The sequence below is a fragment of the Marmota monax genome, unplaced genomic scaffold, assembly GCF_021218885.2.
Source record: "Marmota monax isolate L192 unplaced genomic scaffold, Marmota_monax_Labrador192_F-V1.1 WCK01_AAM20220418_F8-fsc00435, whole genome shotgun sequence".
In the NCBI taxonomy this organism is placed as follows: Eukaryota; Metazoa; Chordata; class Mammalia; order Rodentia; family Sciuridae; genus Marmota; species Marmota monax.
The window spans coordinates 17,615-89,703 of record NW_026692804.1 but is presented as its reverse complement, the minus strand read 5'-3'; the positions used below and the strand labels follow the sequence as shown (position 1 = coordinate 89,703).

Sequence of the window (72,089 nt, the reverse complement as noted above, 5' to 3'; positions counted from 1 at the left end):
AGGGATATATCCTCCAGTTCTTTTCTTTAATATTTAGTTTTTAGTTGTCATTGGACACATTACCATTATTTATTTTTATATGGGCCTTGCACATGCTAGGTGAGCATTCTACCACTGAGCTACAACCCCAGCACCATACTCCAGTTTGTGATGAGAGATAGATTTGAAAAATTGTTGCCATTTTGAATTTATTATACCTACTCATACTAGAACTAGGAATTTACTTTTCCAGCATTCACTGGAGACTAATCTGGGTCCAGACAAAATCCGCTTAGGTGTATTGTTTCCAGACTGGCACAGACACGTGGTAGTGTAGCTTGGGAGGGCATTCAACAGAACTGCTTCCTTTACTCAGGTATTGTAGCCATGCAGTGGCAGCTTTTGGATTTATCTTTCAAGGAGATTTGCTGCCTAGAATACTAAGGAGTGCAGGTGGCATCCTCTAGTTGTCAGCACCATCAGTCTCTGCCTCAGTTGTAGAGAGCTTTTCCCCCAGCATCATGCTTTTTCTGGGCAGCCCACATCCAGCAGTGAGGGAGGCAGGAAGATGATGGCCTGGCCACTTTGGTCCAGCCATTGCCATCTGAATAAGATAATACTTACTAGTGATACTTGTTCCAGAACTCTCTACTGGCTTATACAGGCTCTGTCAGGTTACATTGAAATTTCACTTCTTCTACTGCCAAATACAAATTATTTTCTCTTCCTTTCATGAGTGCAGATCCCCAATGAACAGGTTATACACAGACAGTCACAGACTGTGCTTCCAGAGTATGTGGCCTGTGACACACTTCAGCAAATGTTTACCTATACCTAGGTAAGCACACATGTATGTGTATATAAACACACACATGTGCATACACACTCAAGGCATGCAATTATACATGTATACATACACACATATATAAAATGCATAGCACATATACACATATATAAAACACTCACAGACATTGGTACACGGGAATGCTGAGAGCATGGAGATCTTGGTAAAAGATAAACCAGACTCCACTCATTCATTCCTTCATTCAACAAATTCTTATTGAGCATCTAATATGTGCCAGGAACAATTCAAAGCAACTCAGTTTCTGAGAATGAATGAGAATGAGAAGATAAAATGAAATTAACTATGTCCACTTAAGAAAGTTTGGAACCAATGCACAACCAACTATTCTCCATCATTATTGCAGAACAGATTTGTTTCCATTGCTGTTAAGGCTAAAGCATTTACCATTTCCTAATTACATAAACATTGTAGAAAGAGTGATTGTAAATGCACTGGTTCCAAATTAGACTGCACTCTGAAATACATCAGAAAGATTTTAAACATTTTGTAAATGTTATGGACTCCACATAGGCCATACAGTATAGGAAATCTCTCCTATAACCACTAATGTAATATAGGGTGAGTTAACATAACCTTCCTTTGCTCCTATGTCATTATCTCTGGCAGATAGTTATTCTGACCATCCTATTGTGAGTGCTTGCTGGCTTCATTCATTAGATAAATGCTTACTGAATACTGTAGAATGTGCAAGATATTGGGCTGGGTGTCCCAGAAACAGTGTTATTAGTAGATATTGCACATCATTGAGGTAACTTTAGTTCATATGAGAGATAGAACTATAATCAGTTAACTATAATACATGTGCCAGAATTATGAATATGTACTGTTCATGTTGTATTCATGCTCTCTTTCTGATATATATATATATATATATATATATATATATATATATATATATATATATATATATACTTGTATGTATTCATGCATACATACATAAACACACACTCACACACATATTCTTTCTTACTCTTCACAAGAACACTACAAAGTACATATCATATTACACAGGCTTTAAGATTCAAAGAAAGTAACCTCCTCAGAGGTAGGTGTGTCACAATTGATTAGACTAAGTTAGGTTTCCAAAGTCCCTGCCAAATTCTCAATACCATGAAGCCTTACATGTGTATGTGTTTACAAGCCTGTCTTAAGATTGGTTATACTACTTGGGAGTAAGTATCTTGCCATACTCACCAGGATTTCCTCCTCCTATGCTAAGTATACATTAGTTAGTAAAAAATATGCAAGTTATAAGCAAAATGAAGTACACATTTAACAAACTGGTGTTCTCTAGAAGTTTGTAATAGACATTAAGTGAGAGAAACCATACAAATGTAAAAAAATGTGGCAAAGTTTTTAATGTTAGGCAAACCCTTATTTTGCCTCAGAGAACTCACACTGGAGAGAAACCATACAAATTTAAAAACTGTGGCAAATCTTTTAATCAAATTTCACACCTTACATAACACCAAAGAATTCATAGTGGAAAGACCCATAGAAATGTAAAGAATGTGGCAAAGCTTTTAATGTTATGCCAACCCCTATTGGGTACCAGAGAATTCACACTGGAGAGAAATCATACTAATGCAAAGAATGTGGCAAAGTATTCACTGTTCAGAACAGCCTTGTTGTGCAACAGAGAACTAACACTGAAGAAAATCCATACAAATGTAAAGAATCTGGCAAACATTTTAATCAAATCTCAAACTATATAATTCACCAGAGAATTCATCCTGGAGAAAAGCCATATAAATATAAATATTTTGGAAAAATTTTTACTCAGAGACAATATCTTTGTTGACATCAGCGTGTTCATACTGAAGAGTACTGATACAAATGTAAAGAATTTGGCAAAACTTTTAATCACAGATCATGCCTTAGTAAACATCAGAGAATTCATACTGGAGAGAACCCATACAATTGTAAAAAAATATGGCAAAGGTTTTAATCAAATATCACATTTTATTCAACACCAGAGAAAACATACTGGAGAGAAACCATACAAATATAAAGAATGTGGCATAGCTTTTAATGTTAGGCACATGGTTATTGTGCACCAGAGAACTCACACTGGAGAGAAACCGTACAAATATAAAGAATGTAGTAAAGCTTTTAGTGTTAGGCAAAGTCTTTTTCTGCACAATAGAATTCAAAATGGAGATAATCCATACAATTGTAAAGAATGTGACAAAGCTTTTAATGAAATATCATACCTTAGTATACAACAGAGAATTCATACTGGAGAAAAATAATACAAAAGTAAAGACTGTGACAAAGCTTTTAACCAAAGTTCACACCTTAGCAGACACCAGAGAATTAATACTGGAAAGAACCCATACCAATATAAAGAAAATTTCAAGGCTTTTATTTGAAGAGTAGGCCTTACTCAACACCAGGTAATTCATACTGGAAAGGTTATACAACTGTAAAGAATGTGGTAAAGGTTTTTAGGTACAATTCAAGGGTTATCAAGCATGAGAGAATTCATACTTGAGAGAATCTTTACAAATCTAAAGAATGTAAAATATCATTTATTGTGATATCATGACTTAATAATTACTAGAAAATTCATACTTGGAAGAATAGTTTAAATTGCCAAAAAAGTGGCAAAGTTTTAATCAAAGCCCAACATTTAAAAAATGCCAAGAATATTACAGTAGTGATTAAACTCTACAAATGTAAAGAATGTGACATAGTTTTTAATAAAAGAACACCCCTTACAAATTTCCCCCGATTTAGAATTCAAGAGAAGTTTTGTACTTGCCAAAAAATGTCAGAATGATGTTCAAATATTAAAATTCATACGCTATCTATTCCTAATGCATACACTATCTGCTATGAAAAATTGAATAAAGTACTTCTTCTACCTTAACAATGACTTGCATGTTATATACAAAAAGCATCATCTCTGTTTTTATTTTTAGAAAAGCAGTATGTACATTTATTCATTATTTTATGGCTGTGGTAAAATACTTATATTAGCCTTGCTTTTCCTATAACATGCACTTTTATAACAATGTATCTCAGAATCCTATTTTGCCTTCCATTTTTCAGAAATACACTTCATTGTAAACAGCAATAAACCAAATATCATATATATATATATATATATATATATATATATATATATATATATATATATATATATATTCTTACTATAATGACAAGTCTGAGATAATCTAATCACATAATTTATACTATGTGCCTTTTAAAGTTATTTTAATACCACATTAAAATTGTAAATAATAGTTGGATCTATTGTTTGACATATTTATGCCGCAGTTCAGCTGAGCACAATAACCGGGAAGGTGATAAGCAAGCTGAAGGTTGAAGCGGGTACTACTTTATTTCAGGGAAACTCGGAGGGAACTGAGTGGACACTCAAGGTAGCAAGAGCTGCTTCTCTGCTGGACAGCAGAGGTACATATACCCAACTAATTACACACAGCTTAACTTAATTAACATAATCTAGATAAAGCAGTCAGTCATTAAGGAATCCTCATAATTTTAATGGCTCGATGGTGTTACTTCACAGACCACTCCTCCTGGAAAACTGCCAGGTGCCATCTTGACTTTGTGGCCCTCAACATATTTATACATGCAATAGTATAAGTTGGTCAATTTTACGCCCAAGTTCCTCTCTTTTCCCTTCCTTGCTCCCTATCATTTATTGCTTTCCTCTACCCTATAGTTCACATTAAATTTTAATGAGATCCCCATTTTTCTCTTCTTCTGTCTAGTTTCCACATATAAGAGAAAACATAGGATCCTTGGCTTTCTGAGACTGGCTTGTTTTGCTTAACATGATGTTTTCCATCTCCATCTGTTTTCCTGGGAATTATATGTTTTTTTTTTTTGTTTTTTTAGGGCAGAATAAAATTACATTGTATACCACATTTTCTGTTTGGTCTGTTGGCCAATATCTAGGTTGTTTCCATAACTTGGCAGTTGTGAATTAGGTATGCTTGTGTTGCTAATATATGCGGACTTGAATTCTTTCATATAAGGAGTGGTATAGCTTAATCATACACTGGCTCCATGCCTAGTCTTTTAAAGAACTTACATATTGACTTTCATATACATTGCACTTATTTAAAAATGTTACCAATATTATATTATTTTCAGTCCCCTAGGATTCTCACCAGCATTTATTATTATTTAAATTCTTGATAGGCATTCTGGCATATATGTTGGAATTTTACTTCTGTATTTTCTTCTATGGATTGCATAATTTCTGGTCTCATTAGTAGGTATTTGATTGACTTTGAGTTGATTAACTTTGACTTTTGTACAGGGTTATAAAGATTGATCTAAGATAATTCTTTCATATGTCCAATTTTCCTAGTAGCATTTGTTAGAAAGACTGTCATTTCTTCAATGTATGTTTTGGCACTTTTGTCAAAGATCAGATGACTGTATCTGTAGGTTTGTCTCTGAGTCTTCTTTTCCATTGATCTACAAGTCTGTTTTTAATATTGGTACCATGCTATTTTATAATCCTTCATTTTAAATTGAAATCAGTTAACATGTTGGCTATAGCATTGTTTTTTTTTTTTTTCTGCCAGTATTATCTTGGCTACTCTGGTTATTTATTTTTTCCATACCATACAAATTTTAGAACTATTCCTCTAGGTTCTGGGGAAAATACCAATATTATTTTAATAGGGATTGCATTGGATTTGTAAATCACTTTTGATACATAAATGATTTAGCAATATCAATTGGGCATATCCATGAACATGGGAGGTCTTTCCATCTTTTATTATCCTTTTTTTCAAATTCTTGCTTCAATAGTCTATAATTTTTATTGAAGATATATTTTATTTCACCTTCTTGTTTAGATTTATTTCCAGGTATTTTTAAAATTCCATTGTAAATGGAATGGTTTCTTGATTTTTTTCCCCAGTGGATTGATTATTTGTGTGTTTAGACTTTGTATCTTGCTACTTTGCTGAATTATTTTTATGGATCATTGAGTTCTTCTGGTGGAAATTTTTAAATTTCTAGGTAAAGAATCATATCATCTGCAAAAAGTGATAATTTGACTTGTTACTTTACTAATTGTATATCTCATATTTCTTTTTCTTGGCTAATTGATCTGTCTAAAATTTCAAATACTACATTGACTAGAAATGATGAGAGTAGACATCCTTGTTTTATTTCTGATATTGAAAAATACTATCAGTTCTTTCCTATCCAGTAGGATATGGTTTTTATTAATTTTTTGTATACAAATATAATGTTGAAGTGAGTTCCTTATATACCTAGATTCTTCAGTGTTTTATCATGAATGGGTGTTAGATTTTGTCAAAAGCTCTTTCTGTTCATATTGAGATAATCATTTGATTTTTAAATCTTAATAATGTTTATGTGGTGAATTACAATTTTTGATTTGAATATATTGAACCATACTTTCATTCATGGTATGAAACCAACTTGATCATGATGTACAATCTTCTTAATTTATTCTTTAAATGATTTGCTAAAATTTTAATATGAATTTGTGGGAGTTAGGGTTGTGGCTCAGTGGTAGAGTGCTTGCTTAGCACATGTGAGGCACTGGGTTTGATCATCAGAACCACATTAAAAAATAAGTAAATCAAATAAGGATATTGTGTCCATCTACAACTAAAAACCTATTTAAAAATATTTTTTTATCTATGCTCATAAAATGTATTGGTCTAAGTACCCTGATCTTCCTGATATGTCCCTAGATATTTGGGTTATAGTAGCTTCCTAGGATGAATTTGTAAATGTCTATGCTCCACACACTTTTTCCATTTCATTGAGTGATTTGAGAACTATCAGTAATATCTCCTTAAAATTCTGGTAGAATTCAGCTGACACTCTGGTGATTTTTTGTTGGGAGGCCTTTTATTACCAATTCAATTTCATTTCTTTTTATCTGGTTTATATTTTCTATGTGCTCTTGATTTGATTTTGGTAGGTTGTATGTTTATAGAAATATATCCTTTTTAAAAGATTTTACAAATTATTGAAACATATTTTCAAAATAGTCCCTAATGATCCTCTGCATTTCAGTGATATGTGCTGTTACTTGGTTTTTCATCTCCAATTTTAAAAACATTGTGTTTATCTTGCCTCCATTTTGGTTAATTTGGCTAAGTGTTTATTAGTCTTATTTATCTTTTCAAACAATCAACTCTTTTTCACATTAATTATTTATATTGCTTTTTTATTCTCTTCATTCATTTCAGACCTGATATTATTTCCTTTCTTCTGCTGTTTTCTTTTTTTTTTATTGGTTCTTGCTTTCGTAGAGCCTTAGATCGTTTATTTGATATGTCTCTATTTTGTTTGTTTCATGTTGTTTTTATGTAGGTACTCACAGAAGTAAACTCTTCCCTTAGAAATACTGTTGTGATTTAGGTAGGCAATGACGTCCAAAAGCTCATGTGTGAAATTACTGAGTTATGAGAAATTTAATTTAATCAATGCATTAAACCCCTGATAAGGATTAACTGAGTGGTAACTATAGGCAGGTAGAAAGAGGCTGGAAGAAGTGGTTCTTTAAAGGCATGCCTTCCAAATATACATTTTTCCCCATTATTAGGGAATCCCAAGTTTGCCTGCCTCTCAATTCTTTTTCCTTTCTGTTTCCTTCTCCTGAGCTGCTTTCATCCATCACACTCTTCTGACATGTTTTCTATTTCACCTGAGTAATTAAGGGGGTAATTTTTGAACTAAGACTTCTAAGTCCGAAAATAGTAGTTTTCCTTTAAAATTGTTCATAGCAGGTACTTTGGTCACAATGGTGCAAAAGATGACTGAAAATGAAATTGGTACCAGAAGTGGGGTCATTGTCGTGACCAATGTGACCATGTAATTCAGAAGATTTAGGAGATTTGGGGGATTTTTTCAAGGAATTTTAAAAAAGTTTAGAGATGCAAACTGAAAAAAAAGGTGTTATTGTTTTATGTGGACCTTAATGGGCAATTCTAGTCAGAGCTCAGAAGACCAGAATAATAATAGTATGGTAAAAAAAGGCCTTTATGATGTTTCAGAGGAGAAGGGAGACTCTTGGAAATTGGACTAAATGTCATTCATTTTATATTCTGGCCAAGAAGTTTTTAATATTTTGCCCATTTCCTGACAATTTTTGTGAGGCTGAATTTAAAGAGATGAATTTGTTAATTTGGTGGAAGAAATTTCAAGGCAGCATTTTATTCAGGTGTTGACATGGGTATTGCTATCAGCTTTTAGCTAAGATTATTGTGATAATCATGAACAGAAAGGAGAACAGGAAGATTTTAAAAACTTGGAGTTTGGCCAGAAAACAGTGAAACTGGGGCTAAAAATATGGGTAATCATGAGGCTGTGGATGTGGCTCAAGTGATAGCATGCTAGCCTGGCATGGGTGCGGTGCTGGGTTTGATCCTCAACAACACATAAAAATAAAATATTTTGTCCGCAGAAAACTAAAATTAATATTTAAAAAATTCTCTCTCTCTCTCTCTCTCTCTCTCTCTCTCTCTCTCTCTCTCTCTCAAAAAAAAAAATATGGATGGTCATTAAAAACCTTATAGCTACCAAAGAGACACTGTTAAGTACCTTACCCAGAAATAATAAGAAAGATGGCTTGAGGGCATCTCAGTAGATTGACCACACCCTTCCAAGGGATTAAATCCCTCTGTAGTGATTAAAAGTAAAAATTCTTTTGAGAAGGAACCCTAGGTCATCCTTTTTGTGTTGGGAAGCCTTGGGAGTTGTTTCACAATGCTCAGTCACCTAAGCACTCAGAGACCACTATAGCCATGATACCTAGAGACTTATCTACTGCTTGAGAGGGCAGCATATCTTGGTGTTAAACACATGGTACTTGTTCTGCAGGATTGCAAGATACTGGATTTAGAGTGTCAGATTCTTCCACAGATATTTCAAAAGAAGTCCTAGGAGGCCAGGCAAATTGCAATAGGATTATATTTCCTGCAGACAGTTCCTCAGAAGACAATGCATTAAAAATATGAGTAGTAAACTAGAGTTACATAAGAGACAAGATTTGAAAGTAAAATGAAGTTTCCCAGCTGGTCTTTCATTTGCAATCCTCCAAACTCAATTTCCCAAGTTTCTAGGATGACAGCTATGTATTAACGTGATTCTAAAATAGTTCTTTGTTGTTGGTAAATTTTTGTGATACTCACATAGATGGTGTCAGGGGTCTTCTTTATGACCAGGTTCTTATTTCTCTGGGTTTATTATGTCTATTAGTTAATGCCCTGTGACCTCTTCTCAAACAACTGACAAGGTTTGTTCTTTATTAACACATAGATATGAGCCAGGTGTGGTGGTGCTTGCCTGTCATACCAGAAGCATGGGGAGATGAGGCAGGTAGATTGCAAATTCAAAGCTATACTTAGCAAATTATTGAGGCTGTAAGCAATTTTTATAGACTGTGGGTCAAAATATAAATAAATAAATAAATAGATAAATAAATAAATAAATAAATAAATCTGAACATGTGGATCAGTGGTTACATATATATAAACTTGAGGATCTTCTCTTGCAGTCTTAATGTAGCAGGTTATTTTCCCACATGCTGATATATGTCCTATATGTCAGAAAGAGAAAGATGAAGATGGATTTTTTATTTGTTTCAGCAAAATCTTCTATTATCTCTAGTCTAAGATCTGAGATCTATGTACTAGTGCAAATAAGAGTGGTTTCCAACAATGAACTACATACAAAGCAGGAGTGACAACTAAGGCCTTGTGAAATTGATCACACAAATCAACAGGTAAACCAAGTTTAGATTCCAGATGAAATAAATGGGCAATAAATAAAATTACATGTGCTAAAAAAAATTACAAGGACTGGTTGATTGTGTCAAATTTCATTCACTTAAGAAAACAATGAGGTGTTGAGTGATGGTTCAGTTGAAGAGCAATTGCCCAGCATGTGTGAAGCACTGTGTTTGTTTCTCAAAAAAAAAAAAAAAAAAAAAAAAAATATATATATATATATATATATATATATATATATATATATATATATATATATATATATATATATAAGTTCTATCAACAAATAAAAAAAACAAAATGTTTTAAAAAAGAAAATGAGGGCAGCAGGACGGAGGCTTCAAGGAAATTGACCAGCTGCTGCTAGAGTTCAGCCCAGAGAGAAGTGCATTGACACTTATCACTGTATATATGATTAAAGTAATTTGTGAATAAATATGTATATATTTTATTTATGGAAATTATATCACAATTACATTAAAATTATTTAACTTTTTTGTTCTCTGGTCTTATAAAAAACAGCTTGATATTTAAACTCATTAGCAATTCCCTGAGTCAGCGATGTTCCCATATTCCTCCCCTCAAAAAAAGTGACTCAAAAAGTATAATTTTAAAGTTTCTACTATTCACATTAAAAATGAAAAACAAAAGTCAGGCATAGTGGAGTGCCCCTGATTTCAATTCCTTGTTTCCTTCCCTCAAATGGGCTTGGAGGTATAGCTCAGCTTGTACAGTGCTTGCCTTCTAAGCATAAGGCCCAGGATTCAACCCCAGGATCATGAGAGGGGGGAAGGGATGGGGAGGGAGGACAAAAGGAATTTAATGAAATGTTTGGACTGTTTCTATGGGTCATTTAAATAAAATGATCTTACATATGAAAAAAAAAAAAAAAACTAAATTGTGGACCCATTACAGTTAATCTCCAGGGTCTGACAAAATAAATCCTCCTATGGAGCAGTTCATTTCTAAGTTTCCTCTAGGAAATCAAGTGGGAAATATACAAGCATCTGAAATTTTGGAAATTCTGTTCTCTCCATTCATGGTATCTTCAATCATGGCCCGAATCCCATATGCATAGTTTTGTTCTGGCAACCTGGCATTTCCCCAGGTTTTATGCTAATGATTGCTGTGATTATTAGGAGAGAATCCCAAATCCAGGTGTGATTTTGTTTCTTTGCATAAGGTTTTGCTGGTATATAGGTGATTGAGTTGTTTTTTCTTCCTGAAATTTCTGAGAAGCAGAACCTCAAATTAAGAATGCTGGAACTGATCTTTAGCTTTATATTTGTATCTCAGAATATATCCTATATTTTCATCTTCTTGTTCACATTCCTAATGCTAACTTTATTACTCCACAGTATAATAAACAGTTTCTCCTATTATATTTCAGACAGACACAGTATTGTGTAACTATTTTTCTCCAACACTAGATGGCACTGTTTATGGGATTATTTTCTCTGTTGTATTTTATATGAGAGGGAAAAAAGAGAAGATCACTTGGCTCTTTTTGTAAAACAATGCTCATTTCTGCCCCCTCTTTGTTTTCCATAGATACAGATACCTTATGGGAAAGTCTTTGAGTGGGGATTCCCCATTGTAGACTTGACAGGATGATGTGTCCTCATGTCACTTTCATACTTTCTCTTGGTTCAGGGATTTCTGAGCTATCCGCAGCTCTCATGTCTATATACTTTGGAGTGTCTAGCTAATTTGAGTCTCAGTGTCCTCTGTTGGCAAGAGAAAGTGGTCTGAAATATGGTGTAAGGGTTAACAGGGGAGTAGTTAGATGCCCTGCAGTTACAAGGAATCTCCTGGTACACCCTTCATTTGAAGAAACTTTATTTCTTCTTCTTCTTCTTTTTTTGTTTTACTACTGACAATTCTGCTATATAAAAATTGGCATGCGGTTGTTTCTTTATCTTCCTCATTCTAATACCTTGAAATTACACCCAGAATCAATTTAACCATTTTATATGTTAGTTGTGTTTTAAATGGTTCAGAGTTTACACTATTTTCAAAAATGACTTTTTTAAACTTACATTCTCACCAACAGTGTACAAGGGCTTCCCCCCCCCATATTCATAGTTTCTTGAATCTTGGTTATTATTAAATTATTGACAAAATCTGTTCTCTCTCTTTTGGGGGGAAGGCTATTGGGAAATAAACCCAGGGACACTCAAACACTGAGCCACATCCCAAGGTCTATTTTGTATTTGCTTTAGAGACATGGTCTCACTTAGTTGCTTAGTTTCTCACTGTTGCTGACACTGGCTTAGAACTCTCAATTCTCCTGCCTCAGCCTTCTGAACTGCTGGAATTATAGGCATGCACCACCAAGCCTGGTGATAAAAGCTATTCTAACAGTGGTGCTTTGTATACAATTGTCCACTGTTTGACTTGTGCATCAAATCCCTGATGAAAGATTGTAGAGTTCAGTCTGTCATATAGCCAAAGAGAGTATGTGTTACAAACCTTTTGGGAGATTAATAGGCAAGTATTATTTTTAACACCTTCTCTGTTCTATTGCTTGGGATTTTAGCAGCCCATTGAGAAACTTGTACAGCAATGAGAAATGACTGGATTGTGATTATGTTTTGTTTTTTGACTTGAGGCTTTTTCTTACAGTGGGTATATTTATAGCATTTATATTATGGAATAATGCTTAGTTTTTCATATTTTAGAGCTAATGGTTTGAGATAAATGAATGTATGACAATGGAGGTTTACTTAATGGTGTAAAGCAGTACAGTTGTAACAGTTTTATAACTCAGTCCATTTGTTTCCTCAATTTTTGTTGGTTATACAACATTGTCAGTGATTCTATCATTTGTATTTTGAGGCATAGTTTTTTTCCAGAGGACTCTATAGGTATTCCTTCACTGATTTTTTTTTTTCATTTTTAAATATTTTTATTCTTTTTAGTGGTACATGACAGTAGACTGTATTTTGACATATACATACAGAGTATATTTCCACAGTTTTTAAAACATTGATAACTCCCTCCTTCTACTTTTTACATAGCAGTGCTTTTTGCCTAGATTCTCAAAGGATTCTCTTTTTAAATCTGTCAAGTATAGCGAATTTAATAGCATTTATCTTGATTAGTTTTTTACCTATTGTTCTTAGGAAAAGGTGTGTCCTTTTAAACTATGACTTCTTCTCATTCTTCTGTTTTGAGTGGTGCCCAAGGATTGGGTGAATGTTTCAGGTGATGCAAGCCAGGGTTTGATTGGCTGTGCTATCTAATTTAGTGAACGGATAATAGTTTTTAGATTTGAAGCTTATATCTTTCATGCTTGCTTGAGATGTTCCATCATTTCTCATTAGTTTCTTCACTGCATTTGGCAACTCTTCTTATATAATGTGGCTATGGTGGTTTCCTGTTTATTTGAAGATAGTATTCATATTTCTGTTTCTCATTTTTCTCTCCTGGTTGTTTTGAGACTTTCCAAGAGTTAGAGGAGGCCATCTTTCCTCTACCATTTTCAAACTAGAAATCTTAAGAACTGATGGTCCTGTTTTCTTAAATTAAAATAATTTTGCTATAACAAATAAAGTATTGGAGCTAGAGTTGTGGCTAGCAGTAGAGCACTTTCCTAGTACATGAAAGGTGCTAGGTTTGATCCTCAGTACCACACACACAAAATAAATAAATAAAGCTATTGTGTCCAAATACAACTGAAAAATATTTTTTAAAAAGAATAAAATACATGCTTATCTTTCAGTGTAGTTTCCTGAGAGCTAAAACCATTTTATTTACAGAGGGTGTGCTAGATCCCCGCCTCTATCCATGCTTGCTAGGAAAGCATGTTAGCACTGATCTACATCCTAGCTATAGATTTAAAAAAATTAACTTAAAAAGTCACATTTTAGCATTAAATTATTTTTTAAAAATATTTTTTCTTAGCTGTAGGTGGACACAGTATCTTTATTTCATTTTTATATGATGTTGAGGATCAAACTTAGTGCCTCATGTGTTTTAGGTGAGTACCACTGAGTAACAAACTTAGCCCTACTATAATATTTTGATTGTATCAATTTGTGATTATGAAGCCTTGTATTAGAAAATATTAAGAATGATACTAGAGAATATAGTCAGGCACTATTATTAGATTGGTTATTAGTTCTTTAGTATGTCTTACTGTTGATTACTTTTTGAACTGAATCTGAAAATTTAACTTTGTTGTTTTAGATTCTGCCACTCAAATAATTTTACTTTAAGAACCTTGATATAATAACAGTAGTTATACAATATATTTTTTTCTGAATGACATTTTGTTTTCAAAGGAAAATGCCAATTATTTTTCTCACTTAATGATACTTTTAAAAGAAATATTTAAAATCCTTATATTCTCTGATTTGGATATATTCATTTGACTCAGTTCCATTCTCCCTATCATTTTGGATTTGCAAGAGCAGTATAGCAGTTGGGGGGAGATCAGTGTTTTTCCCCTTATTTTTTCCTAGGCAATGACAAGATTAATTTCTTAGTTCCAAATTAAAAGTACATCTGACAGGGTTGTGGTTGTGGCTCAGTGGTAGAGTGCTTGCCTAACATGAGCAAGGCACTGGGTTTGATTCCTTAGCACCACATAAAAAGTAAATAAATGAATGAAATAAAGATATTAAAAATGACATCATGTTTGATTCCTTAGCATCACATAAAAAGTAAATAAATGAAGAAAATAAAGGCATTAAAAATGACATCAGGTTTACAAACAATAAAAAGTACATCTGACAATGTCACAGAATATTTTAATATTTGGTAGATTATTGGAAATTTTAATCTCCACTCTTTATCATTCTAGTTACTGGTAACTTTATACTTTTTAAAATCTCAAAATTTTAATGGTTTTAAAAATAAATATCAGTGTTATAGTTCGTTTGATAAATGACCCATGTTTGCTAGTAAATGGAACTGTAAATGCTTAAAATATCATGAAATTAATAGGTATTCCTGAGAAAATGTTTTGTTATCCTCATAAATTTGTGAACTTTTGTGTATAATGTAATGATGACCCATGAAAAATATAAAGAGCACAAATAATTTATTCTAAAAAGCCAATCAACATTGATGTTAGAAACACATTTTATCCCAACTCTGGTTGACCATTGAAACTAGAGGATATTGAAATACATTTTGGGGAGATATTGAGAATGTATTACAGAATATTTTCAGATTAACATATTGTTAGGATATTCATAAATATGTGTTTGGAGATAATCATTGTTACCTAAGGCCATGGGGACCTAATATACTTTTAAATATTAAAATATCTCAGTGTGTAAATATACTCAGAACAATTAATAATGTTGGTCTCTTATATTGTCACCAACTAAATCTTAAGAATTTTATTAGAATTGGTTTCCAACATTATGTATTAAACTTTTATGTTTTTTGGAACTACATTCCATTAAGACTTAGTAGAAATTTTGGTGTTTTAAGGAACCTATGAAATCATTTCATATACCCTCAAGACTTTTCTTATAAAAATTGAAGCCCAGAAATATATTTTTTGGCTCAAATCATATTGCAATCCATCAAGGTATTTAGAACCAAAACCCCAGTTCCAGATCTTTTGTTGTCTTTTTTTTCCTTTTTACTGCATTTTCATTTATGTATTATTCTTTTGAGGACATTCCTTCTGAGATGGAAATCAGTTAAATGATATCTCCATTTAACAAAAGAATTGAGGTAAAAGGTTGTTTGTATAATATGAGGTGAGTCATATTTAATGAGAAACTAAGTAAGCCACTAGACACTGAGTTCTGTCTTCAATAATCTAAATTATTTTTCTCTTCTCTTTATCTCTCATCCACCTTTTGTTGCCACCCCAACATAAGATTACTAGTTTTAAAATAAGCATGTATCCTTACTGGTTATACTACTAAGCAAATTATCAGGGCTAGGTATTAAGACTAGGGAAATGGGCCAAGGATAAGTGAGTTCAATTCTTTTCTGAATTGAGCTGCATCATCACTTCCTAGTGGTTTGTTATGGAAAGATTTATCTATATCATGTAATATTATTAGACAAGTGCACTTAAATGACTAAAGTTAATATCTACATTTTGAATTAAAATTTATTTTAAAAAACTATTTTGGCATACTTTTTGCATAGAGATATTTAGTACAATTGGACTTTATGAATTATGCATTTGATATAAGTGTATTATTGAAACATATTTTTAAGTTCCAGAATGATCAGTAAATTACTAGTGTGGTCATAGGATCAGGACTGAATTGAGGGGAAAAATAATTTCTAAAAAAATAGATATTTGAGTTTTTTGTATTCAGTTGGCAATTTTTCCCTTAAACCATAGAATGCAATCCTACCTTTAGAAATCTTTTTCTGTCAAATATTTTTCTTGGTTCATATGTCCAATTCAAATTATTTACATGATTATTTATATTTACTTATTGTATTCTGAAATTCAAGAGGCATATATTATTATAGGTGATAGTCTCATGACTGTCAAAAATATCTTCTTGGATAGGTCATTTAATTTCTTCAAGCCAGCATTTCCTTATCTATAAATGGGCCTTAATATGCCTCAGAATTATTTTAGCAACTTAATGAACTGATTGATAAAAGCACTTAGCACAGTGCTTGGCACTTACCAATTGCTCAATAATTATTTTTGCTGTTGCAAATACTGTTGTCAGATTTAAATCATACTATTTGGCAAATCATTTCACTGGAACTTGGTTATCTGTTAAATGGGAATGCTGCTACCTGGGATGCTTGCTTTTTTTTGTTCAACTTTATACCCTCACTATGCCCTCCCCCCACCACCTCATCATCTCAACTCCCACATCTTTTCCTGGGAGAGATGCCTGCCATGATGTACTGCCTCACAATAGACCCAAAGGTAACAGGGCCAAGCAACCATAGCCCAAAGCCTCTGTAATGTGAACCAAAACAATCCTTACTTCCTTAAAGTTGTTTATCTGATACTTTGTCACAGTAACAGAAAGCTTCCTGACAGATCCCTGACTTAGAAGATACTGGAAGTCTAAATTAATAGACATCCATATGCAATCATGATATGGATGCTTATCTTGGTAATTGAGCATGTTATAAGGCAAATGATATACATGGAATTTAAAATCAGCATCCCTTTTAAAAAAAAAATTCCACTTATTAGATGTGTCATTGTTCTTGTTTATATGTAGGGAATAGAGTCACTTTTCAACTTAGAAATTCAAAATTGTTTTCATAATTTGTAACATATTTTTTTGGTCATGAAAGTTACCTCAACCTAGACCTTTGCAAGGGGGAAATCAGTGCCATTTTCTGGTTTGATGCCATTTTGGATTAATAGTAAAATGGATTTAAGAGAGTTAACTTGGTTATAAGAATGGGATTTGTTTAATATCTTCCTTAGGATCTGGTTGTGAGACTATGAAATAAGATAGATTAAAACCCCATATAAAGTGCTCTATATACAGTAGTTATTAGATGGTTGGAAATAAGAGTTACCAGAGGTGGTGAGTATCTCAGTATAAAAACACATTGCTGGCATCAGTTTAATTATTGATACAATTTTAGGATTTCTTCCTCAACTGGATTTGAATCATGTGAGACTGAGTACTATTTATTCTATTGCATGAATGAGTACAAAATTCTCAATTTTTGTAAATGTAGCTTTCCCTCCAAACATTACACAATTAAAGTAATTGCATAAAGCACAGACTCTTGAATATCTTATTTTCAAGCAACATCAAAGATTACTCTGAGTACATTTTCTCTTAAAAAGTTTGGCAGTGTCAATTGATTCAGAAATAGATTGAGAATTTACTTTTGGACTGTCAAGTCAGTTCACCTGAACAAAATGTTTTTACTAGATGTGAATTTTTTTTAGCTATTAGTCCAGCCTGGTTATTTAATTAAAGAATAAAATCATGGTGAACTGTGGGTAAACTATGTAGTAGCAAATATCATTAGGTACAGGAGCTGCAGGATGGGTATGTGACTCAGCTCAAATCCATCACAGCTAGAGTAAAATCATTGAAATAGCACAAGTATTAGTAGTCTGAATTTCAAATATAGTGTATGATGTTAATAAACTAAGGGAACTCCTTTAGACTTCAAGAGGACCATAAAATTATGAGTAATGTTTTTTGTTTTTTTTTTTTATTAATGTACTTATTTCATGAACCGTCCTTGACCTTCAACCTTCATTATTTTAGAATGATACTTGAGAAATACATTTACTGGTTTTCAGATCCCACATTTGGTCAGATCAAATGTTTCCCAAACTCGATAAGCTTTTATGCAGACGCTTTGGTTTAGGTTTTAGATTTTCTGGACTCTCTTCCATAAAGGTTCTGATTGAGTACTTGGAGATGGAGCCTCAGCTTTGCACTTTTAAATATTATTTACTTTTACACAGGAACATCAGATTTTTCCTTCTAAATTGTGTGTGTGTATCTAAATAAAAACGGAATTTTCAGAAACTTAGTATGATGGCGTTTCTTTCAATGCTTTTTGTTTGTTTGATTTTAGTACCAGAAATTGAACTCAGGGGTGCTTATCCACTGAGCCACCTCCCTGGCTCTTTTTATATTATTATTATTTTTTTTGAGACAGAATCTTACAAAGTTGCTTAGGGCCTTACTAACTTGCTGAGGCTGGCTTTTAACTTGTGATGCTCTTACCTCAACCTCTGGGGAACTACTAGAATTTACAGGCGTGTGACTTCATGCCTGGCTCATGATGACATGTGAGCAATGCTGTATCCCTGAAGTGAAACATATTTTCCATTATTAATTATTTTATTGTTTAAGTAAAAGCACTTCATTGGTTTGAAGGGGCCATAGTGGTGAATGTCATGATCCAGAGCTTTCCTGGTATGCTAGCACATAACAGCACTTTTATTTAATTGTATTTACCAGTGTAAGTACATATTTTGCATTTTCAAATTATAGATCCTTCATTCCCTAGCCAGCTTCTTTTATCATTGCAAGTCTCCTGTTTGATCAAATTCCTACCTTTTCACTATCATATGCAAACTAAGCCCATTCATTCTTATTTTAGGCAAAATTTCCCCTTTCCTGATGTACCACCCACCTCTCCTTGTTTGAACTCTACACCATTAATAACGGGCGAGTTAGCCTAAGTTCATCTCAGCTGTTTTCACTGATAATGATTGTCCCAAACGTTGTATAGTTTGTGTCACTCATATGAGGAATTAATATACTACACTACCCAGTTACTTATTTGTCTTGAGTGTTCTGACAGTCTAACCTCTAAACTTGTGGGTGAAGGGCCCTAGCCTCCAATTTTTCCTGTTCTTGGGATCAAACCCAGAGTCCTTATTCATGCCAAGCAATGTGTATCATCAGTTAAAGCTAACAAGTGTTAAAAATAAGAATTGTATATTTTAAATTTAAAAAATGTTTGGGAGAACTGATGCTTTCACAAAAGTTTTCCATACCATTTCTTCAGCAGTGAATTTTTGTACTTTTCCTGTGCTATTAATCTTTCACTTTTCCAAGAATATAGACATCATTAGAGATTGCTGTGTCATGGATTCTCAAGGGTGATCCCTCTGATTAACCTGTATGAGAATCAAATAGAGTGCTTATTAAAGTGCACAGTATAATACTGTTTTCCCTTATTTTAATTTTTACCCATCTATATAATTTTGTTCCTTTTGTTCTTTTGCCACACTGCTGGTCCATTCTTTTATCAACTTTATAACCCTTCCTGTTTTCTAAAGCTATAATTAGTTGCAGGTAGAGCAGTTTTAGGGTGCTGGTTAGGAATATAGTCTGTAGATATATGCTGATTTAAAATTTTGGCTGTTTTTCACTTCCACGATAACAAAGCTAGTTATCTAAAAGTACTTTTGTGTTTCAGTGTCCCTTTGTAGAAAAGGTGGATAATAGTTCATCTCATAGTGCTGTTATATATATATCCATTTAAAATATATAAATGTTTATAAATTCTTCATTGTTTGTATTAGCACTTAATAAATGTTAGCTGCCGTTGTGATTTCTCTCACTTTAACTTCCATAAAGTTTTATAACAGAGTGATTTGTAATCATTTATCTCTATCAGATTCCAAATTCCTTGAAGGGAGGACCTGCCTTATTAATTTTTTAAGTTTTCAATTCATTTTACAGACTAAAAAGTTCAGTAAATACTGTATCAAGTTATAGGAAGATGGCAAAATCCTGTGACCAGTGTGGCCAAACTAGCAGGTTCTGGTGAGGGGCAAAGAGGGATAAGAAAAAAAAAAGACTCGCATACAGACAGATGTTTTTGAAGGTAAAGCTGGGGTTGGTGCAGTGCTGTTCTCTGAAGGAGAAGAAGATCTAATGAATTATGCCACTATTCTTTATTTATATATGCCTCATTTTCAGGTTAAAGCCTCTAGAAGCATTACTCTTTGTACTCAGATGTTTATAGGGCTAGCAACATCATGCACTATTCCACAATTCACAGTTGCAGTGTGGAACATTAAGAGCTTTGTGTAGCTCTCAAAGTTTATTGTCTGAACTTACTGTTAGGTAGGCAAGTTCAGGAGAGGTGGAACTGGTGGAACACTGTGGTATTCTAGCAAGAGATTTCCTCTATTCCCAGAAGCTGTGTGTTTGATTTGAGGTTGATAAAACTCTAGCACAGAGTCTCCATATGGAGGGCATTACAACAGCAGGTAGGCATTCTGCACCTCTGCAAAGAAACATTCTTGTCTACCAGGCATGCCTCAGCCATGAGGTCATCCAAGACCCCAGTCCCAGACAGTGTTCTCCCATAATCTGTGACCACTCTTCACAGCAAAGTTCACAGAAAGACTGTTTTTCTGAGGCTGTTTGCTTCATATTAATTATAACATAATGTAATTTAATTCTCTATATTATATTTCAGGAATTATAATGAATCATTGATTATCCAGCACCATTTTACCAGTTGGAATGAGTTTTCAGAAATGGACAGAGTACTTTTAGATCCAACATGTGACAGATGGGTGTTACTCCATGCTGATTACATTTTCAAGCCAACACCTGTTTGATTGTGTAGGATGTTTTTTTTTTTTTTTTTCTGTTCAACATTGAATTTAATTGCTAGAAAATAAAGTAAAAGTTAATGTATATTTTTTCAAGCTTGAGTCACCGTGAGTGGTAGTTTGGGAAAGAAAAAGACTCTAAAGAGAAAGATCTGAAAGTGCCATCAGTCAAAGAAAGAGAAAAGATGTCAAAGACCTCTGGAGTTTTGGAGAAAGAAAGCCATGAAAAAGAACCTAAAACCAAAGGGAAAGATGCCAAAGGTGGAAAAAAGGTCTCCAGTGCTGCCCAACCAGGGGTGGCTTTTTTAGTGGACAATATGATCAAGTGGCCAAGTCCTGCACGTGGGACTGGGAAAAAAAATCCAGTAATGCAGAAGTAACTAAAGAGCTCAATAAATGCCTGGAAGAGAATTCAGTGTGTTTGGACTTATCCAAGAGGTCTATGAACATATTGCCATCATCACTCAAACACTTGACTCAATTAACAGAACTTTACATATACAGTAACAAACTGCAGTCTCTCCCAGCAGTGGTGGGCTGTCTAGTAAATCTCATGATACTGGCTCTAAGTGAAAATTCACTTATCAGTTTGCCTGAAAGAAGCTGCAGTTGCTTGATTTACGGCATAATAAACTGAGAGAAATTCCTTCAGTGGAGTATACATTACATTCTCTCACCACTCTCTACCTTCACTTTAATCACATAACTACTGTGGAAAAGGATAAAAAAAAACTTGTCAAAACTTAGAATGCTTAGCATTCGAGAGAACAAAATAAAACAACTACCTGCTGAAATTGGTAAGAACTTTTGGGTTATTACTATTGATTTTACTTTTTTTTATGTTTAATAATTTTTGAGTGCTTTTCCATATCAGAAAATTCCTAATAGTTGTTTCTAAGTTCCATTTTCCCTGTTATCTGCTTAATACTACATGACTTGAGATTATTTTGTAGGATTAAAATGTAAGATAGGATATAGACATAATTAGACTTTTATTACAAACACAATCAGCTCTGATTTTGATTGGAAAACTGAATTTGAAAGATGTTTGATTAATTGTTAAGTTGTCATCTGTTTTCAAAGCACCAATATATTTATACTAGATATATTAAGGCTCTACGTGCCCATTCTCTAACTTTCCTTTTTTTTATCTGAAGGCTTTAAATTCACATCACTTTCTACTTAGTGTATTTCTAAAGATCTTCATATTATACCTTTGTGAACCTGAAGTGCCATAGGAAAATAGAAAAACTTTTTTTAAAAAAAAATTTGGCAGTACCTACACTTTTATTTAAAACTCTAATATTACTATACTAGAGTGAATCTCATTATCATGTACGTCCACACGACATTAATTGAAAAAAAAATAAAACTACTGTACTTAAATAGCAGAAAGATCAATAAAGAAAAGGAGAAAGGATCTGAGGGGGTGGATAAAGGCAAGTATTTTATACTTAATTGGAGCAAATCATACTCCATGCATTTATAATTGCATCAGAACGAATCATAATGTATCACTAATATGATGCAATTAAAGAATAGGAAAAAAATCGAACATAGTAGCTGTGCAGGGTGCCACATGCCTATAATCCCAGCTACTTGGGTGGCTGTGGCAAGGAAGGTGGCTTGAGCCCAACATTTCCAGATATGCCTGGGCAACATATTGTATCAAAAATGAAATCAAAACATCAAACAAAAAAAAAAAAAATCCAGAACAGAAAAGTAGAAGAAGAGAAATCTGTAGTAAACCAACACTTAGCATTTCTATAGCACTCATTCTTGTCTTTTATAGTAAGCTGAATAGTAAGGAAATAGAGGAAATGTTTTAAGAGAATGGTAGTAAGAAAAAAGTAATGAATATAGATGTGTAAAGTCAGTAAAAAAGAAATGAATTATCTTTATTTTTAATAATGGGAAAACTTCTGAAATATTTTGAATATAGAAATTTATTGGCATCAATTATGTGAAATTAAAGTTACAGTTTTGTGGTTTTTGTAAGAGTTTTTAAAAATCAAAATACAAAGTATATTTTTATTTTTTAAAGGGAAGCTTTTATTTTGTAAAAGGTTTATTCAAAATACACAAAGATGAATTAAATACATTCTTGCATTCAGTATAGATATTGTTAGTGATAAAGGAAATTTTCTGATTTTAGGCTCTGGAGCTTTTCAGGGAGATAATGTTCTGTGTTTTAAAATGCAGTTAAACTTTTAGATAACATGTTTTATTAGATTTAAGTCTAGACACTTAAATATTAATTTTAACTTTAAATTACTCAAGACTATCCGTTATAGACTTTCTCAAGTAATACACGGTATGTATGAAGTAAGTATAGTTTGCTCAAGAGGTATTAAAATACTACCAGGAATTTCTGTGTGGAAGAAATTGGTCCCATAGAAATGAGATTGTAGAATGACTGCTGTTAGTATCATATTGTCAAAATTTGACCTGCATTTATGACTTATTGTTGGATAGAAATATAGACTTGGAAAAACAAATACTGATTTTTTTGTTGTCCTGAGGAATTGAACTCAGGGACACATGACCAGTGAGATACACCCACACAACATTTTGAATTTTGTTTAGACCCAGGGTCTCACTGAATTGCATAATGCCACACCCTTGCTGATGCTGGCCTTGAACTCTTTGTCCTCTGGTCTCAGCCTCCTGAGATACTGGTATTACAGGCATGTGCCACCATGCTCAGCCAACTGCTGAATTTTTATATAGAAATGTGAGATATTATTGCTTTTCTTTGTTATTGTTGTTTTGTTTTTCTGCTACACTTAGTCCTATAAAGTTTGACTTAAATTCACAAGTCATTCTATAAGGGTTTCTTTCTATAGCATTGCTATCAAATTACCTAGACATTAATATACTATTGTTGAATGAGGAATTATTTAACAGGATTTTAAATTTAACTTCACTTTGTTCTTAAGAGTATACAAGCAGCATTTTTACTAAAAATTGAACATACTTTTTAATTTTTTTAAATATTTCTTTTTTAAGTGTAGATGGACACACAAAATATCTTTATTTTTATGTGGTGCTGAGGATAGAACCTGGACCCAGCCCGTGCTAGGTGAGAGCTCTACCGCTGAGCCACAATCCCAGCCCCTGAACATAACTTTTTAAATTGGCCTATTTTATTCCATTAAATGATTCATATTTGCAGCTACCTAATTTTTGTCTTTTATTCCTAAATTTCTAATTCTAAAAACAAATCATGGAATTGAAACATCTTCAGGTATTATGTCTTTGAAAAAATGATGACAGATCTTAAGTTTTATTCTGAAATAAGAGTAGAATTATCCAAAATTTCCTTAATTATCTTTATTCTTTCAATTAATATAATGCTTTGCACTAAGCACCAAAGAGACACAGTGAAGATGAGGAAGTACTTATGCTCTAAGGATTGCTATGTCTTAGAATTATTCTGTTCATTTATTATTATGTAATGTTTTCTGTATTCCAGATGATTTTCCTTGCTTTGAAGTTTGCTTTGTCTGAAATTATAGCCATACCAGCTTTGTCTTCATTGTCTATTATTTTAAAGTTCTATTAAATTGAGAAGTTATTTTTATTTATTAAAAAAAATATGTATTTATGTAACATCAGATTATATGCCTGTATTAAGCATTTATATTTTGAGGTGTAAAGGATGTCTCCATCTGAACTCAAGTTGTATTTGATATAATTGTGCTAAATTTGTCAGCTTTTAAAATCTGGACTATGTCATCCAGCATTTGTGGTTAAATTTGCTACTTGAATATATGACATGGAGCCCTGGATGTAGCTAGTGTTAAAATATGTTCTTAGTAGGTGTGAGACCCTGAGTTCAATCATCAGGACAAAAGAAGAAAACCCCACATGACACAGATTAGTAAAGTAATCTTTTACAAGCAATATTTTCATGTTATTAGATGTAATTTTGAAATAATAGATTCAAATTTTGAGTTCAATTTTAATATTTTCAGAAAGAATGTAAATATGTTGGAGAAAACCAGATTTTGTACTTACAATCCAAGTATGTTCATTGAGTTTCCATTTAAAAAAAAATGTTGCCTATGTAATAATATTACATTTCTAGTTATGTTTCAAAATCATAAAAATTACTCCCTTGCATCCTAGTATTACCTGAAATATTATTTAATAATGCTTATTAAATCACTATCTTGGTCAATTTACAGGTGAATTATGTAACCTCATTATGCTGGATGTAGCTCATAATCTACTTGAAAACCTTCCAAAGGAGATTGGAAACTGCACACACATAACCAACCTTGACTTGCAGCACAATGAACTGCTAGACCTCCCAGATACTATAGGTATGAGAGGAGAAAGAAGATATTGATGATTATTTATAGCAACCTAGATATTTAAACGGTTATTTTTGATCCATTTTGGTAACACAAATTAAAGAAATTATCAAAGTACTATATAAGTAATAAGAATTTTAAGACAGTGTTTGAAAACTTTTTCTATTTCAGGAAAATAAAATTAAATTTTATGAAATTAACTCAGTCAGTTTAAAAGAATGTTAAGTTTCGTGTATATACTCTATTATTTATGGCTTATTATAAAATGATGGATTTTTGGTATTATTATTTCAGCATATTACATGAAGGAGGTCCCTTCTTTGCTAAAGTAGGCAATATTAAAAATAAAGCCTTTGCTGTTTAGTTTTATGAACATGGCCAGTATAGTTTAAAGGTTGCTTATTTGTAGTGTTGAGGGAGTAGTAAGAAAAGACATGTTTTGAAGACTTCATACACCACACTGCAAAAAGTTTGAGCTTACCAAGATAATGTTCTATATTTATGTAGATTTTTTCCAAAAGCCCAAACATTTCTACAAACACAAAAGGTAATTTTAAAAACATAATGCTTTTCAGTTATTAGTGTAATATAAGAATACTATAGTGTTTATTTGGCAAAATATCCATATAATTTCGTTAAAAATGTTTCAGAGATGCTATTGTATTTTTTGAGATGTAGGTTTGTCTTATCTTTCTCTAGAAAGATTTTTGATTGCCTGTGGCAGGTACCTAATGGAACCACTATAATCAATCTGTGTTCATAGCTGAATATTTTTATGGTCTATTAGGTAATACAAAGTGTGTAACAGATTATTTAGAGGACTGTTTTATCTCTGATTCACCTATATTATTGGTTGTAGTCATGATTGGTCCCACTCAGGCCCTAGATTTGACTCTTTCCAGAATGACAGCCTTGGAGCTGCAGGTTAGAGAAGTGCTCTCAAACTCTTCAGCCTTTTGATTATTTATGGTCTATTATTTAGTTCTTGTTAGTTCTTTATTTTTATTTTGCAAGATGGTTTTTAGAGTTTTTTAAGCATATGGTTTGAATTAACTCCCAAGGAAATTGTTAAAGAATTTTAAAATCCAGTTATTTGGCACAACTCTATTCAGAAAAGCTTGCTGCGACTTAATTATATATACTGTCCATTGAACATATGCTTTCCTGAATTCTTGTCATGGGTCTTTATGTCATATTCTTATTTGAAGTGGTAATGGGTTAAAAGTATTTTCTAAATGTTGTTTTGAAAGGCAATATCATCTGTAACTCATAATTAATTGTTCTTATAGCCATAGTGAATATTTTATATAAATTTTCTATATGAGATTTATATTCATGGTTCAATATAGTAGGAAATAAGAACAACTATTTCTTAATTTTCTTTCTTTAAAATCTATTGAAGGGGCTGGAATTTTGGCTTAGTAGTAGAATGCTCATCTAGCATGTATGAAGCACTGGGTTTGATCCTCAGCACCACATAAAACTAAATAAATAAAATAAAGATATTGTGTCCAACTATAACTTTAAAAAATTAAAAGAAATAAAATCTACTGAAATGGCAATGATGAACAAAGAGAAATGATCCTGGAAGAAAAAAAAAAGCATAGAAAATATGTATTGTATATAAAACATGATCAGACTAATTAAAAAAGGAAACATGAATAAAATACAAGTCTTAGAAATATGCTTCCCAAATCAAACTCAATAGAAAATTCTATATACTATAGTGAACACAAACACCAAAAATATTGATCTATAGGATAAAGTAGAATTTCCCTTTACATCTAGAACAGAAAGAAGGAAATGTATGTAAATCCTGTGAAAAAAATATATTATGAGAAATAAAGCTAGAAGTACTAGAAAGAGAATATTGGTGTAATCCAATGAAGAAAATTATAAAATATAATTTTAAAATATGCTGATTTCTTAAACCTGATTAAAAACCCAGATAATAAGGATAAGACTAAAATTGCTTTCTGAAAAAAATATAATCAAAAAGGGTACTTTAGTTTTAAAAATTATATTCATCGACTTAATTGGAAGAAATAATATATTCACATATAAAATTTTACAACCCATCTTTGTTTAGTTTTGATCTAAGTATACTGCTGGCCAACATATAGTAAGTTCCTCTTTTGTTTTTGGAACAATTTATATGAAATTTGCATTATTTTATCCTTTACTATTGATAACTTTTTCCATTGAAGATGTCTGGAGCAGGGGTTTTCTTTTATATGAATGCTTTTTAGAGCACTTCCAATGTGTTTAAAGGTTATAGGGTTGTTCAGGTTATTATTTTCTTCTTGAGCAAACTTGGTCATGTGTTTTTTTAAGGAATAAGTTAATTGCATTTGAGTTGTTATTAAAGACATAAAATTATAACATTTTCTTATATTTAATAACTACAGAATCTGATATTGGTAAATTGTCTTGTCTCTCCCTCCCCAATATTCTTTATCAAAACTGTAAGTTTTATTGCTCATCTCAAGGTTTTATTGATTTTTTCCTATTTCTCTGATGTTTAGTTCATTGATTTCCATTTTGAACTTTATTATTCCCTTTCATCTGCTTACTCTGAATTTTATTTGCTATATTTCTAGTTTCTCATGGTAGGAGTTTGAGGTCATTGATTTAGACCTTCCTTCTTTTTTATAAAGATATATAGTGCTATGACATTCCCTTTAAGGTTTGATTTAGTTAGCACCTCACACATTTTTATATACCATGTGTTCCTTCTTTCTGTTATTGATTTATAATTTTATTCAATGTGGGGAAAAGCATGACTTTGTATGACTTGAATCATTTTTAATGTATTCAAAATTTATGGTGCAGTATGTGGTCTATCTTGTTAAATATTCTGTATGCAATTGAATGTATATTCTACATTTGAGTCACGTGTTTTCTAAATGTCAGTCATGAACAGTTGTGCAGATGAGGCAATCAGTGAATTTATTCTACTTCCTGCCTTTTGGGGTGTATTATTCTTGTAATTTTTATAATGTCTGGACAGGTAACGTACACTGCTGTGCTAATCCCTAATCTTCATTTTTGTTTCAGTCTTAATGGTCATCAGCAGGACTGTTACCACAGTTGCTTTAGTCAGTTTTCCTTTAGTTAAAGTCAATCCTTGTAGAAGTTTTTCAAACATAGTTTATGGGAACAGTAGTGTGTCTATTGTTATTGTGTTTGTGACCTTTTTACTTTAACAGGTTGAATGTGTATAAAGTCTTTGCATTTGACTTCATTTTCTTGAGGATCTTAGTAGAACTAAGAGGTAGTTTTTCTGTTCTTTGGGATTGAATGATCAAAACTACAAGGCCAGTCCAGTATTTTTCATTATAAATGATTTAATCTATTTGCCTGGCCACTCAAAGATTATTCTTTATTTCTGAAAATCAAAAACCAGATTTTATCTCCTAGTGTTTTTTCCCAAGGATTCATGTCCCTGGTATGCTATGGGTCAACTCAACATGTATATTCAATATTTATTTCAGTATACTTTTTGAATACAGAATTACATTTTTAATTTGTTCTATGTTCTTACATTGAAATATATGTCTTTAAGTTTACTTTGAACAACCAACTAATTGGGATGGTAAAGGGAAAAATAATGTGGAATCTCAGCATGATAACGTCAGTGGAATTCCATTTTCAGAAAATAACTTTTATCATCAAATACAAAATCTTGTTTAGTTTTCAAAAGAGAAACAGAAAAATTAATTACTATTTATGCAGATTAGACACAATAAACAAAAGTTAACATACTCAAAATGTTTAAAAGTTAGGTTCTTCTCATTGGTGCTTAGTCACTGTGTATTTCTATTTCTCTTTCCTCATTTTTTTATTGATGGATCTTAGTTGTAGATTATGATGGAATTTGTTGTAACATATTTGTTCTTGCACAGGATATAACAATATAATTTGGCCAGTTATCACTACCCGGCTCCTCAGGCCTCCCACAGCCTTGTCCCTTTCCTCTATTGTCTTGATTTTAATTGATCCCATTCCCTAACTCTTTCTTTTTTCCTTTTTCCTTTTTTATTCTAGCTCCCACAGATGAGAGAAAACATTCAACCTTGGACCTTTTGAATTTGGCTTATTTTGCTTAACCTAATGGTCTTACTTAATTCCATCTATTTTTTTCCTGTAAATTATACATTTTATTCTTCTATATGGCTGAATAAATCTCCTCTGTGAACACATACCACATTTTCTTTATCCATTTACCTGTTGATGAACAGCCAGCTGACTCCATAGTTTGGCTATTATGAATTGTGCTGCCTATAAATGTGAGTATACATGGATCATATATTAAAGCTTTAATGACTTTACTTCTTTGAGAAAAAGTACTGATGAGAATTGTACAATTGGGTCATACAGTGTTTCCATGCCTAGATTTTGTGGCCCCATCATACTGGTTTCCATAGTGGTTGTACTAATCTGCAATCCCACCAACAATGTAAAAATTTCTTCTTTTCTCGACATCATCTCCAGTATTTATTAACTTTTGTATTTTGATTTTTTGTTCTTGTTGGGTGTTTTTTGTTTGTTTTTGGAATTGAATCCAAGGGCACTTACCACTGAGGCTGTAACCCCAATCCTTTTTATATTTTGAGGTGGGGTTTCAATAAATCAGTGAGGCTGACCAAGAACTTGTGAATTCCTTGTCTCAGCCTCTGGAGTCAGTTGTGTTACAAGCATTCTATACTGTACCTGCCCATGACTGCCATGAGATCAAGTCTCAGTGTAGTTTGTACTGCATTCCCTAGTTTTGAAAGGTGTTCAAAATTTTTTTCATGCACTTTGTTAGCCATTTGTACTTCTTCTTTTGAGAAGTATCTATTTACCTATTAGGAGGGTTATTTGGGGTTATTTTGTTAGGTTTTTGGAGTTCTTATTTTAGCTATTAACACTATTTCAGGAGAACAGCAGTGATTCTCTCTCAGGTGTGTACTTTCTCTCATTACATTCCTAATTGTTGCCTTTGCTGATCAGAAGCTTTTAAATTTGATATTGTCCCATTTATTAACTCTTTGTACTATTCCCTAAGGCTTTGGGGTTCTATTGAGAAAGTTATAGACTGTGTCTAAAAGCTGGAGTGTTGACCCTATATTTTCTTCTACGAGTTGCAGTTTCTGGTCTAATTCTTAGGATTTTGATCCATTTTGAGTTGTTTTTTGGCAGGGTGTGACATAAGGGTCTAGTTTCATTCTTCCCACAACCAAGTGTTAAAAAGGTTATCTTTTCTCTAATATATGTTTTATCACCTTTTTGAAGTATCAGATGACTGTGGGTTTGTCTCTGTGTCTTCTATTCTGTACCATTGATCTATGTCTCTTTTTATGCCAATACAATGCAGTTTTTGTTACTGTAGTTCTGTAGTACATTTTGAAGTCATTTATTATGATGCCTAAAGCATTGCTTTGTTGGCTAAGCATTGCTTTACCTATTCTGGGTCTTCTATTATTCCAAACGAATTTTAGTAATTTTTTTCTAGTTCTATGATTAATGTTATTGCTATTTTGATGGGGGTTGTATTGAACCTATATTCTGCTTGTTGGAGTAGGATTATTTTAATAATATTTTGTCTATCCATGAACATAGGAGGTCTTTCCATCTTCTGGGGTCTTCAATTTCTTCAATATTCTATAATTTTCACTGTAGAGTTTAGATTTATTCCTAAGTTGGTCAGTTGGTGGCTTTTTGTTTGTTTTGTTTGTTTTAAAGTCTATTGTGATTGAGATTGTTTTATGATTTTTTTTCTCTGTGGATTCATTGTTGGTATATAGGAAAGCAAATGATCTTTGTATTTTGAATTTGTATCCTGCTAATTTGTTAAATTTGTTTGTTAGCTCTAACAATCTCTTAGTGGAATTTTAGGATTTTCTAATTTTTGAAACTGTATAATTCTTGGAATATTTTGGATGCTATATACCATTGGTACTTGAGCTTATCAAGCAAATTCTCGCCTCAGGGTCTTTATATTTATTGTATCTCTGCTTAGGCCTCCTTTCTCCTAAATATTTATATAATTTTCTTATTCATACAGTTCATCAAATGGATACATGGGGCTTGGTAAGCAATCGACCCTATCCATTCTATCATTTTAACAATATTTTCTTGTTTTGTATTTTTGAGCATGTATTTGTATCCTTATTGACTAGTAACCCATGGGTGATGCAATCAGAGCACTAAAAGAAAGGTTTGGCCCACAGAGAGAGCGTAGATGGGGCTAGATGGGAAAATCTCCCAGAAAGTCGGACAAGGGTCCTTTGGGTTCACTTCCTTTGACACAAAGTAACTTCTTTATGTATCCTTCTCTGTCTTGGTTTCCTTAATCATTCCATGTTTCTTTTTTATTACAAATGATTCTTCTGATTTTAATTTATATTATGAATATGAAAACATTTATCTTCATTATAAATATCTTGTAATTCAGACGACATATCAAAAACACATGGCTTCATGTATAACGTTTTCTTCAAGGTCAGGTAATATTTTAGAGATCAATAAAGTCTAAGAATAATATTGCCCTTATTTTATATGATTTGCTAGTGGTCAGAGAATATAGTACCATTCCTATTTTGAGTAAAGGAAGTTAATAATACTATGTTTTCAAAATTTTACGAATCACAGTTATTTCTTCTTTACAGTGTTTATTGGAATATTTTTTTTCTCTTTTTTTCATCATTCCTGTCTCCTGTATCATGTAGCAGAAGCCTGAGTTTTGGTGCAAATTTGAACCTTCGAATCATGATCTGTTATACATCTCAGCAGTCTTAATTGACTTTTGAGATTCTCCCTGTCATCTCTTGGAGAAGATTGATATACCTTAAACAGTATTCAGAAACTTAATAGAAATGTATTTTTTGATTCTGTTCCTTTACCCTTGCTGCTAGCTTAGGACTTCAAAAGTGTAACTTATTATGAAAAAAAATAAATACCCAACTGCTGTCTTGAAGAGTTGATGCTAGTCAAATAGCAGCTGCTATAATATTTTTTCCTTGGGTTAAAGAATGTTGCCATGAGGTGGGGTTGTGGCTCAGCAATATAGCATGTTCAGAAAAGTTAACAACTTGCCCATTGTCACATAAGTACACTTTGGTTTTTCTATTCTATGGTGATGCCTCCAATTTAAACATTCTTCTTCTGTTGAACATTTAGATTGTCTCCATTTTTGCTAATGTACATACAACTTAACATGCTTAGTCATAGATTGTTTTACTTTTGGCCAACACATATTTTACTCTTCTCAGTGTCGTAATGCAGTGATCACAATAGTAAATATTTTTGCCTGTATTACTAACCACTAACTTCTCTGGAGCTTTGAAAATGCACCCAAGCCCTCCTTTCCTATCTCCCCTTCAAAATGGATGCAGTTTACAGAGTGTCATCAAAAAGATGCTAGTGAATTTCCTTAGTTAATTGAGAAGATACATTAAAGACAAAACACACTTAATATTTCCTAAGTGGTAGTTTTTAATCTTGATTTTTGTATACTATTTTATGCCTGTTGGAATATTGCTTAATTGGCACCAGAATACTTTTTGGCTCAGTTTACAAACCCTGTTGAAGGAAAGTGATGTGCATGAGCCTAACAATAGTTATAGTTGTAAGAACTGAGATGATTGCTGCTTTTCTACATTATAGTTGACTGGATTTATAGTATAGACACATGAGATTTTTTTTACTGTCAATGACTAATTTTTATAAATGTAGAAAGTAAAACTGTACCAATTAATCATTTTCATATAACTTTCTTCAGCAAGTGGGAAAGAAACCAATGAATGACTGAAAGAAGGTTATGAAGCATAATGACAGTCCTCTTAAGTTCCAAGTCTTAATTTATGCTGTCAACTGAATGTATGCTATCATCCATTTATGCAAGCATTATAAACATCAAAAAGAAAGTTTATCATACAACAATTTTTTTTAAAAAATGATCAAACCAAAAAGAAAGAAAAGGACAGATACTAGAAGGTTCTGAAAATTGAAAGCCCTCAAGTATTTTTCACTAAAAACATAAGTGTGACCTAGAGACCAGACAATCATTTCTATGTCTTTTAACATTGGAAAAGAAAATTTAAAAGTAAAGGCAACATCTCGCATTTTAACATATCCTATGTAATAATGTCATAGCAACAGTTATATCTAAGAAACTTTTTTCTTATATATGTTATTTGGTAAGTTTAATTTGATTTGAATCTTTTATGATAGTAGATGTCATTATATCCATCTGTGTAGCTCATGTGTATTCTCATACTGACAATAAAACTAGAACATGACTGGAAAATAAAACACTATTTTTAATGTACTCATTAGTGGCTAATATGTTCTTAAGCAGGATTTGCTTAGATTTCATTAATGTAGATGTATTTGTGTATGGTGCTCAGAAAGTTATTGATCTTGGAGCACTTCAGATTTTCACATTAGAGATGCCCATTCTGTGTAACTTCTTGTCACAAGTTGGTTCTAAAGATTAAATTGTTAAAAGATGACAATAATTTTCAATAGGATATTTAACAAAGTATAGCTGCATATTTGATTATTTTTTCTTATACAAATTCCTTGGTTCTAGAAGATAAGAATATTGTAATCCAGTGGATATCCTGTGACAGTAAAGAGGTTCATTTTATATTTTCAGGCAACCTGTCTCATTTATATCGAGTTGGTCTGAGATACAATAGACTATCAACAATACTCAGATCACTAGCAAAATGCAGTGCACTTGAAGACTTAAATTTGGAGAACAATAACATTTCTGCTTTACCAGAGGTAAGAATTGGATGACAGAAAACATGACTGGATTGAAATAAACCTTCAAGATAATTTAGGGAAAACTAACCAATGTTTATAGCTGGGGACATAATTTGGTGACTGAAATTTTTTAAATAACAAGCATCCTATATAGATACCACTAAAATAGAATTCAAAAGAGTAAAGAAAGGATACAGGAAAGCTTTTTTAATATAAAAAAATAAGAAGGAAAATTAGTGTGCTATAGTTCCCTGTAGCACTGTCTAAATCATTCTTATGTCATTTTGGACAATGGAAGTAAAAATATTAAGAAAAATCTGTATGGCTAGTTTTAAATCTCATCTATCTTTCTCAGTTCCTTATAAAAATGTACTGTAGAAAGATGATAAATGGCAAGAACTACCTTGATAGAATATAATACTTGTTATTAAAATTAATGTTAGCTGCAACTCTAATGTGACACAAATTATTACCCTTATCAGTGCAGTAATATTAAAAGTATTTAGTATATTAGAATTGTGATAGTAGGAGCAAATGTGACTCCATTTTGTTTTATGACTTCATCCTGTAAAACAACCATGCCAAGTAGAAGAATCATGACTGGAGCAAGATGTTCTTTTCCTTTTGCTATAGAAACCTTTAAGATCACAGAACTACCTAATGGAGTATTGTTTCTGTAACTAGGTAACAGGGCTCTGGTTCTGTAACTGGGGTGACTGGGCTAACTGTGATTGGTTAGGCTTCCCTCCGCTTGACTTCACTGTCCCGCTTCTGTAACCTGGCTTGCTTGCATTGGCTAGACCCCCTGAACATCCCTTTTGCGATTTTCAGGCTTATAAGGAGTGCCCTTGCAATTGTTTGGAGCTGATCAGGGGAACAGCTTTATGTTCTGGTCAGCCACCACCGGTGTGCTTCAATAAAGGCTTGATTCGATTATACGTGAGTGGTCTGGAAGTCAGTTTATGAAACCCTGGGACAAAGCTTGAACTATAACAGAATCACCAAAATCTTTCATTTTTAAACATTACTTTTTAATTTTTGAAAAAAGTTTAAATTAGTTATCCATGACAGTAGAATGCATTTGTGCACTTTTATATACATAGGTAGGTATAATTTATTTTTCTGATTTTCCATGTGACAGACACAATACTTTTATTTTTATTTATTTATTTTCTGTGGTGCTGAGGATTGAACCCAGTGCCTCACATGTGCCAGGCAAGTGCTCTGCCACTGAGCTACAGCCAAAGCCTTGATTTTACATGTTATAGAATCACATAAGTAATACAGACATATATGTACATAAGGCAATAATGTTGGTGCCATCCTTCCTATCTCCCTAACCCCTCCCCTCCCCTCTCTTTACTCACATCTACCTAATCTAAGGTAATCTAAAGTAATTTTTCCTAGTGCCCCTACTTATTTTGAATCACCATCAACATATCAGAGAAAAATTTGGCCTTTGGTGTATGGGGATTGGCTTATTTTGCTTATCATGATGTTCTATACCTCCATTCATTTACTGGAAAATGCCATAATTTAATTCTTCTTTAGGGCTGAGTAATATTCCATTTTTGATTTAGCCATTCATCTATTGAAAGACACCTAGATTGGTTCCACAGTTTAGCTATTGTGAATTGAACTGCTATAAATATTGACATGGCTGTGTCACTGTAGTATGCTAATTTCAAATCCTTTGAGTATTAAACAAGGAGTAGGATAGCTGGGTCAAATGGTGGTTCTATTTCAAGTTTTCTTAGGAATCTCCATCTGCTTTCCATAGTAGTTTCACCAATTTACAGTCACACAAGCAATGTATGAGTGTTCCTTTTTCACTATCTCTTTGCCATATCTTCTTGCCTTTATTCTTGATCATTGTCAATCTGACTGGAGTGAGATGAAATCTTAGAGTAGTTTTGATTTGCCTTTCTATAATTGCTAGAGATGTTGAACATTTTGTCATATATTTGTCGACTGTATTTCTTCTGAGAAGTGTCTGTTCAGTACCTTAGACCATTTATTGATTGGGTTATTTTTGTGTAAGTTTTTTGACATTAATGCTTTATTGTATGTGCATGAAGTAAATATATTCTCCCAATCTCTAGGTTCTCTCCTTATATTATTAATTGTTTCTTTTGCTGAGAAGACATGTTTTAGTTTGAGTTTATCCCATTTATTGATTCTTGCTTTTACTTCTTGCACTTTAGGGATCTTGTTAAGGAAGTCAGATCCTTGGTCAACATGATGAAGACTAGGGCCTACTTTTTCTTCTAGTAAGCAGAGGGTCTCTTTTCTAATGCCTAAGTTTTCGATCCACTTTGATTTGAGTTTTGTACAGAGGAGGAGAGAGAGGTTTAATTTCATTTTGTACAGAGGGAGACAGGTTTAATCTCATTTTGTTACATAAATGTTACTTTTAATTTGGCTTGTGTTGTATATATTAATTTTTTTATTTATTTTGTGTTGGTAGTAATTGGGTAAAATATAACTCTCTTTTAAACTGTGTTTCTTGACAATGAAAGGGAATTTTACCCATAAATGTTTGCTTATGTTTATTCAAGCATAATATTCTAAGAAAGTAATGGAATGTGGACTAAGGATTGATAGATCTTTTGCAAATTTTTTTCTTCCCTAATGATTAAAACTGTAGATACACAAACACACACACACAGGCACATACACACACACACACAGTAAATTTGTGTATCTGAATTTTCATGAAACAGCTTGGCCAGGGTTGAAAGATCAATTTCAACCAGGAAAAGTGGTGCTTGTTTGTAACTACTCCAGAGACTGAGGGAGGAAGATTGCATGCATGGACAATTTAATGATACCTTATTTCAAAATTAAAAAAATAAAAAATAAAAAGGGCTGAGATTTTAGCTCAGTGGTAAGAGTGCCCCTGGGTTCAATCTGTAGTATCGGTGGGTGGAGAGGAAATGAGTTTCCCACCATTGCAGTTTCTAGACTAGTTATTCTAGTATTTCTTCTTTACTTTGGAATTAAATAGAGGTTCTTCATTTCCTTATCAGTTCATTAAGACTACTATGACAGGATCTTACCTATGAAAAAAGAGTACTTCTGTTGGCAACAGGTTGAATGGGATAAGAAGTAAATCCATAGATATCAGATACAGCTCTGAGAACCAGAATATCTGGGTTTTTCTCTTTGATCATAGTAGTTTACAAATGATCAAAATGTATGAGGTTCTTTTATTTAATGTCACCCCTCTTGCTAATGAATGACTTGTATCCATAAGAGGGTAAGTAATTAGCACATTGACTAATTCTTTTTGAGATTATATTTGGACGTGGTTTGTGAGCTTAATTAAGAGTGACTGGTTTTACTTACTATATATCCATATACATAAGTATAAAGACTGGGTCTATATCAAAATTCAAAAAGTGGAAATTCAATTTAAATATGTGTGTATATATTGCCCCAGTTTTATTGTCAGTGAGGGGAAGCTTATATATATATATATATATATATATATATATATATATATATATATATATATATATATATATATATATATATATGTGTGTGTGTGTGTGTGTGTGTGTGTGTGTGTGTGTGTGTGTGTGCATTACCCCATTACAATTATACGCTGCATTTGGGTTACTTTTGACAAATTCATTCATGCATGGAACTCGATTTTAGTTCAGGCTCCTCCTCTTTACTTCCAATGCCGCTTCCCCCATTTTCCTTCGTGTATGATAGTGATTTTCCTTTTGCTCATGTACTTGTTCAATTTTGAGTGGTTCTTTCTACTTATACATAAAGTTGAAATAGCCTATGTTATGTTTATGTATGTATATAGCATGACTTTAAAATTGCTTTAAAATACCCCCTCTCCCTTCCCTCCAGTCTCCCTCTCAATCTCCTTCTATTCTACTGATCTTTCCTTTATTTTATGAAACCAATCTTCTCTTCCTTCATTTCCTTATTTTGCGTTAGCTTCTTCATATGAGAGAGAAAACATTAGACTCTTTAATTTTTGAGACTGGCATATTTCACTTAGCAAGATTAAATACTCATAAGGAAATGGAACTATAACTTTAAGCACATATGCTCAGACATGAAGCTAGGAGCTCTACATGTATTATTTTATATTCAGTATCTCCCTATGATTTGTTGGGAATATTCTTATTGAATAGATAGCAGGAAAAGACAGAGGGTTTTATTTTAGTCAAATTTGTTACCATAAACATTTTTTTTGAAAATATGGGAGATATTATAATCAAATTACCAAAGTTGGCAAAATTGATGAGTAGAAGACCTAAGATAGGAATCCAAATATATGTGACTGTAAAGGAAAGATAAACATCTATGTTTCACAGTGTGATATAAGTAATGCATGGAAGAGGGTTGGGGCTGTAGCTCAGTGGCAGAGCACTTGCCTCCTAGCATGTGTGAGGCATTGGGTTCAATCCTAAGTACCATATAAAAATAAAATAAATAAAATAAAGGCATTCTATCCACTTACAACTACAAATTTTTTAAAAAATGTGTTTAAGAGAAGTCTTCTTGTACTCTTAGTATAATCAAATATCAATATTTTGTCATAGAAGAATATCAGTTTGCAGTTTAAGTCAGTTTTAAGAATAACATTTTTGCAATGAATCTCAATAAAACTTGTTTCTGATAAAGCAGATTAAAGACATTTTTCTTGAAATGTCACATAAGGTTTTCTTAAGCACTGTTCTTGTGCTCACATTTTGTCTGTGTGCAAAAATAGATGCTAAGGATAGATTTTTTAATGTTTAGTGTGAAAATCAAATATTTACTAAATAGATAATTCACTTTCAATTCTATAGTTATTTTCTTCCTTCCTTTTATATTGCCATAACTGACATCTCAGGTACCAAACCTTCATGGAGGACAGACAGCTGAATTTTGAATGGTATTTTAAACCCACATACTCTCAATAGGCATTGTTTCTTTTTGCTTATATTTTTATTTAATCTAGATTGGGATTTTTTCCTGTTCTGAATTATTATTTCTTTTTTGATCCTTCAAAATTTTATTGCAGTCTATTTTCTCCATTTCTAGTTATTCAAGTATTTCTTCTTTACTTTGGAATTAAATATGGGTTTTAAAATTCTAGCAGTTATTATATGTTAGGTATGGTAAAATTGTTTGTGTATTTTGTCTCCAGTATCTTCACTACAACCCATAAAGTAGGCATTATCCTTTCAAAAGTGCATAAACCAAGTATTAATACAACAGTTTACCCAAACAGGAATAGTGGTGCCCACCTGCAATCTCAGCTACTTAGAAGGCTGAAGTAGAATCACAAGTTCAAGGCTAGCCTAGGCAACTTAGTGAGACTCTAAGATAATTGGAAAGAAAAATGCCAAGGGTATAGCTCATAGGTGGAGGAACCCTGGGTTCAATCCCCAGTACCAGAAAATAAAGAGAGAAAAGAAGAAAGAAAAACAGTTTGCTCCAAATCACAAGCTATTAAATGATAAGGCAAGATTGATTCAACACTTTATATCTCTAAAAATGTTTAATGTTCTTAAAGGCAGATATTTATTTATATTTACACACTTAGTTTCTTTATGTGGTGGGAAACTAAAGTAGGGACATATGAGTTTATGTGTTTAGTAAGTACTTGCTTAATAGGTACTTGTATTCCTTCAAATTTTACCATATAAAAAGGAATGTGTTATACTATATCAAGAAGTATAATCAGCTTCTGAATTTAGTATTCCTAAGGAACCATTAAATTATTGAATAATGATTTATACTGTGACAGGAATTATGTTATTTTTTTTACTATTTATTTTTGTTTATTTATTTTTACATGCTGCTGAGGATCAAACTCAGGGTCTCATGTGTGCAAGGCAAGTATTCTACTACTGAGCTACAACTCCAGCTTAATCTTAATACTAATGTTAATCTTAATACTAATTTAGATATTTATATAACTAAACCCTATATAGGATTTGTTACAGTAAGTGGCATAGCACTCTCAAACTAGCCACCTTGTGATACTTCTCAATCACCAATGTGTACTTTGTGTTATAGAGTGATTTAAATAAACTAAAGCCAAACAATTCAAAAAAAGGGAAAAAAATCCTGTTTTCTTGTGAAATCTGAAAAATCTGAGTGCACTGACTTCACAATTTCCACAAGGCAAGACAATAGCTTTCTGGAATTGAGTATTGACTATCTGGAGGAAGTGTCACAGAACCAGCCTAACCTGTTTCTGTAGATCCTTACCTGTAAGGCCTTGAGGAATTTGTGTTTGGAATTTGCTGTTCTATTCAAATGAAGTTTTTTTTTTTTTTTTTTTTTCAGTTCTAATTTAGATTTATGCTTGTTTTTTTTTTTTTTTTAACAGATCCTTTTATGCAGTCTTGTGAAACTGAACAGTTTGAACTTGGCTAGAAATTATTTCCAGTCATATCCAGTGGGTGGTCCAGCTCAGTTTTTCACAATCTGTTCCCTCAACATGGAATATAATCAAATCAATAAAATCCCATATGGAAATTCTCTAGAGCAAAAGCATTAAGGGAAATAAATATGAAGGTAAACTTTTTGTATCAGGAGGAAAGGAGGAATCACTAATGCATTGATATTCTATTGTCTCTAATGATGTGGATTCTGTGTCATTTTATTTTGTTGATGAAGTCTACTTAGGGGATATATATATCTGATAATCAAATTCAGTGACTCACATATGCTAGGCAAGCACTCTACAACTGAGCCACAACCCCAGCCCCGTGGGGGCAGTTTTTTGTCCTCAAGAATTAATAATGAGGATTTATTAAAATATATTTGTAGGTATGTTGATTGCAGAACACTTTTAAAGGTACCAAATTATTATTGCTCTTAGGGATTTAAATTTTTAAAGTGGAATACTGCAGAGCCACCAAAATTGATGCTCAGATATAGAAGAATATTACATACCAGTTACAATATTTTTAGTTTATTAAGAATTAGGAGGTCACAGAATATAAAAAATTCTGTGAATACATACAGTTTAAAGCTGTTTGGAGTATGATTAAATATAGTAAATACATAGGTATTTATGTGTACATATATACTCAGTGTTTTCTAAAATGTATCTCTTTAAAGACCACCCATAAGTAATTCTGATCTCTAGTTCTTTTTATTTTTTATTTCTATACTGTTCAGTGAAAGAGAAAGGATCTCACATTTGTAATAGTTTATTGTGAAAGAGGTGAAGAAATGGTGATTTATCTAGTCCAATGATTTAATTTTTAGTAAACTTTCTACACAGAGAAAACAGTCTATTTGGCCATACAGCTATTTCATGGCTGAGGCAGGAATTCAGCTTCCTAGATTTTTTGAATTTAGGTAGAGGGTTCTTTATATTATATCATTCAATTTCTTTTTGTCTTTGATGAGCCAGTCACACAATTATTGTTCTTTATAATTTAAATTTACAATTTCTTGACTCTGTCTATACTTTGTCATAAATATAGTATTATCTTTTATGGTAATTTGGAAGCACATAATTACTGAAGTAGTATAAATTCAAAATCCTATTAAAAACAAAATTTTTAACATAGTTACAAAATTAATATATGCAATAACAGTAATGTAGTGGTAAATAACATTAATTCGGTATATTCATTTTGTAATAATAGATTTAGAAAATGGTGGTCCCAATATTAATTATTTTTTGTATTTGAATATACACTTTTATGAATTTGACATTATTACACTATGTTAGCTTGGAAAGGATTGTTGTTTTTATTAAAACAACAAAACACTTTATAGCACTTTTCCTAAATTTCTATTCAAACTTGATAAAGGTTACACAAAACTTTCTCTTGAAAAAAATCAAAGTGAAGATTGTTGTATTCTTCCTCATATAAGCACCTATGGTAAACATTTCTTAATGACAATACTTTATCATACTGTACCTATTAGTAGTATGGGCATAGATAGATAATGTTAAATATTTTTAATAAATAATAAATTTCATTTTAGAAAATATAAACTGGATTTTTAAATATATATATTCACTGATTGGGATTTCTTATATTGATGATTTTGTGTAAAAAGACACAAGGATCCATTAGTGTTGCAGAAAAAATTAGAAATATACACTAAAAAAAAGAACATAAAAGATGGGACTGAGTTTGTGGCCCAGTGTTAGAGTGCTTGCCTAATGTGGGAGGCACTGGGTTTGGTTCTCAGCACCACATATAAATAAATTAAATAACAAAGGTCCATTAACAACTAAAATATTTTTTAAAAAGAATGTAAAAGGAATCCATGACCAATTGGTTAACATATTGGCACATTGATACCCAACTGGGACAAGGGGGATATCACCCTCTTTCTTCCATTACCATTGTAATAGTTTATTTAGGGTTGAATTTGATGGGCATGGTAACATACATCTGTAATTCTAGCAGGTTGGGGGGACTGATATAGGAATATTGAACAACTTACTGAGGCCCTAAGCAATGCAGTGAATTCTGTCTCTAAATAAAATTCAAAAAAAAAAAAAAATAGCTGGGGACATGGATTAGTAGTTAAGTGCCCCTGGATTCAATCCAAAATATAAAAAAGTGAACATGTAAGAGCAGGAAAAAGGTAATTTAAAATGCTTAATTAATATCATAGTACTCCACTATGTTTTTATTATTTAGTTATGAATGTATTCTGTCTTCCTCTTTTTTTTTTTTTTTGGGGGGGGGGGTATGTGCTAGGGATCAAACCCAGGAGCTTGTGCATGGGAGGCAAGCAATCTACCATCTGAGCTATATCCCCATCCCTTTCCTCTTTTTTTTCTGCTCAGCATCTCTTCCACTCCTGAGCTCACCTGGGTTTCCTTTCGGCCATGTATCTTCTTTCATGGTGTTCATATCTCAATTTGAACAGTCACATTTTCTCCAATGGTTCCTAAACATTATTGTGAAATAAAGCATCAAATTTATGACTATTATCTTTGAACTCTGAAGTTGTTTCTCTGTGTAGTATTTTTATATTTCCATTAATCATATTCACATAGGAAACAAACTTCCTTTTTAACTTCAAAGCAAAAGCTCGGTACTATGCAAAAATCTTGGAAAATCAATGCTTTTGTTACTGGTTGTAAATCCCTGATTTAGATATCCAGAAGAGGAATAAGGTTTAAGATTATTTTTTTCCAAAAGACTGTACACATGGAGCTTTGTTTTAATGGTTCCACATGAAATGCTGCATTTAGTCTTTGCCAGGACATTCAGTTAACATTACTTCCATTGGACTTTGGAACTTGGACCATCATGATAGAATTGAATTTAGCCAATAATCAGCTAAGAATGATCCCTGAGGATTTATCTGGTCTTGTTTCTCTTCAGGTGAGTGAGTATTAGTGAGCATTTAAAACTTCTCAGTCTCTTTCTCAATTATCTACTTATATAAAATAAGCGATTTCTCTTTGAAGGTCACAATTAAAAGTGATGATAATAAGAACTCTCTTAAACATATGACCCTGTTAGGATGGTGCAGTATTGGATCAATTACTCTAGGCTCAATACTGCTGAATACTAATCATTAATATTTAATAGTAATGAATGTGAGTTAGTCTAGGTTCAATATTACCATTGCCCACTAAAAGGTGGTAGTTTTGAATGCTCTAATATAACTTTGAAGGAAGGGGTATTAAAATTCAGCATCTTTAGGCCATTTTTATGAATTCTTTTTAAAAGCCATATCTTGTTTACCCTAATAATTATGGATACCTGAGACAGGCATTTAGAACCTTTTATTGTATGATGTTGACCTAATTTCCATCCTAAATCACTCACCTGCTTTTTGTTGGAAATCTAGCGTGTTTCCAGGTCTGTATGTTTATTCCAGTTGTTCATCTAACTCTTCTCATCCTTTTTTTTTCTTTAAAAATTCATTCACTGAATAATGATCCATCTTATTCTCACCTTCTTAGTCAGGGATAATCACTTCTGCCTGAATCCCTAAAGTTCTCATCTTTTTGATGAGTAAAGCTTACTAATAGTACTCCAACTTTTAAAAAATTTTCCCATATCATGTTTTTTAAAAAATCTTGTTTATTTAATGTGGTAAGATGAAATAGTATTGTGTGATTGAAAGCATGGGTGAAATAAGAAGATATAAAATTAGCTAGAAGTCTCTGAACACCTTTCTTTTTAGTGCTTGTTTCAAAACCCCATTGCATGACTGACTCTTACTCCTCTGGTAGTTTATACTTTATTAGAAAACAAGGCCATCTTCCTCCCTCCCCCAATTTTATTTTTTTAGAATGATTGAAATGTAGTAAATACCATAAATTATAAATAGCATGGATTGTCAGTTGTGACCTTTCTTAAGTGATTGTTTACAACAGGTGGTTTCATAGACATTTGCAAATTTTCAGTATCAGATTAACTAACTATATGATATTCATGAAAAAATTAATGTTTTTAAATTATTTTATCATTGAGTTTTAGTCAAATTTTTACTTTAATTTAGACATTAAAAGATTATTTCCAATAACTCTACTGGGTTTGAAAGTTTTTAGAGTACTAAATTAAATATTTTATGTAATTTAATTGAATGTTACCTATCCTAATACTCACTGTTTGAAAAATTATCATTGCTTATAAATTTTTAAGCCTCACAATTGTCATATATATGGCCAATATAAAAATGAAATACATATATGTAAAATTCCATATCATGTTTTATCAAAATGTAAATTATTTCTCTGTAGGTTCTAATATTTTCAAACAATCTTCTAAAGAAGCTTCCCCAAGGTCTGGGAAACCTTAAGAAGTTAAAAGAGCTGGATATAGAGGAGAACAAATTAGAATCCTTGCCAAATGAAATTGGTTATCTTAAAGATTTACAGATAAATCATGTCAGGGGCTTTATAAGAATATGATTGGATTTTTTGGAACTCATCTTTCTAATTCTGCACCATTTTTTAATTTTTGGACCAGATAGATTTTTCTATTATAGGGATTAGGTCTGAGTTTTAATTTCACATAATCTCCTTTTAAATTTCTAGCAAATGATAATTTTTGAAAGAAGATCCTCTAACTTATTAAGACTCATCTGATTTAATTCCCCTGTTATTTTATTCTTTTGTGGAAGTATTATTTTAAATTTATATAGTTGTATGAAATGTGCATATAACTTTTATTGTTTTTTTTTTTTTTTTTTTAGAATTTAGTCTTGACAAACAACCAGTTGACCACTCTTCCCAGAAGCATTGGTTACCTTACCAATCTCACACATCTAAGCCATGGAGATAACCTGCTTAATCATCTTCCTAAGGAAATTGGTAGGAACTCTATGTATTATTAACTCTACTAGTAATTAACCATTGTATTTTCACACAGTATTTCAGATAAATCTGTTTTTGTAATCTGAGGTTATATTAGCATTCTGAGTTTTTTTATGGAGTACTGATACTTAATGTTAGTGGGTGCTTTGATTGTTTCCCCATGGGGTATTACAATTAATATTGTATTTTTGAATATACTATGGTATATTTATATTTCCAATAAGTTTTCTGAAATCTTAATTTAAAAGAATTATTTTCTGTTTTCCTAAATTTGAAAAATCACACAGACTTGAAACAAATTATTATTGTGGGTATTAAGGCTCAATAATAATATTTGATTAATATTAATATTTGGGTGCATTTTAAAATTTTGCCAAATATTTTTATATTCATTATCTCATATAATTATGACCACCTTTAATTTTATAAGTGAAGGTTGTAATACTGTTTACACAGAGTTAGTTAAGGTCACATACTAAATAACTGTGACTTCTTAAATTAATAATTCTATGTATACTGTCCTGCCATCTATAATGTGCTTAAAACAATATTGGATTAGTAATTAAAAATAGTTTTGGGGAGCTGGGATTGTGGCTCAGTGGCAGAGCTCTTGCCTAGCATGTGCTTGGTTTGATCCTCAGAACCTCATATAAATATATAAAAAACAAAGGTTCAACAACAAAAAAAACCACAATGGTTTTGGAGATTGTTAGTAATTTAAAATCTGAATCTCTCACTTCTTAGTTTTATGTCTTTGAATAATCTACACAAACTCTTGCTCGAAGACTGGAACTTCTTATGTGTAAAATAAGAATAATAGTGTAAGGAAACTTTTTGAAAGACTTCATGAATTTATTTTGGTTTACCTACCAAATATGTGGTAACTTTCTTCATGAAAGATCTATATCAAACATACACACATACTGACACACACATGAATGCCAAACTCTATCAAAAAGATCTCTAGAGTTGGAGCATTTTCAAAAAACTAAACTTAAAAACCAAGCATAAAAGAAGAAGTTCTGAATAAATTGTTATGGAGTGTGACCTGGTCATCAGGGTTTTAGAAAATCTTCCCAGATAAGTTATATATGTCGTGAAGTTTGAGATTGATGGTGCTAAGTGTTTTAAAATGGAGAGAAGAGTGGGAAATATGTATTATATATTAATTCCCACTTGCACCTTTGTATAGCAACTAATGTTTTTTTTTTTTAATTATTGATTTAAAAAAATAAAACAGGTACACTGGAAAACCTTGAAGAACTGTATTTGAATGACAACCCTAACCTACATTGCCTTCCTTTTGAGCTGGCTCTCTGCAGCAAGCTTACAATCATGAGTATTGGGAACTGTTCACTCAGTCACATTCTACCTCAGATTGTTGCTAGGGGATCTTCTTTCATCATTCAGTTCTTAAAAATGAGGGGTACATATCATGCTATGGTCTGACAAAGCTCTGCTGATCCCACACATTGTTCAAATCATTTGCCATTAATGTGCCATATCTATATCTGTATATATTTATGTAGATATTGATATACATGGCAGATTTATAAAGATTCCATTATGTGTTTCTGCAAATAGAGGAATTTAGATCTTTATAAGTCTTTTGTAGAAAAGACTTATAATTTTTCTTTGCTGAAATTGATTGATATTTTTTCTGTTTTGTATTCTGATGTGCCAGTTTGCTTAAAAATTGCCAAAAAATTATGAAGTTATTAAATTCAAGTGACAGAATAGTTATATATGATTCTCTTAGGAAAAATGATAGGTAAACTACTTTTGTGAATTATTATTACATTTTCCTATTACTAATTGTCGTATCAGGTAGAATTTTTTTAACTTCTTTTGCAATTTAAGATTTAATTTTTTATATATTGTTTACAGTCCTGAAAGAGCAATAGGACTCATGTGCATGCACACAAACTCTATTCAAGAAATTATGTTTAGTCTCTGATGCTTAGTAAATGAGATGGTCAGAGAATTGTAAAACTGTTGATCTCAATGTTTCTCATTGTTAATCCGTAGCAGTAAAACAGAAATAGTGATATCAAATAGCCCTCCTTTGTGTGAAGTTAGTACTTTTTAAATCTCAGATTTTTATTTCATACATAAAGAAGGGGGAGATATTAAATAATTTACAGACTTCATGGGTACTCATGAAAACATTAGATGATAGAAAGTGCCAGAGGTGGGGCTGGGGATGTAGCTCAGCTGGTAGCGCATTCACCTGGCATGTGCAGGGCGCTGGGTTCAATCCTCAGCATCACATAAAAATAAAAAATGAAGATGTTATGTCCACCAAAAACTAAAAAATAAATATTAAAAAATTCTCTTTCTTTTTCTCTCTCTCTCTTTAAAAAAAAGAAAGTGCCAGAGGTGAAAAATGCACCAAATGTTAATTTTTTACATATATTGAAAGGTGCTCTAAAAATTAATATTGCACATTTCTAATTTATCTTGTAGAATGTATCATTTAAAAAAAACTAAATTCTTCTGTGTCAGTTAATCTTGTTCTTCTGTGACAATTTTAGTTCTGATCTTTTGTTTTAGATCTAAGTTATTTCTAAGCCATTAGACAAGTCTCAGCAAAGTCATGATATATGGTTACTCTTATATTAGATGAAACAATTTAGTGTAATTCAAAGGTAATGGAATTAATTCCTAATATCTACCAATATTAAATATAATGAATAAAACTTGAGCAAAGGTCTCCTTCTGCCTGCACCAGAAGAAAGATAGCATACTTAAATATATTAAATAAACCTTTATCTTGATTTAATTTTATTGACTTGGTTAGCTTCACAAATCATTCAGACAGTTGGAAAAAAAATGACAATCTGATTTGTGAAATTTTGAATATGTTAGAGTATTGATATTAAAGTGGGTACCATGAATGTTGATTAGAAAATATGAGAATGTTTTATAAAGTAGATATCAGTACTGCTATTAAATAAAATGCCTTCTGGTAACACTAATTCTCAGGAAACATTTCTGGGTTTATTCTTAATTTTGAAAATAACATTAAAAAAGGGTCATTTTAGTTTCCATTTTAAAAACTGGAATTGGGCTGGGGATGTGGCTCAAGTGGTAGCACACTCGCCTGACATGCGTGCGGCCTGGGTTCGATCCTCAGCACCACATACAAACAAAGATGTTGTGTCTGCCGAAAACTAAAAAATAAATATTTAAAAAAAAAATTCTCTGTCTCTCTCCCCTCTCTCTCTTACTCTCTCTTTAAAAAAATAAAAACATTTTGCCACTTTTCCACATTGAAAAAAATGTTAAGGGCTCTCAGCCTTTCCTTAATTAATGTTTCATATGTATGTCATATTGTACTACTAACATTCATACAGAGTCAAAAAACAATATTTGTAAATTTTATAAAATGATATTTAAAAGGGAGACAAAGATCAGCTTTACAACTAAAACACTTTACCTAAGAGCCCTGCCTTACCTGAGATAAGGCTCTGCCTCCTACCTTAGAGCATGTCAAAATAACTTCAAAGTGGGCCAGATTTCAGTTAATTTAAAGTTATATTCAAAGATAAATTTATTGAAAAGATTACTGTGATCTCATATAAAAATATAATGTATAACTCAGCCAAGGTTCAAAATTATATACAAGCTAAATATGTTTTTATTATTGTTAATTTCACTTTATATTTTCATTATATCTAAAAAAAATGTGACCTCTACACTCAGAGCAACCAAGAGACCTTTACTGTGCCCGTGTCTGATTAACACAAAGAGAGAGAGAGAGAGAGACAGAGAGAGAGAGAGAAATAAAAGAGAGAAAAAAAGTAAAAGGGAGAATGAGAGACAGGGAACATGAGAGAAAAAGGAGAGAGCAAGGACCTGGCAAGAGAGAGTTTTTATAGCCAAAATCTAATGGGCTCTCTGGATCTGCAAGCTGCCTTGTTGGTGTACAGTGATTGGATCATACAGTAGATGTTAAGTAGATGTTGTGTCTGCTGAAAAACTAAAAAATAAATATTAAAAAATTTCTCTCTCTCTCTCTCTCTCTCTCTCTCTCTCTCTCTCTCTCTCTTTAAAAAAAAACTGGAATTTGTTTTCATGACCCTAAAAATTTTGTTTTTGTATACACTGGTAAATATTCCACTGACATTTATACATTGTAGATATAAACTGCCTTGAGTGTAAATACCTGTCTGTGATCAAGACTTTAGTTAGATAGTAGTTTACTTCAGACTGGGACCATTCTCAAGTTTGGTGGGAAAAAGTCTCCACAGTTTCAGTAGTTGGAATTGAGCTGTCTTGTGACAGGTTCTGTAAATTTTGCATTCTATATGAACATGATATATTGGGGAAAATGTTTATTCTTAGATTTGTATATTATGATAGTATGTAAGTAGGTATTAGTAAAATTCCTTGTTCTAACAAAATCAGTATGTAACATCAAATTGCTGACTGATGGAGTGAGTCTTGAGAACCAAGCCCACAGCACACACACACACGCACACACATGCATGCACACACACACAGTCATACACAATGGTGCTGTTTTCACAAGAGTAAAGACTCAGTCTTTGTGCAAATTATTAGAGATATATTCTAACAATTCTATTAGCAATGGGATAATGTTTAAATGGAGAAGTAAGCATTTCTGATAGTATCAATACTCCTATAAATCACTTAATTGGAAAATCTGATTTGAGTCTATGTGTGCTTTATCGGTAACCATAAAGTTTTCTGTTATCTGAGTTACATTTGATCATTACTGGTATCATTTATGTGGAGAATTTAACAGTTCACTGGTATGATAAAGCTTAATGCATAAGTGGCATTTGGAACAGACATCATAGCATTTATTTCCATTATTTTGAAGAAATCATTCAGTAATTATGTCTATCTAGCTAGTTCTTAAAACTTGGCACTCACTACTAAAAATAATGTTGTGTTTACTTATTTTAATATTATTATTTAATAGAAAATTACATGTGTATACTTTTTCCTCATTTACTATTTTCTCTCACTTTAGACTCCTTTAAACTAGTTTGAAAACTTGTTAAATAAGAATACAACAAAGTTTTCACTGTTTGAAATTTTCTCTATTAAAGATGAGGTTTCCCTGATCTCTAATGGGGTTTGTACTATGTTAAATACTTTGTTATTCTGAATTATGATTCAAGACTAAAAGTGTAAACAGCCTTTAAATAATGTACTTGTTGTTGATTATTTTCACTATATAAAATTACTTTTGGAAAGTTCATATTAATATATTTGTAATTGTTCTGCCATTACCATTACCATTTAAACTTTAGAAAACTTTGAAGCAGTAAATAACATGCATAAGGTATATAAATATTCAAAACATTCAACAAAGTATGTGGTAAGTGTCCTTCAATATAGTTGTTTATTGTTTATATTTGCTGTTTATAAAACACCAAAATACAGTTTTTTTAACAAACTTTTAAATCTGGAAATGTGGACTGTCCTGTAATGTAATTACTGAATTATTAGAAATAATTTCCCCTTTCTCTGAGCCTTTTAATCCTAATAGTATTCTATCATGTTCTCCATGGGCTATGAAGAAAATGCTTTCTTGGTGTATTGTGTGTGTGTTTGTGTGTGTGTTACAGAGAAAGTGTGTGTGTGTGTGTGTGTGTGTGTGTGTGTGTCTCTGAATTAGCTGTTTTAAGATGTCAGGGTAAACAAATGTTGAAATTGGGGCTTGAGGGTTAGTACATTTTTGTACATTTCTATCCTGTGAAATAAGTATCAGCTTTAAAAGTAACAGTAGTGCTAGTATTTCTTCCAAAGGGAACCTTCAAATAAGTTTGAGTTCATCAAGTTTGCTTATACCTACCTACCTATCTCACCAGTAATTTTTATACGTTACAGCTTTTCTTTATTATTTGTCTAAGAGGAAGGTTTTGTTTCAGTACTTGGGTTTAAACTCAATTTATCACCAAGCCACATTCACAACACTTTTTATTATATTTTATTTTTTTATTATTTTTATTTTTGGGTATACCAGGAATTGAACTAAGAGGCACTCGACCACTGAGCCACATCCCCAGCCTAATTTTGTATTTTATTTAGAGACAAGACCTCACTGAGTTGTTTAGTGCCTAATTTTTGCTGAGGCTGGCTTTGACCTCATGATCCTCCTGTCTCAGCCTCTGGACTGCTGGGATTACAGGCATGTGTCACTGCATCTAGCTAGAGACCTTTTTATTTTTGAGAAGGACAACTTACAAAGTTGTGTGGATCCTCACTGAATTGGTGAGGCTGAAATCAAAATTACAGTTCTCCTGAGCTGCTTGGATTACAGGAATGCACCAATCCAACCAGCTTAAGAGTAATATTTTTGACAATTTGGGTTGTACAAAGTATTTTTAACACTTTTTTTTATTTGCAGTTGGACACAATACCTTTATTTTATTTTTATGTGGTGTAAGAACATAATTGAGTTCAGCAGTACCATCAATCAACTATATGCAGTTGACATCCATCACTAAATGGCGTAATATTAATTATTTTCAAGTTCACATGAAACATTTATGGATCACATTTTGGGCCATACAATACAATAAATTAAAAAAATATGTAAATGATAAAAATTGTGTCAGACTGCAAAGAGATTAAGCAATAAATGACAAACAAAAAATTCTAAAATACTGTAGATTAACAATATTAGGGTAATTCTCAATAACATGGGTTATTTTGACCAATATGCATTTGAATATTCAAAAATAGTTTGGGATAAATGAAAACAAAATATAGTTTATCAAATTTAGTGGGGTAAAGTGAAATTGATGCCTACAGGAAAGTTTATAGCACTGTGAGCATATATTAAAGAAGGATCTAAAATCAGTCTAAGATTCTGTCTTAGGAAATAATTAAAAGAACAAATTTAATCAAAAAATAAGTAAATTGAAAATAGGAAATCGGGAAAACTAGTGAAACCAAAAACTAATAAAACTAATAATTTTCTAGCCAGGCTAATCGGGAAAGAAGATAACACAGATTTCTCATCAGAAGTGAAAGAGGAGACATCACTGTAGCTCCCATGGATTACAAAGTAATGCATAATATGAAAATACATAATATGAAAATCCTAATTCCACAAAGTTGATACCATAGATCAAATGGACCAACTGCTTGAAAGATATAATATGTGAAACTGACACATAAAAAGTGGAATGTATTAATAGGTTTATATTAAATGCTGAATAACCCATGAATTCCTATTAAATTAGGCAAGTAGAAGGTAGAAGCTCAAATATTAGCAACATCAGTTTTCACTTCACAGAGAACACTGGCTAATTCCTTTGAGGAAATCCCGGAGATTCAACTCCTCTGTGCACTGGTCCCATGGAATAAAGCCCATACATCTTACATGGCCATAGAAAATCACAGTTTTTTCTCCAGTGTATATCTGCTTCCTTCCTCTGTGTGCACCAGACAAATTAGCATTCAAACTACAGACAATTTAGAGTTAAATATATGCTATATTTATGACCCCAATAAATCTTTTTTTATTCAGGTTAACACTAGATTTGGGCATTGTTACCAGTTATATGGCACATTGCTGAAGGCAGGATAATGCCCAAGTGTACTCCAATTCTTCCTACTCATCTGATGGTACACATTTTTTCAGTTGTTCAATATATATATACCTCTAATTCCTTTATAACTTTAAGAGGGACTCAAAACAATAGTAGATATTTATTTGGTGTTTTAATGAATGGAGGGAGAGTAAGGAGGCTCATATTTCATAATATTTTAAAAATGATCCTTCTTAATGTTTTTTGTGGATGCTTGGGTGTAATTCCAGTGTCCCACACATAGTGTACACAATAGTCCTATAAGTGATCTGTGTCTCTCATTTTGACATCTACCTTTTGGTTTGATTGTAGCATTCACTCACATTAAATACTTTTCTTGGTATGGTTGGATTTATGTAGACCCTTTTGTAAATAGTTGTATACAATAATTTTTTTAATTTTTATGTGGTGCTGAGGTTCAAACCCAGGGCCTTGAATGTGCTAGGCAAGTACTCTACCACTGAGCCACAACGCCAGCCCTATATAGGCCCTTTTATTGCAGCATCCTCTGAGTAATGGCACCCTATCCCTGGGGTTCTGCTCCATGCAGTTCTTCCCTGCTGTGGTACTGGGTTTCTTTTCCCACCTGTGTGTTCTCACTTGTCTGTGGGTCTTTGGGGGTTGGTGCCTTGGTTGGCCTTGATATCTGTGTTCCAGGGGTGACTGTTCCTGGGATTAGAGGAGAAAGAGGTGAGCATGCATCTTTTCAAGGGGGCCTGATTTGGAGAAGATGCCCCATGCCACCAGTTCTGCCCTATCCAACCAACACTGGTTATTAAGGCAAGTACCAAGCAGGATGTTGAGGCAGCAGAAGTGAGTCAAGAAATGGAGCCCTCATGGCGGTGCTCCAGGTACTTACAAGGGAACAGGCAAGTGCTGTCAGTAACTGTGGTACCATGTGATGGGGGCCCTTGGGAACAAGTTAATAGTGCTAAGATCAGGTGACAGTGCTTGGGGAGTGATGGTGTTGAACAGGAAGTATGCAAGCATGGGAGCTCTGGGCAAACAGGAAATGGTATGCTCCTCATTCACCTGAGCGTTGGTGTACTCCATCTGCACCCCAATAAACTGCCTGTCAATCATTGTCATGATTGAGCATGGACTCAGTTCAACAGTTCTTTTCATCATGTCCTTGGTTTAAGGACTGCTACAGGACCTGGTTCTTGCTGCCTGGAGCTGGCCTCTGGCACAAGAAGCAGAGCAGCCTCCTTCTTAGGGAAGAAGGTGAAGATGCAACAGGAAATTTAATGTAAGGGGAAAGAAGGGGGAGGTTCCAGCACCGTCAGTGTGTACCCAATTCAGCTGGGGCAGGTGATGTGGACCAAGACCAGGGGTACAAGGCTAGTGAGAAGCACAGGCTTCCCCGGTAGGGCAGAAAGCTTGTGCAAAGACCTCCAGGAGTGGGTAGCAAGCAGTTTTCTGTGGCTGATCCAGAGGGAGGAGGTGGAGGGGAGATGAGGCTATGAAGCAGGTAGGTGTGGAGCCCAGCTCCTTACCACAGAATGGCACAGCTGCTATGCTCTGTCATGCTCCTTGGCAAGGACACAACACTGCAGGGTGGGATTCCATAGGACTGCCATTCTGTGACCACTGTGTTCATGCCATAGATGAGTGCTGTGACCCATTCATACACATATGATTGTGGGCAGGAGCCCCAACTCTACAGGGCCATCCTGCCAGGTTCTAAGGTGGGTGCGAATCTGCTCCTAATTTTCTGTAGGCATCAGACTGTAACCCCTAACACAGAGGGTGTCCGTTAGCTGCCTGTATGTGTTTCTATGTAGTTCTGGATTAGCCTTAGCTACACCCACATACTTGTTTGCCTATGACAGCTGCTTGCAGTGTGACTGACTGGTTGCAGAATCAAAGAGAACTGGAGTAAAGTGGACCTGGGGCAGAAGCAAACACAAACACATGCAGCCCTCTGGAGGGCTTGTGTCTCCTACAGCTGCCATCAGTGCCCTGCTGCAGGAGGGCTCAGGCAGAGCAGTGACATCAACTGAGTGCTTCCCAGGTGCCATACACTGAACTGAACACCCTGCAGACATCACCTAATTGAACCAACACAAGAGCTCTTACAGCTCCCGTTTCATCAATGGGGAACAAGGACTCAGATGGGTGAAGGAAGCTGCCAGGACACAGTGTGAGTGTGAGGTCCACTCCAGCCCAGGACCTCTGAAGCCGAGAGCCTATCACAGAGCTCCACAGTACCACATCCAGCTTACTAAACCAGAGTGTGTCAGCTTCCAATTTCCCCTGAAATAGCACAATGCTTGAACAGACTAAGATGGTGCCCTGGTGTCAGGTGGTCATAAGATTAAAGCCATTGAAAGGGCATATCTTGACATGTTAGTGCAATTGTGATTTTGAGCTTGAAGTTGAGATATTGAAGATTCATTTACTCCTCTTCCTGCATTCCTTCACAAATCCAGTAGTTTGACAAACTGACTGAGTGGCTGTTGTACTTCACAGGAGCCTTCACAGCTCCCCAGGAGGCAGAGCCCAGAGAGAGGAAAGTCAAGATGATGGACCCCAGGATCATAGCCTCCATGTGTGATATGATCCACTGACTGTGGGATCCTGTGTGTGTGGGGGGGGGCTCTCAGCCATGCTGCAAGCAGCAGAGGCAGTTATTTTTAAGGGAATTATTTTTGTCTGACTATAGGAGTGTAAAGTATTGAAAATTCATGAAACTGGAGTGAAAGAAACAAAAATCAGAGTGACTCTACTTCCCAGCTGTAATCTGGGAACACTAATGTTAGGTTCAAGGTTAACAAGTTGTGAATTTCTCTTTAGTTTTAGCTTTGCTTCCTATTCTCTGTGTCTACTTATTACACATCTACACTACACTGTCACACTTGACAATGTTTCTCCTGCATTTTAGAGTTTAAGTGTTCCTCATTGCATAATTATACATTAATGCATACATTTACATATGCAATTAATAGGCATGTTACATTACATTGCATATATGTGATATATAAGTAATTAATGTAATAATGTTCATATTATGCCAAAAAGTCAGTTCATCCCTGTCCTGAGTGAACAGTGTCAAATTGTAGTGGTTAGTTCTTTAGCAGTGAAACAAGAAAACAAATAGAAAGTGAGTTTACATAAAAGAGAGAGGAGAGGGGGATCCCTATGAAGAGGGAGCACTCATTCATTCATTCAAAGATGAGAAGGAAAGGGGAGGGGTAAGGAGAAGAAGGAGAAAGAAGAGTCGGCTTCATGGTCAAACCAAGTATTGCTCCCTTGGGTTTGACTTTTTCTGTATGTATTATATTTCAAAAATTTAAAAAGATTTTCAAGACAGACAATGCTGAGTGTCACTGGAAAGGGGTGGGGTGGAGTGAGTCTCTCTCTTACCTGAGATGGGGCTGGGCTGGGCTGGGCTGCTGGGTGTGGACATTGCCTCGGTAGGACCTGGGAGGCTCTCTGTGTTGATGGCCCCTGCAGCTTCTGCAGATGTGGGTGTGGAGAAGCATGTCTCCCAGGGGGGACCCCCAGGTGTTGTCTCATTCTTGGTCTGAGCCCTGGGCGTGGACAGCATGGGAGCCCAGGTCTGTCTGTTGGTTGTCGCCCATTGTGTTCCAGGCACTGTCCTGGTAGCTGCACATTCAAAGTGACTTTGCATTTGACCTCTTTGATTTATATAAAATTGCAGAGGCATGGGGTTGCTATCAGTGGGCAAACACAAGGCATGGACATAATACGGACATTCTAGGAGTCATGCACCCTGTGCTGAAGCCCATGGACCAGAGGGAACTTTGTTTGCCCAAGCAGAAAATAAAGAGAACTCCCCCAGGTCCCCTGGGTACTCAGCCAGCAAGCGTGTGTTTGGGGGTCAGTGGGCTCCATTTCAAGTTTAAGGAGCTTTTTTCTCATCCTGTGACCTGGCGAGAGACTGAAGGAATTGAGGGGAAGAAACCTGGATGCAAGGGGAAGAGGCCCTGCCTCTTCCAGGCTGTGAATTGGGGTAACTTCCTTTACTCTTTAGCCTTATCTTTATGATGGGGATGAGAAGAATAATAAAAATAACAATCATGGTCATAATTCCTGTCCACAATATCACAGGATCATTGTTAGATTTGTTCAGAAAAATTTCTCTAACCAACCTTTTAAAAATTGTTAGATGTACTCACTTGCTCATTCCTATGGCAAAAATTCAAGATTTTTCTTTCCAGTTACACAAAACTAATCTTATTAAATAATTTGACATCTATGAGTTAAGTTGGGAACAGATACTATCTTTGAAATATTCAGATTTCCACCTGGAATGTGGGACATCCCTCCATGTATTTAAGTATCTCTTTATTACTTTCATTAAAGTTTGTAGTTTTTCTTATATAAGGCCAGAACTTTTTCTTTAAGGGTTATGACTTTTCTTGCCTCTAGAAGCCACGGTTTTTCATATTATACTGGAAGCATTTCTAATTTGGAGTCATTGTCATGATGATACCAGGTATTGCATGAACCATTTACGGTAAGTCTAGACACTATCTAGTTAGTGGGGTTGGTTCCTTCTCCTCTCCACCTCCAGTCCTCCCTGATTCCTTATGTTCCTGCCACCTGTCCTTCCACCTCCCTGGGCAGCTTGTGTCTCCTGCTGTGCGGGGTGGTGGCACACCCTCACTGGCTTGGTCATTTCTTGTCATTTCTCTTCCTGTGTCTCTCTCCCTGGCCTGGAAGCTCGGGTAGGAGCAGGAACATGGATGGAGCCTATGTCAACACCTGGCCTATGTCTGGAAGCAGATACATGTTTTGATGAGGGAGTGAGTGGATGCTGAGGGCTCGGGGCCATTGGTGGACAGACAACAGTGACTCTTAATGGAAGAGAAGATTCAGCTCGGAATTATTTCCAAGTAGGACATGATGGGGAAGCAGGCACTTTTTGTGGCCGGTGACAACACTGCTGACTGTGTGCTTCATAGGTGGGAAGGTCCAGGTCCTGGCGAGCCCCTGGGAGCAGCTTTCCATGCTGCTGTGTCAACACTAACATGTTGTGGAGCCAGTTGCAGAATAACCCAGCCATGGCATAAGATGCTGACTCATTTCACTTCCTGTGACTTGCCAGAGAGAATACTAGGTGCTGGGCTGAAGTGATAACGCTGTTCCACAGTAAGCCAGTAAGCGTGGGAGACACTGGCCCTGTGGAGGATGGGTGAAGGGTGTCAGGAAACTCTTGGACCTTTTTTGCAACTTCTTGTTAGAAGCGTCCATGTTAGTGGTCCACTGTGCCACCGACATAGCTGCCTCTGCTTGTCGTCATGGGTCCTCCACTGGCTCATAGACATCTCTTATTTAAAGTAAGCTGGAGCCTGATGTCAGGGGGCAGACAGGGACAAAGATGTGGCTCATTCTTATGAGCCTGGAGGGACCAGGAGGGAGATTCAGCAAAGCAGATCACAGGGTGAGATCACATCTTACCTGAGACTGGGTGGGTGGCAGAGGCCCTGCTTGCTATGGCCATGGTCCCTGCAGCAGGCCCAGGAAGCCTGCCTATGCTCCCTGTTGCCTCTCCCTCTGAAGGCAAAGTTATCTCCCTGGGCAGGGAGGTACTCAGGGCAGAAGCCTGGTGTGTGTTGTGGGCCCAGTGTGGGGGTCCTGTCCTTGGTAGGGCTTGCTGGCTTTGGGTTATGGACTTTAAAATCCCAGCTGTTTCCCTGGTAGCAGCAGCACCTTTGGGAAGAAGGTCAATGGCAGCTTTGATAACTTTGATACTTTGGACACAAAGAATTGCTGAGTCACTGAAAGATCATCAGACAGCAGATATATAGAAAGAATAAAGATCTCAAGCTCATTTCCAACAGTACCACATGAAAGGTCAATCTCCAAAAAAGCTGCATGATGAATCACTGCAGTGCACACACCTCAGACCATAAAGGTCTTGACATTTAACCCATCTCTTGAACAGATGCCAAATCTGTTCAGTGTCCTCAGTTACTTCGTGGCTCCAGGACTTGTCCTGGATGAGGGATTGGTCTCCTTGACATGCTCTGTGCATATAACTAGGAACCAGAAGTGGAATTTGGGAAAATCAGGGGCTTTCTGGCAGAAATAGCTGGAAAAAAATTAGCCCCCCCAAAAGATAGACTTTGATAGAAAAATGAGCCCCCCAAAAGGCAGATTTTGGAGAGAAATTTACTCAGTGTTGCTGTTTATTCCATCAGGAAAAGATGAAAGAGCCTCCAGCGTTAATTCCACCTGACCTCCCTAGGAAGGCTTGGTTTTGCAAGTGGGCATATGTCCTGGTATGGGCATATAGGCCAGTGACTCCCACTGGCTTATAGAGTCACCTGCTCTGGATGGACAAAGACTGGTGTTGGATTTTGGTCCCCACTTGTCCCTTTGGCAGGTAGCTGTGTGTAGGGAACAACTGACCCAACAGCAGGAGTTATGCCTGCAATCTCATGTCCTCTCTCTGCTTTGCTCAGGGCCCACAGACACCCCACAGGCAACCCCAGCTTAAGCCTTGCTCCATGTTGGACATGGGCTAAGTGCACCCCAGCCAAACTATCACCTGGACAGACCACCAGCCACCAGGCACATCAACCTTAGTGTCCAGTTGTAAGTATGTTCCTTCTTCCTGTGCACCTGTCCTTAAAGCAACACCAAAGGGGAGACATCTTTGAGATTGGGGGTGGGAAGGTTATGGAAAGACTGAATAAATGAGATTCACTCAGTCCTCTGATCTGTCCTCAGAATTAGGTGGGTAAAGGCAACCCACTAAATGCCCATTTTAACTTCTTTCCAAGTATCTTTGTCCCATTAAAAAATGAAGCTCCTCCACAGGATAATCAAGAGATGCCCCATGATAAACACAAGTCACAGTAGCCACTGAAATAGAATTGGGGAATTGAATTGCTGTGTTCTTCATTTTACTCCACGAGACACTGATGAAGGTCCTGCTATGTGCAAGCATCTCTGTGAGGAACAGAGGGGGAAGGCAGACAAAGGAGACTCTCTCTGCCTTGGAGTGTCACCATGGAGGAGGCACACCTGTCAATGCCACTGTGATGCCACCTGAAGTAACAGTCCAGATGATGTGCAGAATGGTGTTCTAGGGCCACAGGATGCAGAAGACTGATTTTGACTGGGGATCCTTGGGCAAGAGGAGGCAAGTGCTGGCAGTTGACAGACACACAGGGTTCTACAACATGGTGAAATATGGAGGAGCTGCCGACAGATCACAGCATGAGCCAAGAGGCACAGAAGGCATGACCTGCTTGCTGCCTGCAAGAAGGGCATTGGTTCCAACATGTGGTAGCAGAGGACTTATGGGAAAGGGAGGAGGAGATGAGGGTGTGCATGAGGGCAGAGGATGCTTCTCTAGGCTAAGGACTTGAACCCACTGGGGCTGACTGGAGTTCTGGGTATCTGTAGGACCTTACCCATGTTATTTTGGAAAACCATTGCCCTTGGAAGTGAATGGAAATTTAGAGACATAGGGAATATGACAAGGAGCACTTTTTCAGAGGCTATTCCAGTTCGAAGGTAGACGATGAGGACTTGAGCCCAGATTCTCACGCAACAGCAGGTAATCTCAGAGGCCTGGGGAGGTTTCAGGAACTTCATTCAGCTAGAAATGCCAGTTATATTGAGGGGAGAGAGGAGACTTATAGGCGGTTCCAAAAGTGCCACCTGGTGACAGGGAATGGACAGGAAAGTGGGCACGGCACGTGTGGATGCAGAGGATGGGTGGCTAGAGGATGTGCATTAGAGAGTGGCAATGTCTCTAGAACTGGGCCCCAAACTAAAACATCTATAAAAATCAAATAGTTAATGTAAGAAAACTTGTGCAAGGCAATAGAGGGCAGAGAGAACTCTGGGAAATGGGAGAACAGTCCCCTCCTAAAGGGGAATAGGTACAGCTGCCACTCAGCTCTGGTTGCTTTTTGCCGTGGGAAGAATCCACAGCTGCCAGAACGTCTTTTGCAACATATTCCAGAAAATTATTTTCAGTGGTGAAATCATCTGATTTTTAATACAGGAGCTAAATAAAATGCCCCAGGACTGCATTTGTTCTCCAGTCAGGTGGGGGTCTCCACAGTAGGCATTTGGCGGTGTGCACTCACCCAGAACTCCAGACAGGCTGCTGGTAAATGTGTAGTTGATCATGGGGGATTTCTCCACCATCTCCCAGAAGTCAGAGAGATTCTGCCCTGCAAATGTCACACCAACAGAAGGAAATCTTTGGCTGGTTCCCTGGAGACCTGTTCTTATTGCCCAGTCCAGAGAGCTGGCAAGGGCAGCGTGGCTCACCTGACTCTCCAGCCATCACACAGATGAAGAAGCAGTTGGATTCATTGGTCTGACTCACTGTAAAATGAACCAGCACAGGACAGGTCAGCAAGGTGATTGCAGCTGTAGATCTGGTTGAAATAAAATTTGAACTGGAAGTACCTAGCTCAGGACAAGATGGGGAGTAAAACTAACTCCTTATAAGGCAGCTCTGATTTTCTGATTTACTTTTTTTTGTTTGTTTGGTGGGGCTGAGGAGGCAGGAGATGGTGCAGTACAATGTAGTGGCTAAGAGCACAGTTGGGTGGCAGGGATCAGCTTCCAGGGCTACAGTATCAACTCTGCCACTTACTAGCTATGCACTCTACAAATGGCTGAACTTCTTGACTTCTCCAGGACTCAGTTCACTCACCTTTACAAGGGAAAAAATTCAAATTCCATAATTGTTTTTTTTTTTTTTTTTGTAATTTCCTAGTCTCCAGATCTCGTAAGGTGGAAAGTTTTGCAGGACCTTGGTCGTAAAACCTGACTTGACAGATATAAGATTGTATAGTCTTTACCTATTCCACTTAGTGCAAGGGTCAAACATTTTGCTGAATGAATAGTGATGTGTTTGATCACCACAGGCTTTCCTTGATAGAGGTATTATGTATCAGTATGGTGTAGACTCTCCATTAGACCTTCAAAATCTGAAAACTTCTGAATTCCTAAGTATACTTATCCCTGGGGATACTGCTTAAGGGACAGAGGACATGTGGTTGCATGCTGCTTAGAGGATTGTTGTGAAGACCCAATGAGGTGATGTGTGTCTGGCAGAGAGCGGAGGCTTGTCCTTAGCCAGGGTGATGACTACAGCTGTGTTGATGTGTCACTAGCATCATGTGCAATGGCATAGTAACCAAAACACAGTCCAAGAGACAGATTGCCTGCGTAGAATTCTGTCTCTGTAGAGTGATCCTAGGCAAACTGCTCAGCCTCTGTACACCACATCACAGTTTACTTGTATGTAAAGTGGGACTAAATGCAGTAGATACCCCATGAGGTTGTAGTGAGAATCCAGTGAGAGGGGGATCTAGAAGGTGCTGGGAGAGCCACAGGCACCTAATGACATCTACTGAGATTTCCCCTTCTCCCTCCCTCCTGCCTGCACAGCTGCAGCTGCCCCATAGATCACCATATCACCAGGCTGCAGAGACCAGCTGCTGGGCTGACATCCAGATCTGTGCCTTTCAAAGTGGATTCTGGTGGAGTTGTGATTTGCTTGAGGGATTCATGAAGCCACCTCATAAATGAGGCATAACTTTCTTAATTGCTTTTAAAACATGTACTTAAGCTCCATGAAGATTAAATCTGAATTCTGGCATCAACATTAAGCAAGATATTCAACCTCCTTGGATCTCAGCTTTTTCTCATCTTTGAAAGGAGAGGACAGCTGTCTACCAGAAGCTGTTTTCTGGAATCTGCCGAGATTCTCCTAACTTTGAGCCTTGAATTTGTTTTCCAATTTCTGGGCCCCAAGAACAGGTCTGACTGAAGAAGGAGCTGCCCAGTGCTGGTATCAGAAATTGGAACATGTGAATGATCTCAATGAGGCTCATATGAAGGTTCACAGCAGCCCGACCCATGGCAGGGGCACACAGGAGACCTTTGAAGCCTGGTTATGCCCCAGGATGGGTGTCAACCTTGTGCTTGCCAGGAACCATCAAATAAGCCCACCTGAGAGGATGGAGGTTGACTTAAATATCTCAGTGAGGTAGCTGGTAGAATTTCCAATGATGTCCACCAGGAGGGCTGTGAAATCTGCAAAATGGGTTTAGCAAGCTTAAATTTATCATTCAGAGATTTAGGGGAAAGTGGAGTGTATTTGGATTTCTCAGAATAGATTTTACAAGTTTGATTTGTTTCAATGTACTATGTAATACTAATAATCATAGAGAGAAAAATTACTAATCATGAAGAAATCCATAAAGGGTCAATTACATACAAGCAGCAAACTTTGTTAAAATTTTGTTATAATCCCCTTTCTCTTTCCATTGCCTTTTCTCCACACATTTCTCTGCTAGCAGCAAAGAGATATGAAAGGCTACATCATAGAATAATGGTTTTCTGGGTTTTCCCTCATTATTTCATCTAATTGTTTCAGAGTATCCAATCTTTCTGATGTGAAGCAGACCCATAAATATGTAGTGCAGATTTCCATAATTTTAGAATTTGAAAATTCAATATCAAACTCAGTGGTGGGGTTACAAACCACAGGTTGTCAACAGAGATGAAGTGCTTTATAAAGAACCTCTCTTTCTGTCCACTTGGCTAAGAGGGAAGATGGGGGTAGACTGGGAGATTTTCACAATAATCCAGGTAATAGACTCATTGAGAACTTTTTGTCTGAGCAAGATTTGAACAGGAACATTGGTTGGCATGTTGGCACCATTGGTCAATAAAACTTCTTACCATGCTCCTTGTTAAACAGCTGCCACCTCCATTCATTCGTAGCTTTCCAGGATCCAACATGTTGGCACTTTAAATGAGAAAGTCCTGCTATAGGAGCTTCAGACAGTGATTTTCTACAGGAAGTTTCTTGGGTGAAGCATGATTTCCTACCAGACCTTGGAAAAAAGTGTTTTTCACTAAGTAATAGGGTTATGAGTTTGGACAGGAGCAAGCTGACTAGAAAACACAAAACTCATATATTCAAGAAAATGTCACATGAGAATCCATGGTTTGTTTGTGCACCAAGAGGAAGTGGGCATCCCTATGTGGGAGCCAGATCCAGGATGTGTTCTACTACATCCACATGATTAGTTTCCTGGAACAAAAGGTGGTAATGAACCTATGCAGATGTAGACACCTGTCCATGCAACAAGTTGGTAAACCTGGGAATCCTCCTTTCTGTATCATATGCAGAAACTAAAAAAGGCTAAGTATCTCATTACTTACTCCATCTATTTCTCAAAATTCTTCTTTGTTTATCAATTCATTTATTTAATAAATATTCATTGAGTCTTTGCAGTGTGTCAAGCACCTGCTAGGTACTGAAGAGTTTTGTAAAACATACAGAAAAAGCTGAAGTTGGAGTGAAATAGACTCAGAAAGAGGACAGTGACGTGCAAGGTTGGGAGGCACTAGGAATAATGCACAGAAGCTATGGCCATGGCTCTGGAGCTAGAAACCAATGATGGGGCCAGGTTCTTCCCAAGGCTCAGAGGGAAGATGAAATTTTCCAAGGTCTGACAGTATGTGGCAAAGCCTGGATTTTAGCTGAGGTCTGCCTTGGGCCAGAGCTTCCCCTCTTTCCCATATTCCCACCTTCATTCATGCAGCCTCTTACTCAACTCCTCAGCCAACTGTCCCTTTAGAATCGCTTCCACACTCTATAAGCACCTTGGAGGAGAAACTGTTATTAGTACTTCCAAAATCTTCTTTGTTTTAATGAAAATTTTATTATCTAATTTACTAGAAACGCTCACAGAGAAATTATTTCTGACTATATTCATGTATAAAGAGTAGGTAGGTAAAAATCCTTTTTAATCTATCCAATTGGTAATCATTTAAGACTGTTTCTTAATACTCAAGGTGGCATGGGTTTGGAAAAGTTATGCATTGAAATATTGTAGATAAGAGTGTAAACTTATGCACAATTTCTAGAAGAAACTTCAGCAGTTTAGATCACCACAAAATTGTTTCCCTGTCAGCAAACAACTCTGTTTCAAGGGCTATCTCCTACAGAGATAATTGGGCATGTAGGCCAGCGAGTCTACCCAGGTGCATTATGACATTGCGTAAAATTGTAAAAATATCAGGAATCAGCAATTTATATCAAGAGGAGATAAATTAAGTAAATTATGTAACTTCTTTCCGTGAATACCATGAATTCATACAAGGTGAGGAACACATACGTCTTGAAAATGGAGTTATTTTAAAGAAATCCTCTCCCAAATTCTTTTAGTAAGAGAATTAGCTGGAGGCATGCTGGGTTAGTGTAATGACTACACTTTCAAACTTGCTTTACAGGTGGGTATGGTCATGGCACTAAATTCTGGGCAATATAAAGTGAGAGAGAGAAAATTTTAAACATGTCTATGCTATGCACAAATAATACTGCCTTCCAACACATCTCTCCCCATCCTTTTAACTGGAGGGTAGGGTAGCCACAGCCACCTTGCACTTTGACAAGGACAGTATCATTTGGGAGGCAGAACAACACGCTAGAAGGACCTGAGCCACAATCATCAAAAGACCAGTGCAGCTCTGGCATACCCACTCACATGGTCATGCATGAAGGCAATGCTCAATTGTTTCTTTATGCCACCCTTTTTGAGGGCCATTTGTTGTAGTAGCCCAGCATGTATTTTAAATAATGCAGAGAGTGGGTTCCTATATACAGGGTGGAATGGCTTGATAGATGGGTAGGTATTTGGAATGTGTAAGCATGTTAGATGACAGGTGGAAGGTGGGTTAGGCAGATAGATTAGGTAGCCTTAGAGAGAGTCCATCAGAATGTTAATAGTGACCACCTATGGATGTTTTACTTTCAGCTATTCCTGGTTTCTTGGTTACATTTGTCCATGTTGCATGACATCTTGACATCACAGTATGTTGAAAATCTAAACTATTTCATATGGGGGGGGGGTGGGAAAGAGAGAATATGTGAATATACCTTCAAAGAGGGCTCTATGTTAGAGTTGAAAATACTAAAAAGAAAATGATCCAATCTGAATATTATCCAAAGAGACATCCCCCCTAAAGGCTTTGAGCAATGGCACAGTGTTGGCCCAGGAGCACAGGCCCTCACAGTAGCTGTCCGAGGCAGAGAAGTGTCAGGCTCATTGCTCCTTTTCACACCCTGAGGAAATCGCTGTGGCTTACACAGCAGCAACACAACATGCTATTTTATCAGTTGACAACAATCTATAAATCAATTATTTTCAAATAATTATTTCTAGTTTATAGAAATATGCTTTGGTTCATGAAGTACAATGAAAATTGTCTCTAGGCAGGTGTGACTACAAATTTTATTTCTTTCTTTCACACATCAGGATAAAGATTCACCCAGCAGAAACCTTGAATTGCAAGGCTAATGAGATGGTAAGAAAGACATGATTATGAAGAACTTTCTTCCTCTCAAATGTATTTTGTTAGATCCTAAAGATTCAAAACATCCTTGAACCAAAAGAGCAATGCTAGAGACATCACAATGCCTGATTTCAAATATGCTACAGAGCCATAGTAACAAAAGCAGCTTGACATTGCCCTGTAAACAGACACGTTGACCAGTGGAATGGGACAGAAGACACAGGACAAAACCAGGAAGCCACATCCATCTGGATCCTGACGAAGGTGCCAAAATCATACATTAGAATGAGATAGCCTCTTCAACAAATAGTGCTAGACACTGGTCATCCATGTGGAGGTGACTAAAATTAAATCCTATCTCTCACTGCACAAAAGTCAACTAAATATGGGCTGAAGACCTAAACATAAGACTCCAAACTTGGAAACTGCTAGAAGGAAACACAGGAGAAGCACTTCAAGGGGGTAGTCACAGGCAATAACTTCCAGAACAGGGCTCTCCAGTAGCTCAGGAAATAACAACAAGCACCAACTAATGGGATGGCATCAGATTTAAAAACTTCTGCACAGCACCACACAGTAAAGAGAGAGCCTGCAGAATGGGAAAAATCTTTGCGAGTTCTTCTTCTGACCAGGGATTTACATCCAAAATACATAAAGAACTCAGAAAACCTCACACCAAAAGACAAAACAAAACTAAGCAAAAGAAACAACCCAATGAATATAAGTAGGCAAATGAACTGAGCAAACACTTCTCAAAAAAAGAAATACAAACGGCCAATAATTATATGAAAAAAAAATGTTCAACATCTTTAGCCATTAGGGAAATGCATATCAAAATTACATTGAGATGCCATCTCAACTGTCAGAATAGCTGTCATCAAGATACAATAAACAATGCACATGCTGGCAAGGACATGGGGGAAAGGGACCCATATACACTGCTGGAGTAAGGTGTAGTTAGTTCAGCTACTACAGAAATCAGTATGGAGGTTCCTCAGAAAACTAAAAATAATACCATCCTATTATCCAGCTACTCCTTGGCACATACCTGAAGAAATTAAAGTCCCACACTCTAGATAACTGCATTCCCATAGCCATTGCAACACAATTCACAGCAGCCAAGTTGCAGAAGGAACATGGACACCCATCAATAGATAAACGGATAAAGAAAATGTGGTGTATATATACTCAGTGGTGCATTCTCAGCCATAGAGAAGAAACCAGATCATTTGCAGGAAAATGGATGTAACAGGAGATCATAAGACAACTCAGAGTGACAAGTGCCACTTTTTTCCTAACTGAGGGGTCCAGGAGAGAACTAAAACATGGGAGCACCAGGAAGACTATCACGGAAGAGGAAGCGTGACAGTACAACAGGGTCCCTTCATGCTCTGATACACACCTTGATGCTCCACCTGGCTTATTTTAAAACTCGTGCCAGTTTTTGCTTTCCTTTCCTAAGGTGAAAGTAGACTAACACTTGTCCATACAGGTTCATCTATCATGTCCCCCACTGTATGGAAGAGTGTCCCTGACCACAAGAGTAAAGAAGCCCCCATCCCAGGCCCTGGAGCAAGGGCTCCCTTGTGGACACCTGATAGACACTGATTAATTATATCTGATGATATGTGGACCCGGGCCCTTGTTTTCCTCTTTTAAAAGCCCACAATGTCCTGACAATGTGAATCACAGCCTCTGGGATAGGAATACCCGATGTTTGTCCTTTGTTAGCAAATCACTGACTCCTTTTCCTTTTTCCCAAACCTTGTCCTCACTATTGGATCAGCAATGGAGACATAGACTGAGTTTCGGTATCAGGGTAGGGTAGGTGATGGGGGTGGATATCATCAAAGGATATCATTTGCAGGTACCAATATGCCACAATGAAACCTATTATTCTATGTAGTTTCTTGAAATTTGCAGGGTGAGTTTAATAAGATAAGACATATTAAGTACTCTGTGCAGGGTCTGGCACATAGTACGGTGATATTATAGTAAATCTTATAATTATTATCTTTAAAACTTTCAGTGTTGGTTTAGAAATTCCACTTTGGGGAGTCTACATTCATAAAATAATCTGAAACAGGGAGAAACTTTATACACAAAGATGATCAATGCAGGATTGTTCATATTGGGAACAACCTAAAATCCACCCAAAAGTCCAACCACGGCTAAGGAAATGCTCATATTCACAGATCACACAGCCAGTGCTAATGCCTGCTGGAGTTTGTCATTCCATGGAAAGCATTTTATATTCAGTTAAGTGGGAGAGGAGAGCAGGTTTCGGTGGCTTTATGCCCTCGCTTTCTTCACCATCTCTTCTTCAGCAGACAAATCCCTTATGGTGCTGTTCCCACCTTGCTGCTTCTCTGTTCAAGACTACAGCTTCCTTTTTTATTCAGAGGGAAACTTGGAAATCCTTGAGCAGGCTATAAACTCCCATGTGACCTGCAGCCTCCTCTGTACCCCACCCTCGCCTATTGGGTTCATTCCCCATGACAGTGCCTAGGCCTTTGCCCTCCACCATGTGAACATTGGCCCTTGTTTCCTTGGTTTCTGTGGAGATTCTCCTGCTACCCTGCATACAGCAGCAGCTCTGCCCCCATGGCTCTCTTGTCCTACCCTGCTTCTTTATCCTCATGGTCAGCAATCAGTCCTGTGCATTTCCAAATTATTCACTTTCTCTCTGTCCCCACCTCTTAGCTCTGGAGAGCAGGGATGTGTCTACTTTGGGGTCCTGAATACCTGCAAAAGTGCCTGAGTCATAGTATGCACTCAATAAAGAATTTGTTGAATGCATGAAGTAGTGGCAATATTTTTACTTCTATTTTTCAAAATTCTGTAAATATAAGGATCATGGATACACTCTTAATGAAAAAAATCAAGATAAAACAATTCTCCATTTAATAGCAGTCTCTACTCCAAACCACAGTCTCCAGAAATTGCTGATCTGGTGTCCAGATACGTACAATTTTTTCATCAATAATACTGTATTCTGTGTCACTTTGTAATTTTTTTCCCTTTTCTCTTTTTGTTTCTTGCAGTGCCAGGGAGCAAACACAGGGCTTCACATAGGCAAGGCAAGTGTCCTACTGGGGAACTACATTCCCAGCCTCTGTGAGCTTCTTTTTCTAACTCAAAGTTTCTGGGACATTTTTTAAGGCAGAGGAAACATCTGGCCACACCCACTCATTTGTGCATTGTCTGTGACTGTTTTCCAAAGCTTGATCACACATAGCCCATCTTCCTGATGGCAGATGGTCATGCTGTTCCCTAATTGTGCTGTGTGAACCTTGTCTTTGCCCCTTTGTGCACACACAGCCATTCCTCTACAGTAAAACCAAGCAAGTAACTTTCTGGGACAATGAATGTGAATATATTTAAACACAAAAGATATCACTGTATTTTCCTACCTTACAACAAAGTGCGGGGGACATGTTTAAAAGGGCACAAGAGAAATTGGAAACGCCTTGAGTCTTGCAGCCGGCTCCACCCACCTGATAAGTCATTGGTGTGGCTGTTTAGAAGTAGCAGTACCTTGTGGGGAATCTGGCCAGGTCCACTGTCTTCAGGTTAGAAACTGTGAAGAGAAGCAATCACACAGTGGCCCTGACACCGGCTGGCCTTCTCCACCATGAGCACCACCAGGAAGGGCCAGCGGCACTCACTGTTGTAAATGGCCACTGAAAACTTGTGGAAGGCGAAGGAGCTATAGGAGGTGATGCTCAGCAAGGAGAACTTTTTGCTATCTGTCCAGAGATGGAGATGAAAAAGCAGACAATAATAATAAATAAACACTATTTACAAGCCAACAGACAGTAAAATCAATAGCATAATAAGCCAATGATAAAAGTGAACACAAATAATAAAACAACAAAAAACAAACAACCTGCTGCAGTCTGCTTTCACCTTGCTCTGCTGTCTTTCTGAGGCCATGGCGACTCTTTGAGTAAGAATCCCAAGCATGGTAGTTCCCTGAGGCTTCTGTCACCAATTCCCACAAACTTGGTGCCTTTGAACAGCAGAAATTTGTGCAGCCACAGTTCTGGAAGACTAGGGAGGTGGGTATGCCTAGGATTCTGAATTTTAACAAGTGCCTGAAGTAAACTTTTATTTGTGTGACTGTGACCCACCAGGATAGTGGCGGGGACAGTAGAACTGATGAGGCCCATTCTGCCTCAGTTCCTGGGCACAACTCCTTAGGGCCTGATTCTATACACTAGGTGGGAAGCCCTGACCATGTCCTATGAGCTCCTTGGGATATGGGTTCTGCAATAGAGTCCGAATATGCAAGCACTCAGTTCCTCAAGGTTTTCTGATGGTAAGAATTACCAAAGGCATGTGGAAATGTACTTTCAGAGTCACAACTAAGACTAAATGAACCAGAATCTCCAGGCCAAGGGTCTGGGAGCCACATATTTAATAAATGCTTTAGGTGTTTCTGATCATGCATCAAGTTTGGAAAACCTTGGGTGAGATCATTGGCTTGGGTTAAACTGACCTGAATTCCAGTCTGAATGGAAGGCATGTGCCTGGGTTTCTGTGTCTGTGAAATGGGAGTGGGAGCACCTTTGTAGGGCTATGCAGGTTAGATCAGGCATTGAAGAGTCTGAGCTTCTGAAGGTGCCAGTCACAGCTTTTGATTCTGCAACATTCTGCAGAGCCTGGTGCAGGGCCTTGCAGAGGACAGGATGGGGTTAACAGAAGCTCCAGAGTGTAGCCTGTCCTGCTGTCTGCTGCTTCAGTCTCTCCAGAGTTGGCATGATAATCCATCATTCCCTGCTATAGTACATGTCCCCAGGCAGCTCTATCAATGGCTGCTCTGATGTGAGCAGCATGAGAGTGGGCCATATCTTTGTGGCCAGAGCTTCACACATTGAGATGGGGATGGAATAAGCCCTCAAATAACATTGGATAAAGTAAATGACTAAGTAGACAGGCATAAAGCCACTGCATACAGTTGTTTAGTGTGTGTACTGCACCATCCTAGGGAATGCCATGAACACAGACCTCAGTATTTGAATGAGGCTTCTTCAGCTCCCTGGCCCTGCAGGGCTTCCCATTCTCTGCTTGTCATGGTCGCTGCTTATTTTACCTCTTCACCTCCTGGAATATGAGTCCTTCAGGACAGGGATCTTTGCCAGATTTGTTCACTGTTTTGCCACCAATACTTAGAATAGTGAGCACCTGGTACATGACTGGTGCTTCACAGTATTTATTGAATGAAGTGTAATATTGGTAATGCAGTAAAGACTGGGGTTTGCTTTCATGCTTTGCTTCCTTTTAGCAGGTCTTACTTCTAGCCATCTGACTCCTAATTCTTATTATATTAGATTCATACATTCCCATTTATTAAGTATATACTATCTAAAAGGACATAGAAAGGAAGTTGATTGCAATGGTATTGTAAGCACTCAGTAGGACTCATTATGCTTTAAGGAGAGAAATTCTGGATCATACTAACTTATCTAATGGATAATTTTTGCTAGTTTATGGCTATAAGAGTTCTGTTTATGACTGCTGCCCATACAGCGTGTCTGGGGTGTAGTTTGCTTTGGAATGCTGGAAGACTCTTACTTCTCACTGGTATTTTCAGTCTCCTTGTGGATTAGACATCACTCTGTATTCCCCCCAACCCCAGCATGGAGAGACCAAGGCACAGTGGAGGAGTGTATCTGGCCCAGGTGGCAGACAGGTCCAGAAGAGAAGGTGTAGGCGGTGCAGACACCAGTCCTTCCTTACCTTTTAAAGCTCTGCTCAGCATCCCGTTCACGAGCTCTGTCAGGTTAAGCGCTGACAGATCCACAGACCTTGCAGGGACCTCTGGAAGAGGTGAAAAGGCAAGGCTGCCTGCTGACTGTCCTTGAAACAGCCTCTCCTTTCTAAACGGCAAGCAGATGAACTTTCACTCTGGCTGGGGGCTGCACACATGCCCAGTGTTAGGCACAGGGGGCTTGAAGACAAGGGTATGTTTCTACCAGGAACTCAAGAGGTGACAGTCAACCACATACATGGTGACTGACATGGTGACCAAATGAAGCCCCCAAACCCTCAGGATTGTTTCACCTCTGCCTTGAAGGGGCTCGGCGTTGGTGGGACACCTGTCACCTCTAATGGGAAGCCCAAGGGTATCACAGGGGGTCTAGGTGGCTCTGAATTTGGAAATAAGTACTCTGTGTGAAAGAGGGCTGCGAATCCTGGTGGGACACTGACATCACCAAAGAAGATTTGGT

General features: G+C 35.5%; 1 pseudogene; it reads left to right on the top strand.

Annotated features, from left to right (window-relative positions):
- Positions 1 to 16,435: 16,435 nt before the first annotated feature.
- LOC124095111 (leucine-rich repeat protein SHOC-2-like) lies at positions 16,436 to 46,417 on the top strand (annotated as a pseudogene).
- Positions 46,418 to 72,089: the final 25,672 nt, after the last annotated feature.